At 47.3% G+C, this 68153-nt stretch overlaps 18 protein-coding genes across 18 annotated transcripts in view; 7 read left to right on the top strand and 11 right to left on the bottom strand.

Moving 5' to 3' along the window:
- The window catches only part of LHYA1_G006045 (uncharacterized protein), a gene marked incomplete at both ends in the record, with an annotated part of 619 nt that extends 224 nt beyond the window's left edge, over positions 1-395 (bottom strand). The window contains 2 exons of the mRNA XM_031150986.1: positions 1-88; positions 165-395. The exon at positions 1-88 is cut by the window's left edge and continues 224 nt beyond it. Of these exons, the coding sequence (XP_031003955.1) occupies positions 1-88; positions 165-395 (319 nt within the window). The remainder of the gene's footprint in view (positions 89-164) is intronic.
- A 718-nt stretch (positions 396-1113) lies between these two features.
- RED1_1 (NADP-dependent oxidoreductase) lies at positions 1114-2426 on the top strand (the record flags this gene model as incomplete). The annotated part of the gene is made up of 4 exons (XM_031150985.1): positions 1114-1236; positions 1341-1422; positions 1542-2078; positions 2128-2426. The coding sequence occupies 4 exons, from the start codon at positions 1114-1116 to the stop codon at positions 2424-2426; spliced, it is 1041 nt and encodes a 346-aa protein (XP_031003954.1).
- A 647-nt stretch (positions 2427-3073) lies between these two features.
- On the bottom strand, positions 3074-4643 carry spmT (Sphingomyelinase; the record flags this gene model as incomplete). The annotated part of the gene is made up of 4 exons (XM_031150984.1): positions 3074-3911; positions 3958-4103; positions 4265-4374; positions 4427-4643. The coding sequence occupies 4 exons, from the start codon at positions 4641-4643 to the stop codon at positions 3074-3076; spliced, it is 1311 nt and encodes a 436-aa protein (XP_031003950.1).
- An 11765-nt stretch (positions 4644-16408) lies between these two features.
- med7 (Mediator of RNA polymerase II transcription subunit) lies at positions 16409-17190 on the bottom strand (the record flags this gene model as incomplete). The annotated part of the gene is made up of 2 exons (XM_031150983.1): positions 16409-16879; positions 16945-17190. 2 exons carry the CDS (start codon positions 17188-17190, stop codon positions 16409-16411), a joined length of 717 nt encoding a protein of 238 aa, XP_031003949.1.
- Positions 17191-17502: 312 nt separating this feature from the next.
- Positions 17503-18619, top strand: DPP1_0 (Diacylglycerol pyrophosphate phosphatase; the record flags this gene model as incomplete). Its single annotated transcript, XM_031150982.1, has 5 exons — positions 17503-17583; positions 17636-17692; positions 17745-17953; positions 18001-18345; positions 18370-18619. The coding sequence occupies 5 exons, from the start codon at positions 17503-17505 to the stop codon at positions 18617-18619; spliced, it is 942 nt and encodes a 313-aa protein (XP_031003952.1).
- Positions 18620-29380: 10761 nt separating this feature from the next.
- Positions 29381-30298, bottom strand: LHYA1_G006040 (putative proteasome subunit alpha type-3; the record flags this gene model as incomplete). The annotated part of the gene is made up of 4 exons (XM_031150981.1): positions 29381-29523; positions 29570-29988; positions 30038-30222; positions 30275-30298. 4 exons carry the CDS (start codon positions 30296-30298, stop codon positions 29381-29383), a joined length of 771 nt encoding a protein of 256 aa, XP_031003951.1.
- Positions 30299-30576: 278 nt separating this feature from the next.
- dre4 (Pre-mRNA-splicing factor) lies at positions 30577-32262 on the top strand (the record flags this gene model as incomplete). The annotated part of the gene is made up of 1 exon (XM_031150980.1): positions 30577-32262. The coding sequence occupies one exon, from the start codon at positions 30577-30579 to the stop codon at positions 32260-32262; it is 1686 nt and encodes a 561-aa protein (XP_031003967.1).
- A 1409-nt stretch (positions 32263-33671) lies between these two features.
- On the bottom strand, positions 33672-35749 carry YJR054W (putative vacuolar membrane protein; the record flags this gene model as incomplete). Its single annotated transcript, XM_031150979.1, has 3 exons — positions 33672-35170; positions 35215-35638; positions 35687-35749. The coding sequence occupies 3 exons, from the start codon at positions 35747-35749 to the stop codon at positions 33672-33674; spliced, it is 1986 nt and encodes a 661-aa protein (XP_031003968.1).
- Positions 35750-39017: 3268 nt separating this feature from the next.
- On the bottom strand, positions 39018-40209 carry LHYA1_G006037 (uncharacterized protein; the record flags this gene model as incomplete). Its single annotated transcript, XM_031150978.1, has 3 exons — positions 39018-39338; positions 39436-39680; positions 39753-40209. The coding sequence occupies 3 exons, from the start codon at positions 40207-40209 to the stop codon at positions 39018-39020; spliced, it is 1023 nt and encodes a 340-aa protein (XP_031003963.1).
- A 386-nt stretch (positions 40210-40595) lies between these two features.
- Positions 40596-42875, bottom strand: het-6_7 (Heterokaryon incompatibility protein 6,OR allele; the record flags this gene model as incomplete). Its single annotated transcript, XM_031150977.1, has 1 exon — positions 40596-42875. One exon carries the CDS (start codon positions 42873-42875, stop codon positions 40596-40598), a length of 2280 nt encoding a protein of 759 aa, XP_031003964.1.
- A 2924-nt stretch (positions 42876-45799) lies between these two features.
- mlcE_2 (Efflux pump) lies at positions 45800-47926 on the top strand (the record flags this gene model as incomplete). Its single annotated transcript, XM_031150976.1, has 9 exons — positions 45800-46078; positions 46131-46207; positions 46262-46313; positions 46368-46542; positions 46591-46614; positions 46663-46734; positions 46785-47288; positions 47338-47498; positions 47552-47926. 9 exons carry the CDS (start codon positions 45800-45802, stop codon positions 47924-47926), a joined length of 1719 nt encoding a protein of 572 aa, XP_031003965.1.
- Positions 47927-48703: 777 nt separating this feature from the next.
- On the top strand, positions 48704-50546 carry LHYA1_G006034 (uncharacterized protein; the record flags this gene model as incomplete). Its single annotated transcript, XM_031150975.1, has 2 exons — positions 48704-48787; positions 48918-50546. The coding sequence occupies 2 exons, from the start codon at positions 48704-48706 to the stop codon at positions 50544-50546; spliced, it is 1713 nt and encodes a 570-aa protein (XP_031003966.1).
- Positions 50547-50831: 285 nt separating this feature from the next.
- Positions 50832-52521, bottom strand: LHYA1_G006033 (putative transporter; the record flags this gene model as incomplete). The annotated part of the gene is made up of 4 exons (XM_031150974.1): positions 50832-51803; positions 51857-51960; positions 52026-52230; positions 52330-52521. The coding sequence occupies 4 exons, from the start codon at positions 52519-52521 to the stop codon at positions 50832-50834; spliced, it is 1473 nt and encodes a 490-aa protein (XP_031003959.1).
- Positions 52522-53510: 989 nt separating this feature from the next.
- Positions 53511-55413, bottom strand: dak1_1 (Dihydroxyacetone kinase; the record flags this gene model as incomplete). The annotated part of the gene is made up of 4 exons (XM_031150973.1): positions 53511-54124; positions 54174-54425; positions 54477-55256; positions 55308-55413. The coding sequence occupies 4 exons, from the start codon at positions 55411-55413 to the stop codon at positions 53511-53513; spliced, it is 1752 nt and encodes a 583-aa protein (XP_031003960.1).
- A 288-nt stretch (positions 55414-55701) lies between these two features.
- On the bottom strand, positions 55702-59867 carry dgoD (D-galactonate dehydratase; the record flags this gene model as incomplete). The annotated part of the gene is made up of 11 exons (XM_031150972.1): positions 55702-55806; positions 55855-56319; positions 56371-56779; positions 56828-56931; positions 56983-57310; positions 57359-58117; positions 58185-58345; positions 58622-59321; positions 59368-59479; positions 59529-59638; positions 59692-59867. The coding sequence occupies 11 exons, from the start codon at positions 59865-59867 to the stop codon at positions 55702-55704; spliced, it is 3429 nt and encodes a 1142-aa protein (XP_031003961.1).
- Positions 59868-60254: 387 nt separating this feature from the next.
- ARI (Aldehyde reductase) lies at positions 60255-61566 on the bottom strand (the record flags this gene model as incomplete). The annotated part of the gene is made up of 6 exons (XM_031150971.1): positions 60255-60430; positions 60484-60770; positions 60819-61012; positions 61060-61164; positions 61216-61362; positions 61498-61566. The coding sequence occupies 6 exons, from the start codon at positions 61564-61566 to the stop codon at positions 60255-60257; spliced, it is 978 nt and encodes a 325-aa protein (XP_031003962.1).
- Positions 61567-62147: 581 nt separating this feature from the next.
- Positions 62148-62923, top strand: LHYA1_G006029 (putative 4-hydroxy-2-oxoglutarate aldolase, mitochondrial; the record flags this gene model as incomplete). The annotated part of the gene is made up of 2 exons (XM_031150970.1): positions 62148-62329; positions 62389-62923. 2 exons carry the CDS (start codon positions 62148-62150, stop codon positions 62921-62923), a joined length of 717 nt encoding a protein of 238 aa, XP_031003957.1.
- Positions 62924-63570: 647 nt separating this feature from the next.
- Positions 63571-66928, top strand: FUB8_1 (Non-canonical non-ribosomal peptide synthetase; the record flags this gene model as incomplete). Its single annotated transcript, XM_031150969.1, has 4 exons — positions 63571-63867; positions 63932-64677; positions 64726-66409; positions 66476-66928. 4 exons carry the CDS (start codon positions 63571-63573, stop codon positions 66926-66928), a joined length of 3180 nt encoding a protein of 1059 aa, XP_031003956.1.
- Between the last annotated feature and the right edge of the window lie 1225 nt (positions 66929-68153).

Here is a 68153-nt window from a genome sequence, read left to right as displayed (position 1 = left end):
TGCCTAGGATAATACGCTTCAGTTGAAGACCAGAACCTACCCCGTATAAGGGGAGCCATGCACTGTGGTTAATTTCCTTTTTGATTTGCTTTCGTCAGCCGCCACCCTCTGCTTTGTTCGAGCAGACGGATTGGGAGATAGAATTAGGGGGGGGGGGGACATACCATGAATATCATGAACCCTTTCGAGCCGACAGTTTTCTCTACTTGGGCGATGAACTTCTCCTTGTTGGCTGAGGAGTACGAAGTTATGGACGCGGCGATGGAGGGCCAGGCTTGCGTGTTTGGAGTACCGATTTCGGAGTAGAGTTTTGAGAGGGTTGTGTTGAAGGATGAGGGGGTTATTAGGGTTAGGCGGGTGCCGGTGAAGCTTTCTGTCTGTAATTGGGAGGTCATTGTTGTGGTTGTCAAGTGTTTTGGAGTTGGGATGAAGGGGTTATTTGGTTGGTTGGTGATTTCGTTCTTCGCAGAGCGAGATATTTCTTTTGATTTGGGAGTGGTACTTCTGTAACAGAGTGTGATTTGTTATTAGGAGCAGTATTTGTATCCAACGTTCCTTTTATAATTGAAAGGTTCGCGACTATACACGGAGCCGTTGGCCTTGCTCTCGGCAACGAAAGAGGGGGCTCGATGATTACTAAACCAATGAGCTGGCCATTAACACCACGTTCAAAGATTATTAACCTATTCTACATGAACCAATCCTAGTAATAAAAACAAAAGTAGTCTTCAACAAAATCAATCGGGAACGCTGCATTAGAAGATCAAATGGATCTCACGTGGTTGGGTCAACCCACTTTTTCTGAAAGGAAGGCCCTCCTGCTTCTGTAAGCGGATGATGCGTACGAAACATAACAGGCCAGGTTTCTTGCGTGCTTATCAATCCTCGTTATACCCCACAGGATTGTAAACATACGAGCCATTTATTGAGTGGTAAATTGACTGTAATCTGTTCCGAAAAGAATATATATATTGAAATTACCCCGCCCGAAGTCTCCTGTCACACAGGTTATCAGATCTAACTAGTTTCCCCTCACAGAAGCTACGTACCAAAAGCAACTCCAATAGACGACTTCGACTTCTATTTGCGACTAAGTCCAAATCGATTTCCATCATGACGGAGAACAAGAGTCTCATCTTAGCAAAACACCCAGCCGGCTTTCCAATCCCAGGTGAAGACCTGATCGTCAAGTCTTCCCCCTTCGACATCAATGCCCCGCCACCCGATGGAGGAATTGTCCTCAAAACTATCTATCTCTCCTATGACCCTTTCCAGGCAAGTCCCTTTACACAACCAACCCAATATGAATAGAATAGAATAGTCGCTAACCCGTAATCCAGCGCGGCCGAATGAAGCCTGCCAACCCTGGAGCCTACGCAACCGGCTACACCCTCGGCAGCCCTATTCAGAACGCTGGAATCCGTAACCACCCCTTTCCTCTGTCTCCCATATTTGACTTTGCTGTGTTGTGACTCCCGAAGCGTGTCACATCTCCTTGGCTCTTGATCTCCATACGAAACATAAATACTAATCTGCCGTAGACCGCGTAATATCCTCCTCATCACCCCGCTTCAAACCCAACGATTTGGTAATCGGCCTCTCTGATTTCTCACTATACCAAACCATCCCCAGCAGCCGCGCCGAGAAGCCGCAATCCGCCGGCGGCTTCGACGTGCTCTCCAACCCCCTTGGTCTCGACGAGAAGCTTTTCCTCGGCGCGCTTGGAATGAGCGGTCTCACAGCCTATTCTTCTTTCTATGAAATTGGTAGGCCGAAGAAAGGGGAGACTATTTTCATTAGTGCGGCTAGTGGTGCGGTTGGTCAGATTGTGGGACAGCTGGCGAAAAGAGAGGGGTTGAAGGTGATTGGGAGTGTGGGGAGTGAGCTGAAGAGGAAGTATGTGGTCGAGGATCTAGGGTTTGATGGCGCGTTTAATTACAAGGTTAAGAAGCCGACCGAGGGACTGAAGAGACTGCTCGAGGAGGTGGGAAGTAAGGGGGTGGATATCTATTATGACAATGTGGGAGGTGAGCAGTTGGATGCTGCATTGGGGGTTTCGAATGAGAGGGGAAGAGTTGGTGAGTTTGATCTTGCTTTTCATGTGCTTTCTTGCTGATGAGAGGATAGTGTCTTGTGGGAGCGTTTCCCAGAGTAGTTTGAAGCCAGAAGAAACGTACGGCATCAAGAACATGCCGCTTGTTGTTGCCAAAAGATTGGTTATCAGGGGCTTCATTGTGTATGACGAGGATATGGGACCGAAGTACGCGGAAGAGCACCAGAGAAATTTGCAGAAGTGGATTAAGGATGGAGAAATCACTATCAAGATGCATGTCACCGAAGGTATTGAGAATTCTGCCGAGGGCCTTGTGGGAATGCTGAAGGGAGAGAATTTTGGGAAGGCTGTGTTGAAAGTTTCTGATCTCTGAATTTCACAGTTTGCTTCGTGAGGAGCCGGTCATTAAATTCCAAATCTGCTTTGATATTCTGGACAACAGCATTTCATTACTTTTCTGGTGATATCAAGATCCAAGAAGCGGCGCCTAAGTACTGTACCCTACTTGTAAACGGCTATAACCCAACCTTTCTCATACTGCGCCGCTGATGTCCCCAAAAGTCGGATTTATTAATGCACCCATGTACTAGAGCCTTTTGGTCATTAGACGGGAGATTGGCCTTGTCTTTCTTGCTTCTGAAGCCGGAAAATATTGGGTACTCGATAGCAGAAGGTAAAGTCGACAGATTTGAGGCCGGACGATATAGTAAATCCCGATCTACTAAATAGTTAGGCGGAGTAGTAAATCTTAGTCTAGTGGACATTGTTATTAGAGATCTTTAGATGTAGATGATTGTGAGGTTTCGGACTGTTTAGTAATTAAATATGGAGGAGATAAAAGTAGTTAATTGAGGGAATCAGACATCCGAAATAAGAAGAAAGATTTGTCGGAGACAAAATAAATGAAGCAAGGCTTATAGTACCACCTGAAATCAAGAGGGTCAAGCGTCTCTGATTAATACATATATATTTGGGAACTAGAAAATTCCGTCGAAGGACCGCTTCTAGGGCCTTCTCCTATTAGTATGGTGCATAGATGAAGGCCAATTGATCTATCTCATCACCATCCTGGCCCATATAACCAACAATTTGCCATCCCGTCGGAGCTGTAAAAGTAGTACAGTCGCTCGTTGCGGTTCCAGACACAAGTGTTCGCCCAGTGCTAGTAGTGGCGAGGATGTAGAAGTTCCTCGTCTCGCTATTGTACTGACCCTGGCACAACTGCGCCGATGTCCAATATTCAGAGCTTTCTAGTGTAAGGCTTGTACTTGTGCCTCCAGTACCACCATGCGTGAACGTCGTCCCCGAAGTAAGAGTCAGCGCCACAGAGTCGAGACGAGACGCCCCTCGGAAAGTGATGACGGATGTCTTGGGCGAGGAAGGAATAGATTCTATGTCATTGAACCAAGTTCCATGAGGACCACCATATAATTCAGATTGAAGAAGGGAGTCGCTGGTAGTCCAGGTGAAGTTGACAGTGATGGGGTTGTGATCACTTAAGATCGACCCATTAGACTGCAAGAACTTGGAAGATTCGTAGTTGAAATAAGTTCCAGTCAAACTCAGCTGTTTAGAGCCGCGATAGAAGACTTTATCGACTGTCTCGCAAGTGTTGATCAAAGATGGGTTGTCGCAGAGGGTCAAGACGGTAGGATTGACTCCGCCGTTTTCGAGCTCGACCCACGCATCCGTGAGGGAGTTCTGGGTTTCGAAAACGGTAATGCCGTCGAGGGCTCGAGTGTAGCGTGAATTAGTATCTCCGTAGAGAACAACAGAGTTTCCAATAGACCACGTGTCAATGTAGTCTGCTACTTGCTGGAGATTAGCTGCACGAGCTGTCTCGTCATCAGCCTCAGTACTATGATCCAATTAGCAATTATTCTCATTTAAGTCGGGGAAAATACCCAGCATCTGCGTGGAGGTTGTAGAAATCGACATAAACCCCCTCTGAGAGAAGTACACGCATAAACGTGAACCCTTTTGGGGTCAAACAATCGTCTCCAGAGGCGTCCGAGCATGTTGCCCATTTCACGCGCGTAAAATCTACCCACTAGATCATGGGGAAATTAGTTATTTCCTATCCAAGAAGGTTTCGGGAGTAGAAGGAGCTTATATTTCCAGTTTGGGAAGCATGTAAGGAGTAGTTGGAGTACATAAGACGAAACATGATGGAAGGGGATAGGGTAAAATCAAAGAGCCAGTTTTCCTTACGTCGAAGTTGGATAATGTGTTCAGTCCACTCCCAACACCAGCTGTGCCGGAAGTTGCTGTTCGGTATGCATGATCATCCGTAGCGTAGATGTCTGCATGGTATGCAAAGTCTGACATGATCATCAGCATTGAGGCCGAATGCCTGGAAGATTTGATTCGTACCTTCTTGGACATGGATAACATCATAATCATATTTAGTGAATAACGTTCCAATTGTCCCGGCATTTGTAGCTTTGTCGCCAGGGACATCATTATCGTTCAAAATAGATGGCAAGCCAGCGACGTTGAAAGAAAGAATGTTGAAATCCCCATTGGAGGCAGCTGCCGTAAACGATGCCACTAGACTCGCAACCGCAAGGTTCAAAAGTAGTGATGACATTGCAAGAAGACCAAGAACCTTCTCTCGAGTGCAGCAGCTTGGGCGACGCAGAATTGAGACTATTATATGTAGAAAGTTTTCCGGAGATTGAGGTGCAATACAAGACCGATAGATGTGAGTGGGTCCTCCGCAGAGGTTGCCATCTTGTTTCCAACGCTGTTCAGGCTTCGCAGGTAGCAAAGAATGTGACAAGCTACCAACAGGGACACCGTGCCTAGGTAAATCCAACGTAGATGAAGTGCCGATGCACGCGTTCTCAATCTTCCAGGAACGCGTGCATGCAGAACTTTACATCATTGGAATTCGGTGATATTTCTAGAAGAAGATTAAAGTTACGGAAAAGACTCCGTAAAAAAACATCACCCGGGTCGGTTAAAAGCGTCGCCAAGAATTTTGAGATTACCGTTGTGGATGCGACCCTATACGATCTACAAGTTAATATATAAATAAGTACACCGTGCTCTCTCCTTCCCGAATGTCTTCGAATGCTCCGGATTCTCGCGCTTAGGACCGAGACGATGGTTTTTAAGGTTAAAGGCTAAAAAGCACTGTTTATCATTCGGCGCCACCTCTATCTTTTGCGGTTTGGCACTTCTAGAACAATTGATGGCTTAATTGGAAGTAACATTATCCACATCCTTTCAGTGCTCCACAAAATGTTTTCTATTGAAATCTTCAGTTGAAACAGTCATGTGAGAATACAACGCAGAAAAGTTATGTTGGGTGTGGGTGACCGTCGACCCCAAGTGAGAGACTACCCACTTCGATATCAAAACTTTCTGAGTTGAAAGATCAGTAATTACTTGAAACTTCATACGCCAAACTTTTCGAAGGTCTGCAGGATGCGGTCAAATGGTCCCTATGGATGGAACCAAAAATATATAAAGCTGTTCAGATTAACGCACTATACCTCTACGATGACCCGAGAGAGATCAGAGCTATTTCCCCGAACACTTCGCAGAAACGACACGAGCAATCAATAAGGGACCTAGCAAGTTAGGGCCAATGATAAGATTCTCCAAACTGACGCAAAAGTGGTAAAAGCAAAGTTCCCAGAGCAAAATCAAAACGCCCGCTTAACCCCTTTTCTTCCCAAACCCCCAGAGAAGGCAAACCCAGCCTCCTTTTTCCACTACAAATTGACACAAAGCAGACCAAAACCGCATCTCTAATCTCCAATAGCCCTAAGGCTGGCAAGTAATGCTTTTAATAGTCTGCGGCTGTCCGATGTTCCACAAGTTGTTACAAGCCTCACAACCCTGCACGTCCGCCAGTTGAGCAGTGCCATTTAGATTCCATGACTGCAGAGTGCATTTTTCGAAGAAATCATAATCTGAAGGGCCTGTGTTGTTTTGAATTTGTGACCAACTGAGGTTGGAGACTTAAGTGTAGCGTTAGAATAGCGAAGACGTGATAGAGGCGCAGAGAGAAAGGGAATGCATGTATGACTTACAGGGTACCTGTGCTCCATAGACATTAGTAGGATTGCCATCGACTGTGGCAGGGATGCTAAAATTGTTGGTTCCTGATGCCCCGATGAATGTGACATCCACATGATTCACATCGCTGTTGCTGGAGTCGTTCCTAGGTAGGATATGGTAGGGTGTAGCTTGGATTTTTGTAACCTCCCTCTTGTCATTATCAGAACAAGAAAGGCAAAACCGGTAGCAGGAAGCGGATTTATCACATTCATCGTCGTCACCTTCGTCATCGTAGTGAATGCAGTCCTGCAATGCATCGCAGTTCCAACAGTCGTCACAGCTGTATCGGGGACGGATGTCGGGTTGCATGTCGCGCTGCTTGTTGGGGTTGTTTCCATCGTAGTAGATTTCTGCATCCCCTAAATCCTGCGACAACCCGGGATCGTTGGATAACTCATCAGGATTTGAATTGGCAAGCGATGCAAGTGCATCGTAGCTGTCATCTGTTGGGGTAGGAATTGCATTTGCGAGGACGAGAAAAGCTGCTACGCCGAGGAGAGTGGAAAATTGCATTTTGAGAGTGGACTTCTTCGAAAGCTGGGAAGACAGGTGATATGGTCTGGTAGATTGCGTGTGTTCTGTGTGTATGGGTGGATGAGTGGATGAATAGATGTGAAGATGTGAGGAACGACGAGATGTACTTTTGACTAGGAACTCCTGCCATCTTATAGATCCAATCTGGAGGCTCAGCCACACCAACACTTTTCAAAATGATAAGGCTTAGCACCCGACAACAACCAGCTGCGTGGGACGCAGTCTGCCCATATCCGGCTCCCATCTTCCCGAGCATATCCTGGCAGTCGCCCATGGGAAAATGAGGACAGGTTGCCCGGCGAAGTATGTTAGCTGACTGTGAGGTCAAATATCTGGCCACCTGAATACGCTTACTCACATGCCGTATGACATTAAGTCTCAAAGCTTATCGCTGATGCATTATGATCTGATTCTGGCTGGCTTTTTATAGAGGTCAATATCATCGACGATACTTAAGCGATAGGCGACTTGGACAGTCCAAACCCAAGTTTTGCCATTTAAAACCTGCAAACAGGTCAAGAAATATGGAAATGCAACCATCAGCCTATCTAGTTAGACACCTAGGCCAGATCTCTTGTGAAGTGACCTGAGGTCCTGGATAGTATGTTATTGATAGACCAGCAAAACAATCGACCTTGATCTGCGTCGTACAACTCAACATTGACGCATGACAGTAGTCTGAGCGGGAACACGCATGAACTTATTTCAGGAAGTAATGTGGCGGGGTGCGACACCCGTTTACTCTAAGACAATGATAGGTGTTGTTGGAATTGAAAGCCTGCTGTTTGGTTACAACCCTGGCATTCAACCAACACCAACAGCGGTAGCGCACCAACAAACGGGCTGATTCCAAATAAGCGCCCGCCTCTTTAGCCGCCGATCCGAGTGCCATGTTTCAAGTGTACCCATGGTACCTAGTTGTTGTGTTACACAAGGAGGCTGATTCTCGGGTGACTGATTGGGGAACTGCCGAGTTATCGAATATGGTCTTGTTGCTATTTTAAGAACGGTGTCCCTAAATTAGATTCATATATTCTCCGGTTGATTGTCAGCTGATTGATACCAAGTTTATGTGGAAAATTCCCACCCAAGGATTCTGAATTGGACTTTGAAGCAAAAGATCGCGTATAGTATAAAAACCCATCTCTAACCCCTAGAATATTTCAACACCGCAACGTCAGAAATTGAACCCAGGAAATTATCGGGTGTGAATGGTTTGATTCTCTGTCAATACTAACGAACCTAATGCTTCCGAATACAGTGCCTCTATCACCGCCGCGTTGTCTCCCTTAGCCAAAAATGTCAGCCGAAACCTCCCAGCAAGAATTTGGTTGGGGAGCGCAATGTGAATTAGTGAAGAACGTTTACTTGGCTTGCCTTTAATTTTCTCTATGTCGACCTTTCACAGTATAATATGAAATAAAGATATACTTAAACGAGGGTCGAAAACATAAATATGTCAAGTGCTTCTGCTTGGAGTTCAAGGATAGGGGTGGTTGCATCCAGGAGATACTTCTCGCTAAAGTTACGATTGCGCTACTCAGGATGCGCGAACCTGCACATATATACTGCCAGAAGGTCACTTTCCCATTCGCCACATGGAGCAGATCATCTGGTTCTGGCTGACCATCTTGGGTCTCTAGCCACGTATCCGCATTTGATTTGGCGAGAAGTTAAAGTTGGAATTGAAGTTGTGATGGTGAGAGATGTAGGGTTTGGACTTCGAAAGTAAACAACCACGACCTAAGCGAGCGTGGAAGCAACAAGCTAATTAAACTGCTTTATGACACTGCTTAAAAAATTTGTGGAGTGGTGTAGCAGAGTGAATATATAAATTTAAAGTGATATCTTATATTATATGAGTCTTAGCTAAGAAGAAACAAAATACAAATAATACCCCTGTCCCAAATTCTCGCTTAATTCCTTGAGGGATGAAAGGTACGGTACAACGGAGGCGTTGATTGAAAAGAAAAAGAGAGGCTGCATATATACTATACTGTCGATATCCTGGGTAGAGATTTTAGAAATAGAAATCAATCCAGCGTAGTAACTTATACTATATATTGACCGGCTGAAGGGGGCGAAGGGGAGCAGAGAAAGCGACGTGAAAAGTCACAATAAATCAATAGGCGCCGATCTAAAGACGCTTCTCCATCATATGCGCCTCTGGCTTATCCACACGGTCTTACGGATATGTAATCGAGGATGTGATGTTATGGCCTGCGAAGGTGGAGGTTGCACTGGTAAAGAATGAGTCTGCCATTATATGAACGAAAAACTTATTCGATCAATCTATTCTATTTACAGAAATTTAAAGTCCGCACTCTGATTAATCTAACGTAATGGCTTTACTTCCTATATCTTCAACTCCGCTCCCTACCTCTAAAGCCTAAAAATAGTTCTGTTGTATACATGAATTGAAAATATGACACATAATAGCAGGCAGATCACAACTAGGCTTGAAACCTGTCAAGTAATACATAGTATTCTCAGAATGAAGTATATACAACTGTATCATAAACTAGTATCATATCCACAATCATAGCGTAATGTAACGCTTTGCAGACCAACGCCGCCGGCTTCAAAAAGGTAAGATCATATCCCACTCACTGATTCTACCTCATTAATCCATCCAAACTCATTTGTTCATCTATCGCTATCGTCTCTTCTATCCTCTCAAAGCAAAGCAGCAGCAGCGACCAAAACCCCTCCAACGTGCCACCCCACGCGCTCAACCCGACCCGCAGTCCCCTTCGCAGTAGTCGTAGCAGCAGCAGCAGCCGTTACGGTAGCAGTCTGTCCTCCCGAGTTCCCAGTAGCAGTCGCGGTAGCAGCCATCACTGTCGTCTTGCCCGAGCCACCAGTAGCTGTAGCAGTATCAGATGTGGCCGTTGATGTTTGTGCTGAAGCCACAGACGCGGTCTTTCCAGAACCCGCGGATGACGCTTGCGCAGAAGCACTGGTGGTTGCGGTGGGGAGGACAGTTGCTGAGGGCGCGTCGTTCAGGGTACCTGTGCATAGGGCGTCGGAGCCGCAGAGAAGTGTGCCATCGGCGGCCGGGGGGCAGCAATAAGGGTGGTCAATGGGGCCTTTGGAGAGTTGTTAGGTTTATTGTGCTTTTCCCAATTGCTGTCTCACTAAGAAAGGACGCCGACATACAAGTAAATGGATTAGTTCCATCGGCGATTTGACAGCACACTTCGTCTGCCTCTTGGCAGACTGAGTCACCATTGCCCGAAAAGCATATCTCGAGCGAGTACGGGCAGAATTGGCGGCGGGTGAGGGAGTTGAGTTCTGGGATTGCAGCGCGCGGTACCGCGCGAATGAGATCTGCGAGTGTTGTGCTACCTGCGAGCAGGAAGAGAGATAATTGGATGAAGTACTGCATTTTGTGTGACTTGACTTTAAAATATTGCGGAAATATGGAAATCTTGCAAAAACTTGGGTATCTTTAGGATTCAAATGTGCATTTCAACGCCAGATGAAAATGGGAACTTGTTTGCACTTTATGCTTCATTCCTCAATGCAATAACTCCCGATACCGTGCATCAACAATTTCCATTCCGTGCATACTAAAGCTCACCAGCCGCGGCTGAAGTCTTTTGGGACTAACATCTTTGTTTCTTTTTTCAGCTCGAAGCGGGATGTAACGCCACAAACAAAAAACCAGCAAATAGAAAACTGCCAAGACAATTGGGAACGAGCCAAACGGACCACGAAGTCCGTTGAGTAAAACTCAAGGCTTCCCGGGTCGTGATGCCTCCAATCATGTTCTGTGATTCAGGCGGTATATAGCTCCAGAGCATGCGGCAAGGCAGACAGAGTACTTTAGTAAAAAGGAGTCCATTTCCACCGTACTCGGTACCCCGTAAAGAGGGCGTCAAGAGAGGCTTGAAAGCATAATCTTTACTTGTGGGGATGCGGACAGTGTCTCTTATCTTAAGAACAACACACCATATGAACGAGTCTGTCTGAGAATAGTTTTCAAAGTTGGGGTGCTAATCTAATCACTCTTATTCCAGGACTATTAGAGAGATGAAAAAATCCATATGTAGACTAAGACCCTGAACAAGTTTAAGAAGATAAACAATCAACATTATCAATACGCTGGCGCGATTCGCAGTAAAAGCAAGCATTATTGTTCAAGGAGCTGTGAGCCGCAACTGTAGATAGAGAGCGCGATTGTACGTACAGACTAAAAGTCCCTCGACTTGCTTACAAGCACCAACCTCGGAAATTCAGGGCCCACCCTACGAGTACCCCACGTTCAGCAGGGCTTTCCTTGCTACGATCTAGAACACGCCCAGCTAGGCTGTCAGCTAGGCTGTTCACGACTCACGAGACCTCTACCTCATAAAATAGAACAAACACAGGAACAAGAGTTTTATGGTCTGTTTTCATCAGGCTGCCGGTCGATATTGGGTCAAGCTGGAGGGTAACTAGTTTAGGAAGGATTCGACGAAGTTTAAATGCATAAGTAAACGCACGGATCGGTGAACGAAAAGAGACTTATGGCCCCACTAAAACAAATAGCGAAATAAAGTCACTTTTAATCGCATTGTGTTACGTTGCATATCTGTAACTATTCCTAACTTTAAATATGCGTAGCATTCGTCCCTTTCTTATTATAGTAGAAGATAATATAAGTGTTAAATATCAAGCTTTTAGCATTACAAATTAACAATTTAAAGTGCTTAGAATCAATGAATTATTTGTAATATCAAGTGGCAGAAAACATGTTATAATCTCTAGAGTGCAATGATGCATTTAAGCTTACCTCGTCAGGTACCTCATCTGCCTCCACATTCATATGGAGATGGAAGTACCCGGCAAGTCAGTATGTCCGTGCTTTGCACAATTCATGATCCCTTCCTGATTTGGCTAGTGTAAGTCGACTTAGTCAAACCCCTTATGGCCTGTACCTCCGTACTTAGCGTAAATAGATATGATCCTGTAGCTCTAACTGGCTCTATGGCCTAATATAGATCAATAAAACCATACCATAAACAGAAAACTAATATTAAAGTTAGACTTCTAAGTTGGAGCCTCTAAAGGCCATATAGTTGTCGGATCCGAGCCTTTAAGTGATGCGGAATAGGTATACATTTATGCAGTAAAACAGTGGGATACACAGACTTAAATAAATGCGACCACCAGCGACTAGGACTCGGATAGCTCTGAATCGAATCGGAAACCCAGCAATCCCGATTCCGAGTCCGAGACTCCGCGTTCAACTTGAATCAATTGTCAGAGCATACCCGTGCCGTGCCTCACCCTAAAAAGTTAAGACTCTTTGGCATGCTCTGACAATTACTCGGACTTTTCTAGATTTGAGCGGTGCTTCCCTTCGTTCACAAAATCACTTGGCTGGTACGAAAGTACTCACTCAAAAACAGCACAGGTAATGTAGCAACCGGTTGGACACTCGTCCACAACAAATTGTAAAGTTGTCAAGTCAAGGCTAAACATGTCTCATAAATTATACATTTCATTAACGTTATCTATCATCTCATCTCATATACCATATCAATCAAGATCTAAAAACGACCTCCCACTCTGATCGGTTTTCTGCGTCCTCACCGTCCGTTGACTTGGATGCGTCCTCTGCGACATGGGAGAAATATGCCCCTGCCCACCCATCCTCGCATCTCGCTCTCGCGGTGAATACGCATCCTCTGAAACTCTGCCCTCTTCAATTGTATTCGAGCGTGAGCGTAGACCCAGCATTCTTTCTTCTTCTATCCGGTTCGATCTCTTAGGCGACTCTGCTGATAGGTTTGAGGGCCGCCGTAAACTGCTCGATGTGATGCCGTGCGATATGGTGCCATCACGCTGCGTTTCGGGGGACACGGTGCGGGAAATAGAGCTGGCAGTATGGCCGGCATCTAACTCGACTCTCTCGCCCGTGTCCAGTTCATGTGGGCCGTCCGAGGGAGTTGAGGTTTGCGAATTGCTTCTAAAGGGGTCTTGTGGTGTCGACGAATTGGAAAGTTGGCCGGTTTTCTCGTTGCTGCTTCTTGATGTTTGCGGGATCGACAAGCCCGGGGACACGACTTCTTTGTCTTCTGAAGCTTCTGAAGCTTTCTTCCTAAGTTGTTGCTGGTCTGGTAATGGATTTTTATGATGCTGGTCTGATGATAAATTATGGTCAGGTGATAATGGAGTTTGTTGTCGTGGGTACTTGAATGGTGCTGATTCTCGTATGAATACGGGTGGGAGTGCTGATTGCAGTTGTGGGTGAGAAATATCAGGTGATGCTGGTTCTTGATGCAGATTTCCGACCTCGATCGTGGACTCTTCTCTGGCCTTTTTTCTCTTCTTCTTCTCAGACGTACCTGTGAAGGTTGCGGTTTGCAGTGATCTTCGTCTCCGCTTAACGTGTAGTATTATAAGTAAGCATGTGATGGCTGCTACCAAGGCAATGACACCAAGTGCGATGCCGACTTTTGCTCCGACGCTGATGCCGGAGGATGATTTTGAATTAGGAGTAGCGGTTGTGCTTGGTGATGTCAAGCTTGAAGGAATGGAATATATCGTTGATAATGAGCCCGTGGCGATGAGTAAAGGAATGTCTGTTGTTGAAGATGAAGGTGTGGATGTCGGCGTGGACGTTGTGGAAATTATTGAATCTGAAAGTGGCGACTGGCTTGAAGATGTTGGTGAGGGCTCCTGTGATGTTGTTGATGCTGGAGCTGGTTCTGATGTAGCTCCCGGTTCTATTATTGAAAGGGCAATTGTGGTGGTTATAGATTCCGAGTCTTGCCTTGGCAGTAAACGCGAATCTTCTGAGAGCGCAATGTTGATCATTGCATCTATGCTAGATGAATGACTCCTAGCAAGAATTGCTTGTTCTAGCTCTTCCATCGTGATGCAAAAGCCTTCTTTCAATCCATATTCCCTTCTTATAATCAGCGGAAGCTCATGGAGGTGGAATCAATCACTTACTCAGGACAACAAGTTACCGGTTCGACGATCTCTACGTTGCTTGTGACATCTATCGAGTATTTCGAATAGCAATTGAACGACGAATCGACACGGTTCCCTGTTGGTTTGTTGTATGTTGGCTTGAGTTGGTCGACCTCAGTTGGTTGGCATCTGATATACTCTCGCTTGTCATTATCCCGTACCAAATCCAAGTTCCTTGATTCTTCGAACTGACACTTCGATGCTATAGACAGTCCGGCTGCCGTCCCAGGGGCCCAAGTCGCAGTAAATTCATTATCTTCCTCACCAGTACGCGTTGTAGACATAGCAGGAGAGTTGCAAAGAAGAAGAAAGTCTGGGGAGAGGGGTCCGGTACGCCATTTGTATGTGACCAATTTCGCAATTCTACGAGATTACAATTCGTAATTGGCTAGCTCGCTCTGGGATGTGTACGTGGATGGCCTTGAGGATGTATACTAGTAGATAGACGCTGTGCCGCGTTGGTGCAGGAAACGTGCTTTACCCGCCCGCCAAAACCGAGACTTTCACCCACCCGGAACGCAGGTAGCAGCGGCTTGAACCATTTTCGATATAATCAGACGCGATGGATCGGAGCCGTTGCAGACGGGAAATTATTTCATATGCAGCCGATCAAATTGATTACCTGTTTCCACGTGTGTTTGCTACGGAGAGCTAGGATTTGGACTTGAAGATATTTCGCTCAGAGTACTCCGTAGCACACTGCATCTTGTTCTCGGCCGCTCGCTCCATTGATCGGAACAGTTGCCCGCCCGGGTATACCGAAAAGTATCTGAATACATCTTGTTGCAATTTCGCGGCGTATATTGTGGTGATGAGTATTCCAACATTTTGGTTGGGCGTGTTGTTTGTATCTAAGAATAGTTACTTTGTAAGAAAATCGTCTCGAGATCTACAAGACCATCTTGCCAGGAACCCGGGCACTGCAGAACCTTGGCCCTGATCTCCCGAATGTCCAAGCTCCTTGAGGAAAAAGGAAACGATCCGCGATTGCCGGACGATAACGTGATAGAGCTTCCAAAAGTGCTGAATATGTCTGTACCAAGCTCATTCTTGAATATATCCATGACCCGCACCAGCACTACTCGTAGAAGGCAAATCAAAAGATCCTTTATCGCAATTCAAACCCCACGTTTTCGTAATCAAACTACACATAGTAAACTCGCGGCTATCATTAGCCACAAAAAGGCCACTGGTCTTGGCCGAGCAATATCCGTTTCTCGGTTTAAATCATGAGTACTTCCCTCGGTACAGAAATCCGAATCGTATTGCAACGCTGTGCCTCCGTGTTGAAAAATATTAATCGCACAGGGCTTTCTTTTATTGATTGGAAACCAAGGTTGCAAATACTTCTCAGTTGTATGTTTCAAAATTATTGTGAAGGGGGTGTGAAAATGAAGTGGTGTGCAAAAGTGAGTTGGAAAAGGAGATTCGCTACGAGACTTCACGAAGGAGCATTTGAGTATCTGCAGGAACAGGTAGATACCTATTGGACTTTCTATAGGAACTGATCCGCTGTGAGGCTTTTCACAAGTTGATAGGATGGCTTGAAGTGTCGTTTGTTATTATCGATGGCTTTGATAAACCATGCTCCCCTCCCCTCCTCGGCGACTCGAGAATTGATATTGTGCAAAGACATGCGCCGGTGAGAGTCTTGCGCCACTTACGAACTACCCGTCCATGCAGAAGAAGGGGATGACAATGAGAATGTTCCCAATCGAAGCACTTGCATTGGAGACAGCATCCATGCGCCTTCACCCGCAATATCTGCAGGACGGACGGACGGACGTTGAAGTGAGGCGCAGGTACATAATACTCGCCACTGCCAACTTATGACGGGGGTAGTATGACGTGGGTAATTCCTAGAATGATTTCTCACATGTAAAGGACGGAAATACCAAAAGCCATTATGTGAAGCTATTCAGAGATGGAAGTATGGGTCATATCTATTTTTTAGATATGAATAGAGACCCGGTAGAAGTTTGGCTCCACATTTCATTCATCATAGCTGTGGCTGGGGCGGTTGATCTGACGCCACAACTCGATAGCACCAAGCTTCCAAGATCCATGGACTCAAACAACACCATTCACGCATCCACAAATACAATACACAGTCATTAAGCAGAAGCAGGTAATAACATAGAAAAGGTAGGCCACCCAACCTCTGCATTCTTTTCGACTTCTCTCAAATAGACAAGCTATTGAATATCAACACTAACATTATCAAAGCCTCGCCAACATAATCAATACCAAGAAACACCAAACCTACTGCTTCAGCAACCTCAATCAAACAGCACCTACGTACGTCTTTAAGCTTCCTCTCTCCCTCTTCCTTGTTCCTCTACCCGCAGTCCAATTTCTAACCAGGTACCTACTATAAAGCAGCCAAAATGTGCACTTCCACCTCCTCCTCAACCCTCGTGAACCTCAACGGTCCAGGCTCCGCTGCCTCCTCGACCATCTCCTCCATTGTGAAGCCCGACGGAGGCGCTGGGGGCACGAAATCTTTTTGTATCGAATGCGATGGATTTGAGTGTTGCTGCATTCCTATCCCTTGCACTGTGATGTAGGGGGATCGATGCATGGGACGTATTGGGATGCAATTGGAGGCCAAGCCAAGGGGGCTATGAATGATGATTTGATATGAGGGGCTAGAGAAAGGATTGGGGGCGTACACACGATGCATGGTTGTGAAACAATACGATGATCTTCCATAGCCTTCAATGGGTCCCCACATAGTGATTTACTATGGTTGATAGTATCCTTCGGAATCCTTTACAGTTCCTGTCAACTGAACTCTTTTTCCAAAGTCTCCCAGACATCTCTCCCATCCTCCACAACCTCCACCTCTCCCTGTCCAACCTTCCCATTCTCAAATTCCGCCAATTTCAACTTCCCCAACCCCTCAATAACCCCCTCAACCCTCTCTTTCACCGCTCTAATCCCCTGGGTCTCCTTCCGACTCTTCTCCAGCTGATCCTGCATCATAAGAATCAAGCTCTCCCTTGCCTGATGCGGACGATACTCATTAAGCAAATGATGGAAATTGATAAACAGGGTCCGCAAATCCTGAACTTTCTCTTCGTATTGTTCGGGGTTCGTGGACATGATGCCTGTTAGTTCGAGGAAGTTGAGCAGGAGAGACTTTGCAAGGCGTTTGAGGATTAGAGCGCGGTCGATGTGTGAGGAGGGGGACGGAGGTGGGGTGTAGAGTTGTTGGATGGACATTTCTTGGAGGGTTGGAAGGGGATCTTTCAACTGTATTACAACCTTAATTAGCATGTTTTCTTTTAAAGCCTTTCAAACCGCCGAAATAAACTTACGTTGAACACATCCCCAAAACACCTATAAACACCCTCCACCGGCGGCTCTGGTGGCTGCAGGAACCGTAATTCGGGGGGTAGATTGAGGATTCGCGGAGGTATGCCATTTTCTTCTCTCCTGGTGCGATTTTGAGGGGCGCGTAATTTTGATATGCGCTCGAGATTCTCTGGTGTGAAGCTCTGCCAGAAGGGAGGAGGTGCTGGGAAGGCGGCTGCGAGAGTATTTGGGGGTTGAGGATCGTCCATTGTGCCTTGCTTATCTCAGAGAAGCTATAGACATTAGAAAGAGATTCAATCGCAGTGGTTTCGTGAAGGAGAGGGCACGCGAAAAGGTGTTCGGGCTTCGGGCAGAGCTTGAAGGTTGAAGGTGTTGTTGACATTCCATTGTATACGTAAGCAAGGCTACGAAGGTCTTGTGGCCAACATGTCTCACAGGATCAATGTAGAGGAAGAACCGCATAACGCCATATCCACCTAACCTCCTTCACAGTGTCGTCTTTTCGTATAACTCGATGCTTCAGACAGGCATATCTCTTGCTGGGGAGACATCTTAGCATAATGCCTCTAAATGGACGGTCCTCAAATGGAGGCCTGGCTGCTCAAACAGGGTGGATTGGGTCTGTGGCCAGATTTTGGGAGGTATGGCTTTGATATTGCAGTCTGCAAGGTACATAACTAATTGAAGACACAGAAAACATATGCGCCGGACTATGTAGGGTTTTTGCTGCTGCTGGCGGCATATTTCTTGGTAGGTATCCTTCTATTGTCCCCCGGGTCAGAACTACGCTGATGGCTTGCAGGTACAATTCCTCATAGAACCCTTCCACCGCCTCTTCTTCCTCAGTAATATCAATATCCAATACCCGCATGCAGAGGTTGAGAGGGTGCCTGTGGGATGGAACATATTTTATGCTGGAGGAATACCCCTTGTCACCCTGATCCTCACGCTGGCTGTCACAAGGTCAAGCATACACAAGTGCCATGTCACACTTCTTGGGTTCTTCATTAGGTGAGTCCTTGAGAATGCTATATAAAACCCACATACTTACTCTGCAGTCTTATCCTCGCCTCCTTCATCACAGACGTTATCAAGAATGCAGTCGGCAGACCACGACCAGACTTGATAGCCCGCTGCAGGCCAGCGCCTGGAACTGCTGACCATGTGTTGGTAGATATAAACGTATGCACCGAGACCAATCATCATATCCTACATGATGGGTGGAGGAGCTTCCCCTCGGGACATTCATCATTTGCTTTCAGTGGATTGGGATTTCTTACTTTGTTCTTCTGTGGCCAGATGCATGTCTTCCGTCCCAGGACTGATCTAGGGAGGGCTCTGTTAGCTATGTCACCACTGCTTGGTGCAGCTATGATCGCAATTAGTCGGTGTGAAGACTATCGGTATGTATTTTCTATCTTCAACAGGGGAAGAAAAACTGACGATTCCAGTCACGATGTCTATGATGTCACCTGTGGCTCTATCCTCGGGATGGCAATTGCGTTTTTTTCATACAGGCGATATTACCCTCGACTTCGTTCGCCTAAATGCGATGAGCCGTTTCCATCACGAGAGACACTTTTCAATGAAGGGTTTGGAAAACTTAAGGATGAAGAGACCGGGCGAGTGGCTACTGCGAGGGAGTTTGATTTGGATGATGATGAGGAGGAAGAGTAAGCGTATCTGCATGCGGCTTAAAGCTTTACGCGGTTGGTAAATTGGGATTTGGTGGCGCTGGGGAATTTCGACAATTTATTTCTTTGTCCTCGACTTTTGCCATTATTTCCCGTTTTAGTGATTTGTGTCACAATGTCTCCTGTTCGCGCTGTGGTAGGTGTTTTCTTTGTTTAATTTTTCCTACCTTTGTGCTCAATCGCCACGACTGTTGACTCAACTCAATCGAGAGTATTTCAATTACTTCTACGGGACGAAGGTAAAGGATCATATACGACGAAATTGTCTAGTATATCAGAGGACGGCAACTTGAAAGTGAACGCTACGTCGCTACACGAACCAAGCGGCCATCGTCTTGAACCTCTGCCAACCCCATTTTCAAACCCCCGCGTTTTAACAATCAACATCGAGTAAATCCTCAGAGCTGTGGTCGCTCGACCTTGGCGTCGCAATGCCACCCCGAAACGGTAGCTCTCTAGGCAAAAGGGAGATATTTATTATATTATCCATTGCCATTTCGGTAGGTATATATCTTCAAGAATGGGCCACAAGGCGGATTGGTGGTTTCTATTATTACAATGTGGAATTCATCAAGGCAGCGCTCGGGGATGACTACCTCGAAGAGGCATGCCTAAGTGTCCTCCTAGTCAACGATCCTTGGAATACCCTAGTAACCCAAGACTGGTTCAAAATGCAGAGATGCAAGGGAAATAGAGAAGGGTGGGCTTGGCAAGGACAGTTGATACAAGTAGTGAGTTTACAATCGAGCGAGAAGCCATATTTGAGATACTGATACTTGTAGTTCTGGGACGGTTTCTTGTATTGTTGGAGTCCCGTCAGCATTCTAGGTCCACCAGCCGTAAGTTTCCTGTTACTACAAGAGACTCGAAACTAACTGAAAATGACAGACACTAGGACTTGCTATCGTCTTTATATATTTTATCGCTCCTTGGGCCTCCAAACAGGTAATATTTTCCCCTCCAGATCGCAACATATCGACTAACTACAACCAGATCCAAAAACATCTCCTTCATTTACAAGATTTACCACAACCCTTCGTTCTCCAGACATTCTGGATCTCGGTAATAATTGGCGCCATCCCCCTCTACGTCTTCTGCTCGAGTGAGACATTTTATGTCTTCTCCTTTACCGTGTTTGGTATTGTGGCATTTACTTCAGACGCCGTGCACAAACAAGATCTTGCGAATGCCATGCATAGACAAAGTCCTCCGGCCTGGACATGGTCCAATATTTTCCAACCAGTCACGATTGTCTGGACTGCCGTCTGTGACATCGGCAACTTCTCCCGCAAGGTTGCAACCACGATGAGCTATCTGGATGAATGTCATCATATTGACCCTTGCACCTGCGGCAGGCTTTCAAAAGCATCTGCAGAACCCGCCGACTATAAAGAACTCCTCATAACACAACAACAGACCGTACGGGACCTCGAAGCTGAGCGAAGACTTGCAGCTTTCCGCCAAGATAAAGTTATAGCTCTGAGGGAGGCCGTCTATGCTGCCAAGGAGAGGGAGTCGGTATGGAGGAACAATGGACGTATTTCCGGACCGGATTGGTGGGACAAGACTCCCCAGTCTCCCCAATCTCCTCAGTGGCAAGGTAGCCTCGGTGCTCAAAACTTGCAAGCCGATCGAACGATTGCCCTATTGCAAAAAGACAACACTGATCTGAGCAATCAGATGCGAGTTCAGGAAAACATCTTCCAGGGAAGAATCAAGACCTTACAATCTCAATTAGTCTATGCGCAACGCGATACAAATTCCACACAAGCGCGGGAGGAGTTGAATGTTTTAATAGCCAAAGATAGGCATCAGCAACAGCACATTATTACACTGAGTACCGATCTAATGCATAATATTCAAAAGCTTGATTATGAGAGGAATAATCACTCCCTCAAGTGCAAAGACGAAGCCGGCTGTCAAACGAGAATCCGAGAACTTGAGAGCCAACGAGAGGTGCTTTTCCAGCAGCACGAAGCAAACGATGCCATGGTTCAACAGGCAGCCATTGAATTCGGCAAGTCGCCTGAAGAGGCCCAGCATTATACCTTGAGAACGTATCTACAAGAGATTACTGAGGCAATGGTGCGTCAAATTGCCGGAGGGAAACTTATCAATACCGACGACAAGCCAATCTTCAAAAGTATTCTTAATGGCATGGATCAGCAACGAATTAAGGAGGTCACAGAATACAAGAACCGCCTGGAGATTGAAGTTCAAAGACTCGGAGGCGATGTAAAAACCATGAGACTTGGCCTTGATCCTCGACGCCCACCTCCACATCGTGACCTCACCTACGAAAAGAATGCGCATACAGTCTACGACTTCTACACAGCTTTATTCATGAAAGTGTACCATCTCACTTGCATCATTGAGGATGCAGGCCACAGTGTCCCCATTTGGGCACCCGAGAATCCTCGTAGCGATGTGTACAACTCCCCCTTGTACATTGTGCATGTGTGGACCGACCCACGAGCTGTACAGCTCGTCAAGAACCCGCGCTACGAAGACAACGAACCGCTCTTGCAAAATCTTCTCCGCACCGAGATCTGCCGTCTCGTGAATCGCGGCATTGAACTCAAAACATACATCGAGTGCAACTTTTCTGGTGACGATTCCTTCTTTAACAACGAAGTGGCTGAACCTGTAAAAGAAGCCGGCATTCTCTTCAAAAATGCCCTGTTCCACGTCCTCGACGACGTCCGTCCGCTCGAGAAACGCGATGCTTCCATTGAAGATGCATCCCTAGCCGCTCGAGCAGAACGCAGATACAAAATCTGGCGGGCAATGCAGACAGCTATCTCTGCTCTCACACACGCTATTAGCACTTTCAACTGCATCGCGCCACCATGGACAAACGACCCCTTGCAACCAGCCCCAAATCTCGTATTCCGCAAGTCCTTCGAAGCACTAGCCACCAATCTCATGAAATTTGAAATCAACACCCTCGAGCACCGCATTACCACCCTACTTGCCTTCATCACCTCTGAGACGCTCCCCGGAAGCGTGCATGGTGCTTCCAGAATGCAAGGACCACCAAGTTACCAGGCGGACTTCGATGCGTTGAAGGCAGCGGTTACATTTGGGCTACTATGTAAGGACCATTGGGGCGACGAGGTGATTACGGATCCCGAGTTTATAAAACCTTTACGATTACCACTTGATCACCCGCCATTGCTCCATGCGGTTTTGAGGAAGTCGGGAGATGTGATGATCCCGAAAGAGAACCCATTTCCGTGGAAAATGGTGCGGGATGGGAAATTACTCCCTGCGCCCGAGACTAGTGGAGAATGGGAGGCGTTTCAACTGCCTGCTAGGGCAGGCAAGAACGATAGAGAGAAAGGGTTTAAAAAAATGGGGAATTCGGAGTCGGAAAAGAGATGGTATGATGAGACGTACGATAGGGTACTGCAGTTGAGTAATTGGATTTCGATGAGTGGGAAGCAGGGCACTTTCGGTTTGCCGGTTATGTGGAATAAGGGAGTGTCAAAAGAGTGGAAACCGGAATTTTTGAGGGAGAAGAAGGTTGTATTGGCCAGGTGGGAGAAGGATTTGTCGGATTGGATGCTTCTTCACGAGGTGAAGATTCCGCAATTACCTAGTAGGGGTGGAAAGATGTGGCCATGATGATTTCGCAAACCTTGCTCTGTGAGGTAGAGGTGGAGGTGGAAGGTTGTGGAGCTACTCGAACCCCTATTGTAGGCAAAGGGGGTGGGATGCTCATAGCATGGTCTAGGTATATTTCTTAATTAGCATTATGTAGTTTCATTCTTAGTCAAAATGAATGTTTTCGATCTATTACATTTTCAATTCCGTTTGCGTCGAGTTTTCCTCGTCCTTTGTTTGACATTCAATGTTATACGGACGCGGATTAAATCTGAGCCTTTTTTCTTTGCTGCCAACAATGACTTATTTCACCCCCTTTGTCCTCGATTCTTGCCATCCCATTTCAAATGCAATGACTATTTCCAATTCCAAATTTGCCCATCAACCACCAACTGCGATTCTCTTATACAGGCAGCCCGAGTTGCATCCAGTGATACAAACTCAACAATACAGTTGAGAGAGCCATCAATAAACATCTTCTCCTGTTACCACATCAATCAATCGAACAAACCAGCAACCCCTCAACCGCCTCAATGGCGACCTCCCACCGTTCCCTCTTCTGCCTCAAACTCCTCATCTGGATCCTGTTCTTCTTCCTCCTTGCATCCGTCATCCTAACCCAAATCCGCCTCCTCGGCGCTGGTACGCCTACTATGCCGAATACACCAAATCCGTTCGCCCCATCTCATCCGGGCCCGACCCAAAATGCAGCGGCATCCTCAGCGAACCCGATTCCTGGCGTCGCGGGTTCCCGAATCGCTGGTGGTTTAGGCGTATGCGGTGTGAGGGCGAGCTGTATAAAAGTCGAATCCCTAATCTTTTTGACAAAATCTGGAATGCGATCCCGGGCTTACCAAATGTTCCTAGCATTGAGCTCCCAAAGGTTCCTAAAATTCAATTCCCAGGTGTATCAGACTGGACTCAAAAGCTCCGGGATTCGATACGAGGCCCATCGGAAGTTCCTAAGATTCAGGTCACAACTCCAAGCTTACCAGTGGTTTCTACAGTTCAAGGGTCCACCCCCACACCATGGACTCAAAAGCTTTGGAACGCGATACCACGCCCGTCGAAAGTTTCTGGGGTTGAAACCGCAATTTCGAGCTTACCAATGGTTTCTACAATAGCCCCGACCGCAAAACACTGGGCTGAAAAGCTATGGAAAGCGATTCCAAACCCATCGAAAGTCCCCGAGATTAAAAACACAATTCCAAGCGTATCAGAGGCTGCTACAGTAGCCGCGACCGCAACACGCTGGGTTGAAAAGCTGTGGAACGCGGGCTCGTCGGAAGTTCCTGAGGTTGAGAGCACACTTTCAAGCTTAGCAGAGGTTTCCACGATAGTCCCGACTGCAACACGCTGGTTTGAAAAGCTATGGAACGCAGGCTCATCAAAAGTTTCTAAGGTTGAGAGCACAATTCCAAGCTCAAGCTTATCAGAGGTTTCTACAGCAGTTCCAACCGCAGAACACTGGTGGAACGCAAGCCCGTCAAAAACTCACAAGGTCCACGTTCCTAAAGGGGTTCTTAGCAAGGAAACCATTTCGCCTGCCATACAAAACACTGGATCATCTTATAGTTCTCTGAGCAAGAAAATCAGCAACGCCATTCCAAGCCCAGCAAAAACTCCCAGGGTTCACATCTCTGGAGTGGTCCCTAGCAAAGAAACCATTTCGCACGCCGTTCAAAATGCTGGATCATCTTATAGTTCTCTGAGGAAGAAAATTAGCAGTGCGCTTCCAGAGGTCTCTACAACAGTTCCGACCACAACACACTGGCCTCAAAGGCTCTGGAACGCGATTCCAAGCCGGTCAAAAACTCCCAAGGCTCACATCTCTAAAGACGACCCTGGCAAAGAAACCGTTGTGCATGCCCTTCATGACGCTGGGTCATCTTATGGTTCTCTAAAGGGAAAAGTCGGGAAAGCGCTTCCAGATCTTTCGATCAATGCCCTTAGAACTTTTATCGTTTCAGGACTTGCGAAAGTGCTTTATGGTATTGGGTGGACGTATGGCTTTATCACCAACCGTATCGGGAATTTCTTAGTTGCTATCCAGAACGCAGTCACTTACCTTATTCCGGAGTGGACTTATCCCAATTTCAAAGCCTCAGCAGCCAAATACCCAAGTATCAATATCAATATCCCGGAATTCCAATTTGTTTCTGACTGGGTTCGCTCGATATCTGGGTCCTTCAAAGATGTTGCAGACTGGATTGCCGAGATTTCAATTTGGGAAAATCTTGGCTTTGGACATCTCAGTTCGGTTCGCAATACTTGGTTCTGGGAGAATGTCGTAGATTGGTTTCTGTGGCAGTGGTGTATACAGACCATCTTGGGCTATTCCCTTCTCGCTTTGACCCTTCCCATATCCGTAAGTCATAATCATATTCTCTCATCACTTCAGAATTGATACCTTGACACTGATAACAACACAGATTGCTACTTTGATGGCTACAGTCGAATGGCTCTACTGCTTCGTCACCAAATCTACAACGCCCACTCGTGGTGAAGCCGCAATCTCTATTTTCATGTCTTTGGTTTGGTCCATCTTGGGTACCGTTGTAGGATACGTGGAACTGGTAAGTGCTGTGAAGAGGATCCATTCTTGGAGTACCATTGCTTTTATTCCAGTGGCTCTTTACCAAACTTTTGATATTTCACTAACACTATCTAGATTACAGGTACCATCTCTAGCATTTTCAGATTATTCACGAGCCCGCTCAAGAAGTGGAGGGAAAAGCGTTGGGTTATACTCGTCAAATACTTGGAGGCCGGGATCAATGTTACAGACAATGCCTACCAGCTACTGATTGAACCTACCCTCAACCTTGTCAAAAATATTTTTCAAGCAACAGGAGGTACAATCCGCCGAGGTTTCAGCTTTGCCATCGGCCCATTCCAAAGGTATATCGATGGAGTTTGGACTACTATCACCTCAGTACTCGAGCCTGCTTACAGCCTTATTGCCGATCTCTTTCAATGGATCGCTTATCTTTACAGATCGGCCGAGGCTTTTGTTCCGTCAGCAATTATGAATGTTGTATATCGGACCTTAGACAGATTCGCCTTGCTCAAATATCGACTTCAGATCCCTGGGATTCCTTACAGGACCAAAGTATACGACGTTTTCAAGACAACAGTCCTCGGCACCGTCATCCCGCTCATCACATGGGCTCTAATAACGATCTGGATACTTGTATTGCTGCGGATCGAATCTTTGAGAGCGCGTGTATTTGTCTTCTTGTTGGTAGCCAGAGTATTGGACGAACGATTCTTCGTCGTAATTCAATTCCGCCGGAATTTACTGCCGCCCGAGAACGCCACTCCGGAGGAGCTGGAAATACTGAATCTCTACCGATCAGATGCATTGGCTAGGCATGATGTAGTCCTCTTCTTCCTGGTATGGTTTGGGACCGCATTCCTCCTTACGATGAACGAAGCGCTCGCTGGACCGTTCCTCGACAAGTTCTCCGAGACTTTGTTTGACGTTGGATGGTGTCAGAAATACCTGGAAGACACCTCAGCAACAGTCATTTCCGCCAGCTTGACAATTTCCGTCTACCTATTTACCACCTTGGATTTTTACACCGTCAATGGAAGGCTACTGCACATGTCCCTACCTGGATTTAGTAAGTGGGGTAAAGAAACCTTCGCTGAAGGCTATAAGACGCTCAAAGCCTTTTTTCAATTCTCAAAAGATCGCATCTTGCAACCATTCTGGGCGAAAATCGTAGCGGCGGGTGCGAGTATTCGGGAACTGTTAGTGCCAGAGGGAGTTGTCGAACCACTTGTGGCTCCGGTGGACGACCTTACCTCGATTCCACTTCCTCAAACCCCAATACAAGCCGAGGCAAACGGAAAACAGTTTAGTCAGGGGGTGTATCAGAAACTCGAGCGTTTTGGTGCGCTGTGTCTCCCGATAGTTGCCTTTCCTTTCATACTCGCTCATGATTTCATCCTCATACCGCTCTTGGGAATGGTCGTAAAATTCTTGGACTTCTTTCTAGCGAATGATCAAGATCCAAAAAATCTCCTGGAATCACCGACAGGAAGCTCAGGCAGAGGTTTGAATAGCGAAGACGGAGGCAGCGGAGGAATTGGAGGAGATGGCGAATCGAGCGCGGGAAGGTCTCCTTCCACAGATGAGGATCCAAACCCGAATAGCGCAACTCCAAGTAGCCCCGGAAGTAGACGTTCGAGGACAGACGAGGGAGAGCCGCATACCTCAACCTCGGATTACTCTGGGAGCGATAGGTCTGAAAGAGGCGAGCCTGTTCTTTTGGCAGATCTTAGTCCACCGAAGAAAATAATGGGGATGTTGGAACCAGACGAAGAAGACGTTTGGGCAAATTATGTTCGTGAGGAAGAACCTCTGGAGGAAACAGAACAGCTAGTCGAAATAAAATCAAAAAGGTTATCGGATATAGAGGAAAAGGACTCAGTACGCTCAGGTTCTGTGGACCATGGACACGTGCCTCTCTCCCCAAGAACGGAAGAGAAAGCCACACATCAGACCTCACAGTCGGCCATAGATGCACACCAAGCAGCTAGAGCCGGGTCGCATCCTGCAGCCCCCAAGCCTACCTCAATACCACCGCCGAAAAAAACACAACGTCAAAAGTACTTCGAGGAGAGAGCTGCTCGACAGCTCAAAGAAAAAGAGGCGGCAAATATCGCCAAGAACCAAGAAGTACAAACCCCTGCTGATAAATCTCGATCGCCTTCACAGCCCTCAAAGAAAGATAAAACTCCACCGCAATCTCCAAAGAAAGACGCAAAGGTTCATTTTGATACTGCAGTTGAAGAGGAGATACCAAATCCAATTCAATTTTCATTCTCCCCAGAAACCGCAATAGACGCAACTCTTCCCCAAATGCGTCAGGGCGAAGAAGAGAAGCAACCATCACCTACCAATTAGCAACCACCGTCGTCGTCCGCCGCAACTACAGGAGCCGCAATTTTGATGTTCTCCAACCTCCCTGTGGCCTTTGGTTATATCGGAGACGACGCGGCGACTTGTGGAGGATGCTGGGGCATGTTAATAGCGTGGACGTTATTCCTTGGTTTGCTTCTGATTGTAAATCTTGCTCGTCCTCAACTGCAGCGTAACTGTGTTGAGAAGGATGCGCAGATTGCTAGATTAAGGAGAGAGGTGGTACGACTTTTGGCTTTTCCAGATGCAAGACAACCGAATCGGGAATTTGAGGGTGAAAATGTAGAGCTCAAAGATAAGCTTGAGGAGGCGAGAGAAGCAACATCAGATCCTTGTGCCGAGCAAAAGAGACGGGCTACTATTGCTGCTGCAGAAGCTGCACGTTCGCGGCAGCGCGAGAAACAGAATCATAGTGATCTGAACGAGATCTTTGATGTTGCGCTGCAGGTGGGTAATGCGATTAGACCCACTCAATCAAAGCCAACACCTAGACCTACGGCAGGTGATATCGTCGACGCGCTGTGGGTTCTCCAGGCAACGTGGCTGGAAAATCTTCAGCTCCGAAAGAGTGCTGCTAGTATACCTAAAGATACGAAGGATCTCCTCGGAGTCCGGACGCAGCTCGAGGCTCTAAATGCCCAAGCACGAAAAGCTACAATGAAGCTTGCTGATAATCTTGACTATTCATCAAAAGGACTATCGGTTGCAGAGTTCATCGATTCATCCACGGCAGAGATTGAAAGGCTTCAGCAGCTGATTTATGATAAGCATGAGACACAAGGGCAGCAGATCTTTGAGCAATTAAGGAGGCAGCTCGATAATGTGCTACACGAGAACGCAATTCTTCATGAAGAAGTCCAAGTACTTTGGTATGGAGAAGATGCTAAAGTTTGGTATCCAAAGCCACCTCATGATCCTCCTACTGAAGATATAGAGATGACTGTCGACTACGAGGATGGAGACGCAGAAATGGAAAGATCAAGTCCATCCTTTCCGTCTGGCGCCTTTCCTTACACCTGGGCCGAAGATATCAGTGGCTCATCTGCTTTTGGTGCTGGCGAATCATCTTCATCAAACCCCCAGACTCCTCCCATAGGTACAGATACTGCAATAAGGCCAAAGAGGTGGTTCAAAAAGAGTGTTTTCAGACCATCAACTCCACCACTTCTGCCCAAGGTTGAGACATGGTGGGGCATAGGAAGCCAAGTAGAATTGAAACCAACGCCTGCAACTGCAGCAAGTCCTGGCGACAGTTCCATACCAACATACAACTTCCACTGGGGTCCAGACTCAATACCTTCCACCGAATTAGCGATGGGAATCGTAAGGGAAAGGCAGCTAAAGAACGATCTCGAGAACGCTGGCATCGAATATCCCGCCTGGTCTACCGAAGATCTTCCAAGAAATAACTCCACTAGTATCATGCTTCAGAGCTTTGCGCAAGACCTCCACGTCTCAAAACTAGAAAAGGTGTATCTCGAAAAGAGTATTCCATTACCACCTAGGCCGCAACTTGAACTATGGACCGAAAGACAGCCGTCCCAAGGTCCGGCTGAATTTTATCCAAATGGAGAGTCACCGTGGGACGATCGAACCGCTACGGAGGTTGCTAGGATTGAGCAGTATCGAGATGTGTATGAGCAACAGGGAGCAATATACCCGCCGTTCGTGCCAGAGCCCTTGCCAGCGTTTCCAAATGGCGAGGGACGTATGGAGGGAACGTATTGGAACTATCTTCAGATACGAACTCATCACATGTTGCTGATTAACGACTTCATTAGGTATGAGAAGCTCAACGGCAGAGGTCTTGGCTCAAGACCTAAAAGATCACCAGCCCCAGAGAAGGGTAAAGGAAGCCTAACGCTGAAACGACGAGGTATCACCATATAAGGTCGAGGGAGTTCGGAGGCTGCAACTAACGAACGAATCTTCCAAGTGTTTGCACTCCGAGGGGTAAAATAGTGAACCGTTCAAAACTGCAAAAGTCGTATGGGAAGAATATGAAACGATTTTTGGAGAACTTCTCCTATGGCTCAGGAAACGTACGCAGAGTCTCAGAAGACTGAATCGGTGCTGAAAACAATGGCTGAGAAGATGTCTGCATAACTGGAAGAGGAATAGTGAAAGGCCAGAAATTGGCCCACCTGCCATGAAGGTATCTTATTGTTACATAGCCGCAGCCGGACTCTTAATGAACAGAATAGAAATCTAGCTGATTATGCGATCTCCATCCGGTCCCGTCTCATCTTTAGCCAGGTCATGCTCCTTCAATAACGCATTGATTTCCTCCGCGCTCCACAAGTGATGGTAAATCTTTCCATCCTTCGTCTTTCCTACTGTAGCAAACTCAACTATGTAACATTAGCAGCTGCCAGTCAAAGTGGTGAATTTGCTTACTCTTCTCACTGCTCAACTTTGTAGAATCCATCGTCTTGCTCAAAACCTTGACAGCCATACCACACGCCTCCTTCAAATCGCAATCTTCCTTATAATCCTGCTTCAACAGACTTTGCGCACTGGCATTGTTTGCACCAACACTTGTCGCCTTCCATCCACCATAGTTGCCGCTAGGATTGCTCTGGTAGAGTTGGAATTGTCTCTGGGGATCGTAGCCGGCGTAAATGAACGATACACCAAAGGGGCGTAGACCACCGTGCTGCGTGTAACCTTGCTTGAGATCGCATAATCTACGGACGAGCTGCTCGCAGGGGATATCTTCGTTGTAGGTGAGGAGGTAGCGTTGGGCGGCTTGGCGGGCGTAGTTGATGAGGATATTGGCGTCTGCGGTCATTCCTGCTACTGCGCAGATCATGTTGCTGATAAACTATTAGCTTCAAATCCTCTGATCATAGGTGGCTGACACACTCGTTCAAGATGTACAGCTTCTCTGCGGATGTATCCTGCTCCAGGAGCTTGCTGGTGACCTTTCTCTCTGCTGCCAATACAATTCCATCCTTTGCTAATATGCCCAGTGCGGTACCAGCGTGGGAGATGGCCTCGAGGGCATATTCGACTTGGTAGAGACGTCCTTCTGGGGAGAAGATAGTCGTCTGTATGGCATTAGCAACTGTGGATCTGGAGCTGTTAACAGTCTGAGCTTACTCTGGAATCGTATCTTCTAGACATCTTGAGGACTGGTGATAAATTGTCCTAGGGGTTCGTAAGGCGGATAGAGAAGGGGGCTTATCTCTCTGATCCTTTCAATGTGGTGTTGAGGTAGAAAGCAGCTTGTATTGGGTTTCTTGCACCTATGAAGCTCCAAAAGCTCCAGGCGACGACAACCGCGTACGCGCTAGTGACCCTTGTTGACTTACATAATCACAGCCTCGATATTTACTTGGCCAAATATTTTGCGCTTTGCGCATCTATAGCTTTAATTACAATGCGAATGCAATGCGAATACAATGTTGAAGTCTACACATAAAGTCACGGCGCCTCCTCCTTTGCCGGAAGGATGGACTGAACATAAAGCACCGGCCGGGCATACCTATTATTACAACGCTTCTCTACAAAAATCGACATATACACGACCTGCAGCACCACCTACTCCCGCTGCCCCTCCTCCTATAGACCCAACTCAAAGTTTCTTGCAATACCAAGCTGTTGGAAATTCAAACCCAAGTGCTGGACCGAATTTCAATAACTTTTCCCCGCAAGGACAATTCCCAGGTGGGGGTGGGCGTGGAGGATTTCAAGGTAGGGGTAGGGGTGGACACGACAGACCTCCCAGACCACAGCCTACAGACAAGCCGAAGTCGCGGCATCCAATTCCTGAATGTGAGCCCTGGGTGTTGGTGCATACCAAACTTGGCCGAAGATTTGTCTACAATACCGAGAAGGACCAGAGTTATTGGCGCATACCTGATAAATTGAAGGATGGGATATTGGCGTTGGATCAGTTGAGAATTAAGGAGAAGGCAGAAGCTTGGGCGAAGGAGAAAGAACCTGTTGATTCAGGAGAAGCTCCCGGTGCTACTGTGCGGCCTCCTGTGGCTGCTCCTGAACCTGCACAAGGCAATGGAGGGGAAGTAGAGGATAGTTCCGAGTATGAAGAGGTGGAGGTAACAGACGATGAAGACGAAGATGGGAATCCTTCCAAACGGCAAAAGACTGAAGAGCAGGACCCGGACGCGCCAGTCGAATTTAACGAGGATGATATTGCGTTCCAGCTAGCCGCAATGGGCCAAGAATATGGATTGGAACCTGGAGAATACGACGATGGTAACATGGAGGAATGGGAAGAAGGTGCAGAGGGTCTGGAAATTACGCATGAGGACTCGGCTGCCTTATTCAAGGATTTATTAAACGATTTCGGAATCAATCCTTACAGTCCATGGGAGAAATTGATTGAAGAGGGGAAGCTTGTAGACGATATCCGGTATACAGCTCTGAACACCATGAAGTTGAGGAAGGAAGTTTGGGAGGAGTGGTCGCGAGAAAAGATCAAGGTTTTGCGAGAGCTCCGTGCGAAGGAAGAGAGAAGAGATCCGAGGATACCGTACCTTGCCTTCCTTCAAAGACAAGCGAACCCGAAACTATACTGGCCTGAGTTTAAGCGGAAATACAGAAAGGAAACCGAGATGAAGGATACAGCTTTGGCAGACAAGGATCGTGAGAAGTTCTATAGAGACCATATTAACCGACTCAAGCTTCCGCAGTCAACTCTCAAGTCCGACTTGTTAAACCTGCTCAAGGATCAGCCTACCTCAGTACTAAACAATGCGACTCTATCTTCGCATCTACCACCTTCCATTCTTGCGGACATCAAGTACATTTCTATTGAACCGACCGCAAGAGACGCTCTGGTCGAGACCTACATCTCGACCCTACCGCCACCACCCGAATCAATACCCGAAGAAGAGACCGAGGAAGGCATCAAAGAGAGAAAGGAACGAGAAAGGAGACAAAAGGCTCTGGAAGACCGTGAACGACATGTTGCGGAAGAAAAACGACGGCAGAAGAGGAATCTAGAATTCGGCAAAGGCAGGTTACGGGAAGAGGAGCAGGAAATTGCTAGGGCGATGAACGTCACGAAGAAAGGGCTTAAAGATCACCTCATGGGAGAGGAAGGTGCAGATAAAACTGCTTGAAATGTCACCGACCGGTTGTATTTGGCAGTCAACGATGCAGGCAACAGCCTAGAGAATCCAATACAGTGATACAAGTAATAAGCCCAATTATAACTTCCAAGCTCTCTAGTCCAGCATCTTAAAGTTATCGCAGTACATGTCGGGGCAACATCTCACGAAACTTGGCGGACATATCTCCGGAATAGCAAGAAGCAGAACTGCCTGCAGTATTTTATATTCTCCCTCCCACCCAACCTCCTACACAATTCACTCTACCGTATGCCGCTCTACTTTCAACATAGAGGGATATAAAATGCCTAACCCTCTTTTCTTCTTCTTTGAATCCAAAAGTCAAACAATCTATGTCCTCTGCAAATATTGCTCTTCCTCTTCCTCTGTACGCTTATATGTGTTATGTCTAATAGGATTCTTGGACTTGGAACATCTCTTTAGACTTTACATTCGGATGACATGTAAAATAATATGAAAGTTGTCAAATGAACGAATGAAGGTTTTCCTTAACAGCAAATTTATCTTTCAAATAATTAAACATTCATGCGACCTCCCCAGCCATATGTGTCCTCATAGAACCAAGTATAATAACACCTCAAACCACACAAGCACGACCTAAACAAAGTAAACGCAGTCTAAAACCGCACTACCCACATCTCAACCTTCCTACAGTGTACCATGGCATAAATCTTTGGTTCTAGTAGGATAGGGAGTACGTATGCAGAAGCAGATATAAGTTTGATACCCTCGCCTCCCCACCTCACTTACTGTCAGCTTTGCCAGTAAGCCGAGCTCTCAACCCGTTCTTACCCCCTAACCTAATCCCTAAAAACAGCACATTCGTTCAGCTAACGTTCACTGAATCTTCACACCGCTAGAGTTTAGATTATAGAGGATCTCCTCGCAGTATTCTCCCCTCTCTTTATTTCCCTCTACCTCCACCTCTCCTCTTCCTCGCTACCTACCCATCTATTAAGCTAAGAAGCCTTGCTGATACCTAGCCAAGTCCCCCAATCCACATCCCACTCTCAAATCTCACTCCTCACTCTTCTTCTCACCCTCACTCGCATCACATCATCTACAAACAAATCCGTAAATCCTAATTCAAATCAAAAATGGTATCTTCATTCAAATCTCCCTCGCTTGCTTGCATAAACACCGAAATCTACTTTCCCCAAAAAAGCAAGCTTTGCTTTACTGAAAAGCCTGCTAGTTCATTCCTAAATACACCATATCCACTCCCCTCCCCTGCACCCAAGGAAAATAGATTACAATTGCTGGTTCGCTCGCTCGCTTGCTGTCTGTCATCAAGTCGTTACCTCCCTCTCTACCCAAGGATCCCATCACATCCGCAATATACAATCAATCCCCATCTACATCCAGTCCAATTCGGTATCATGCTCGCACCAGGCTCGCAACTAACTCCTTCTATAACCCGGACTATCCATCCCCCCGAACCCACTCGGACTAGGACTTCCCCGCTGATTATACGGTGCTGGACTAGCTAGCCTCGCTGGTCCCTGACCCTGACTGGTACCGGGTCTTTGCGGAACAGGAGCATTGAAATAATCGCCTTGTTGCGGTGCGCCTAAGCCCGGATCCGTCATATTTCTGTATTGTTGTCGTGGTTGTTGCGGTTGTTGCGGCTGCTGTCCTTGAGGATTGGACGTCGGTGCAGGACGCATATTGGGGTTGTAGGCTTGGTAGCCATTTGTTGGTGTACTTGGAGCTGGACTGTTGCGGCCTGGTGCTGGACTGTTGCGGCCAAAGTCTGAGAGCGGGGCGGGGGAAGATCGATCATTACTATTCGAGTAAGGGTCAAAAGGTGTCCGTCTGCCCATTGAAGGTGCTGGGCCGACTGGTGTGTTGGATCGTAGATCGCCGACCGCTCGAGGTACTGGGCGGCCGAACGTATCGTTACTAGCTAGACTTTGGGGAGTCCCTCTTCCATCCATATACGACATTGGGCTTTGTGTGTATGCTCTGTCACCCATTGCGGTAGGCATCCGTGGGGGTGGGAAACCATTGTTGTTGTCTTCATATGAGACAGGACTTTGCGTATAACCTCTGTCACCCATTGCACTTGGCATTCTGGGACCTGGTGCTGGCCCACGGTATTGACCATTATTTGTATTTCCCGTCATAGTCCGTTGAGGAGCAAATCCACTCGTCTCAATGGATCGTAGTGAAGGAGCTGGTGAGCCTGATCGTCCATATCCCATATCAGAAGCATTGCCCATCAGAGGCGCATTGGAAGCAGTCGACGAATTAGTAACACTACGACCGTTGAAAGGTCGCTTCTGGCCCAGTTCATCCAATTCGAAAGCCGGCATGGGAGGTTGATCACTTGGTGTACCTGGTCGAGAAGTGTACATTGGAAGAGTCGTCATGGTATCGTTGCGACTCAAAATCGGCATCTGAGGTAGCTTGTCGTCGGACTTTTGATCGTATAACACAGGTAAAGTAGCTTGACGTCCACCTGCTGGTTTCTCCCCCTTCTTGACAGATTTAGCATCTGCTTTTAATCGTCTTTCCTCATCCTTGGCGATTGCTTTGTTGACCTTGACTGATACAATCCTTGACAATCGCTTGTCGACCTTGCGCTGACAGTATCCAGACAAACCACCATCTGCGTTCGGTATCCAATGCCATAGAAAAAATACGTAGAAAAGAGTGGCCAAAATGAGTGAAAGAGCTCCAAATATCCAAATAACCATGGTGAAGACCATGCCAGAAAGAACAAGCGCTTGTTGATTGGACTCTTTGGCTAGAAGGGCGATATTTTTGAAGAAGGTGGTAAGGAATGATCCCACATCTTTGGCATCATTCGCCTCGAGCTTCGCAGTGTAGACGGAGTATAAGGTTAAAGCATTCATGACCTGTCTGGGTCCTTGACAGAAGATGATTCGAATCCAGGCTGGGAATGTCAGAATTGTTATTGCAGATAGCAAGAGAACATACCTTGGAAGGAGAAATATGTAAAAAGGGCAACATATTCCGCGCCCTTCTTCGACTTGGTCAATTCTGCAAAGACCAAGAAGCGCCTGTACCCCCGTCCCTTTCCAAGTCTGATACTCTGGATTCGGACAGCCAAAGAATCCAAATAACTCTCTGCGACGGCACCCCTCTTCATGACACGCATCGCTCGGAGATGTTCATAAGCCAGATTGACCCACGATGCAATAATACACGACGCGAAGATCCATTTCGATATGGAAAAGGGGACTTTGGGTTGGATTTCTCCTGACCATTTGTTGAATGCGAGGAGATTGACGGCTGTAAAGGTATCGACACCGTAGACAGCAACGGAGATGAGGAGGGATATCCAGAGGTAACCGTATGCGAGATATGCGAAGCAACTTGTAGTTTTGAAATCATTTAAACTCTACAATAATCAATTAGTTCTGGCATCGCATTAGGATGGCAGACGTACTATGAAATCCCATTTCTGTTCGGCTTTGAGGTCGGCCTCCTTGACTCTACCTGAACAAAGCATTGTGAAAGAAATGGAAAGGAAACGGTATTAAACAGATAATATCTGAGATCTGGTCCTGCCAGAGTCGAGAAGAGCACCTGGCTGAATGAACGTGTGGATGGGCTCGAAGGAATGAAGGTGGCCGGGTATTGGTATGCAATGATTGTGGTTGTGATTGAGATTGGGGTTGACGTTGGTCGTGATTCAATCAGCACTTGTCGTTGTCCGCCTGCGGTATATTGACTGTGCGATTGAAGTTGGAGATGTTGTACCTATCCACGTTGGAAGGAGTGAGGAAGACGAGGGGGCTTTAGTCGGGATGAGCGAAGGATTGTGGTGGGACTTGGTACAAGAATAGCAAGCGAATCGCTATTGTTGAACTCTTGAGAGCATTCTTTCTCCTGAAGCTATTCTATAGATTCAATCCGACCGATTACAAGAAAATGATTGTAGGAAGTATTCTATTGCATTGTTGATAGAGGAAGTATTGTGGTCCAATCCAATACCGGGCCGAGAGTGTTTGCAGGATCCAGTAGGTTGTGTCGTTCGTTGCTTCTCTTGTGCTGGTTTGATCGCTCAGGCCGTCTTGTCGCAGGATCACCGATCGGGCACGAGAGTCGCAGGAAGGGAATGTTGCCGCAGGATCACTTCGATTCAATGCTGTGGGTAGACTTCGGATGATTGTTGGCTGGAGTGACAGATATAAACTTCCTAAAGGAGCGTTGAAGTCGTACTGTAAATGTCGATAGGGCGGTGCGAGAGGATTGTAGAGGAGAAGAGTTTCGTTGGATGTTCATCGCAATCAATCGCAAGCCTCGAGCCTCTCAATCTCTCCATACTGGATCTCTCCCTCCGTCTCCACCCGCGGCTATATAACTCACTCTCATTCGTTCCTCACTGCCCTCGTGCCTGACTAACGAATCCTCCCCATGGCGCCTTCCCCAATGGATGTGGATAAACGGACACGGCCACGGCAGTAAAGTAACGGTTCATTTCAAGCCTCGCTCTCGCTCCACTTCTCGACCAATGCAGAAGAATCAGGGGTCCTTTCGTCTCACCCTTGTCGCATGTTTATCTCTAAACCCACTTCACTACATTTATTGGCTGCTTAAGTTATGTTTGCACAAGTCGAACCAATCATCATTAATCGCCCCTGTTTTTCGAAACATGAGCATGATCATGTGACTGCCTTAAATAGATTTCTCACAAGGCGTCAAACGTTTTCGTTCTCTCTCTCTCTCTCTGAATATTCCGCAAACAGATGATCATGCTTTGGATGCTCCCTGAAGACCATGATTGAAATAAAAGTCGACCCAGTTCCGACTTCTAGATTGCACTTTCTCTTCTTAAGGGTTAGGTTTCGCAAATTGTCCAGTACCAAACTTAATATAACGGTAGCTGTTTTGTAACCCAATTATGGCCTGATGTATATATGTAACTTTTTTCGTGACTGCACCAACCTGGTAAACAAGAATTCAAACTTGAAGAATATGTGATGGGTTGAAAGGTCCTCAATTGTTGTTCACCTTAAGCCCGTCATCCCAATTTGTGTCCCCCTGCCCTATAGGAGTGGTGATCAAGTGAGTTGGAGTTGGATTCAATGAATGCCAATGTATGAACGAACGCTTTGCTATCAAACCCTTTACTGCTATTAATTCTCACGGCATTCACTCACTTCATCTCGACCGAGAGAGAAAATAGTCACGCAATACGTATTATGAGCCAGCCCCCCTTTTTCATATTTCTCCCTTGACGCCAACTTCCTCCTCTATGGCTCTCTATGACCGACACACAGTTTAGTGCGTCCTTCTTTCAAATGTTCCACGAGTAAATTCCATAACCGTATCTTGAGTATTTATCTATTTATACCTCCTGGGTCGGAATTCATAGCCTCACGCTATTACGAGCTATAGATTCATATGAAGCACTAAGCCTATTCGAGCACGCTAGACCTCCTCCAACACCCCCTACTAAGCAGTTATTGCATTATAGTGAATCCGATATCCTTTCACTTGAATTTACGAGATATTTTAATACAAGCTATAATAGTACTATTGCGTGGACCATACACCTAATGCCTTTGGCGTCAGATTTAGCGAGTCTGAGGCTATAAAAGAGCTTCGCTCTACGCAGTACCTTAGTGATCAGAACCATTCGCTCCCACAACTCCACTTCATGACGTCTTTCTAGTACTTATCTGCCCTTACATCCCAAATCTGCCCCTACTTACTAAATAGGTAGAAATTCTTAATCGATCATCTACCAGACAACGTTCTACAACACTTCCTCGACTTCCCCATGGCCCGGGACTCTCCCTTTTATATGGAAGATTCATTACTAGGAATGGATCATTTAAAATCGATCCCCCAGTTCTGGAAACCTCCATTGGCACCAAGAATGCCCCCTCTTTCCCACCACCAGCATCAACGGTAATATTCCAATCCATCAACACATCCTTCAATCCATCCACCACACCGACTGGATCATCATCGTGCGCCCTCGGCAAGCATTTGGGTTGCTACTGTAGGCCGGTAGCAGATCTTGGAGAATCAGGAGAAATTGAGAACGCTCATTCCCCAGGAAGCCGGAGCGAAATACTTATCATAGAGTTAGACACGCTAGAAAGTGATGAGTTCATCTACCGAGGAAGTTCTTTTCCTTTTCCTAGTAACTGCCTCAACGCAGCGACTTCGGCATACTGACCGCCGTCGAACTCGAGCCGTTTGACTTGTAGTAAAGAATTCTCGAGACATACGAGCTGCGAGACCAGCTCTCGATATTCTGACGTTGCTAAGCCGCTGCGCTGCAGAGCGTCGATGACGGTGCCGACGAGCTCGATGGCTGCGATGAAGTCGTCGACTGAGAATCCGAAGCCTACTGACATGCTAGGTGGATGGTCGGGTTGCTCTATCTAGGAAAAGGATGGGTTCGAGAGAAGATAGAGACCCAGTTACAAGAAATGCTCAGCCACATTATCGCCATGCACGTCGTCAAGGGGGGCGAATATGGGAGGGGTGAGGTATAGGAATAAATAGCGGGGTCTGGCTATCCAAGTGGAAGCCAATATATTACCGGCCAAGGAGGGGAGAAAGCAAGAAAGAAAAAGTATTGTAGAATAGCACCTGAATATCTTTTGACAACCCAAACGACATATCAAAAGGTCGTAATCGTTAGAACGTCTCAGGAACAACATATGTAAAATTGAATACAAAACCAATCAATCATATCTCTTACACCAACATCTATTTCACACCGACATCTACCCCGCCCCCACCCCCACAGTCGAAATCTAAGCCATAAACGCCCTAGCAGCCTTTCCGCCCTTCGCACCCTGAGCAGTAGCCGCACCAGCTCCTTTAGCTTTACCAGCAGCCGCATTACCAGCAGCAGCATTACCAGCAGCAGCATTTCCAGCTCCCTTAGCGGTAGCGCCATTTGCCGCGCCTTTACCAGTACCGGCACCGGCAGCGGCACCGGCTGCCCCCTTTGCACCAGTTCCGGACCCCTTGGCTTTACCGGTGCTGGCTGCTGCTGATGCAGCGGTGCTTACTGCTGCTATGGCTGCGGTGGCACTGGCTGTGCTGTCAATGTTGAGGAGGTTATCGACGGCCTGGGGGTGGTTTGTTAGTATTGCTTTCCCATTTTTCTCACTTGCAAGACGCGTAACGTATCTAAATGAGACAGAGGGGAAGAGAAAATGTACATACCAAAACACCCTGCTCCTGCTCTGTCCCGCTGGTGGCTTCCTGGTTCCCCGTAATCGCAGCCGGTAAATCTTTCTGGTTCTCTGCAACCTGCTCGTTGATGCCAGCGAGTGTTTGCGCGGTTTGGATGTTATCGGGTGTGTTGACGGCAGGGGTAACGTCTGTTTGTTGGACGGCGAAACAACCGCCAAAGGGACCATTGGCTGCGGCGTTGAAGCAGCGGACTGTGCAGATGTTTCCAGTGGAGGCTGGGGGTTGTATTAGCTGATATCTCTTTCATGTATGATGGCTGTATGAAGTGACGGAAAAGGAACACCAACCTCCGACGCAAGCTAGATCTGATGGCATAGTAAGTGCCAGTTTGATAGACCCCGTACTATCTGTCTCCTTGACCGTCACGTTCAGCTGTCCACTAACTCCGTCTGCGTTGGACGTCGGGTCCACATCACAAGTATATGGCCCCGCGCCATTCGCACCCCCTGGACTTATCGTCACATCAACATTTCCTCCCTTTGTGACACTCGTGACGGTCTTGTTAGCGAGTTGCGTTTCGGTGTTTTCCCCAATGTCAATGTTACCACTGAGTAAGGTGCGACCACACTCGTTGACGACGTTGCCGGCGATCTCGGCTTGGTTGATAACGTTTGCATCGGCCTGGTTGAGGAGGACTTGGAGGGGGAGCGAGGCTGGTGAGCCACTGCTGCCTTGCGCCGAGAGGATTACGCCTTGGGCGTGGACGAGAGCGAGGAGTGGGAGGAGGTGGATTAGAGAAGGCATATTGATTGAGATGAATGTGCACAGCACAAGAATGAATAGAATAATAATTAAAAACAACGAATGTAATCAGACCGGCTGGCAGGTAATTGAAAATGTAAACAGATGAGCGAGTGAGAAATAGATAGACTTCCCACTGGGGATGATGGACATCGGCAATCTTATAGAGATGCATTACCCGCGTAATCATCTGAATATTATTCCTAAACAATCTCAAACAGACACCAAAGCAGAATAAATGGGCCAATCAGTCTCACGATGATTTGCAACAGCTTCAGTCGCATGAGTGGGCCGATTGTGGATGCGCCAAGAAATAAACGCTAGGTTCGATAGGCCTGAAACAGACATGTGGATATCAACACCACACACAAGCTTCGAGCCTCAAACAATCATATTATCAGAATAGTCTTCAGGTACTCCTCGTTCATCATTTCTCCGTCCATTATGCCGTGAACATAACATTCTCCTACCAGCTGGCAAGTCCACCCTTCGACCGGACGAAGTATAAAGGGGGTTTGCGCGCCTCGAACCACGCATACCACATCCCCTTCCTTCGTACCCGCAGGAACAAGTGCCATCAATCCATTGTTTGTCACACATAATCTCCTATGCAATGAACATTGATTCATGGCAACGGCGTACGGTAGGAAAAAAGAGTCCAGTATTTGTTCCCGCACATCCTCAAACATCGCCGCCGGAAATTCGGCAGACAGAAGTTCTGTAATATCACCGAGGTCTTCTCCATTCAGGCGGCTTTTGAGAATCTGCTGAGTGACCTCAAGATTGTTTCCATGCTGTTGATAGATAGGTGGCGCAGGCCTTTCAGTTGGACATCTGTTCCCAATAAGAGTCCGCCAAAAAGCCTCCGGGAGAACCTCTCCAGTAAAGTACGGGTCAGTCGCCCATTTGGTCACAAGTTCAACCCCCTCTTGTCGCCATTTGATTGCATCAAGAAGACAGCTGGCAGTGTCTTGATTCACAAGGTCCATTTCCCAGGCAGGACTCAAGTGGGCAGCTTCTCCAAGGATGATTGCCTCGATTTCTATGCTGTCCGGAACCGAACCAAGACGCACATATGGAGAAGTCGTCCTGCCAGGCATCATCCCAAGTAACTTTTGTGATTCCACGGGGACGCCAGTCGCGGCTAGGATCAACTCGCTGCCTTCCGGACCATTGTACACGTAGGGGTCGGAGTGCTTTCCAGAGGCTCGATAACTGTATATTTCACCGGCGAGGTGATATGCAAGCGTGTATGCTGGCGGAATACAACTCCAATCTGGAGTCCACGAAGGGAGATTTTGCACTTCTGTGGGATAGCCGATTCCGGCAAAAGGTAGAATGTCCAGGGGTACACGAAAGGCAGAAGCCTCGCGGGTCAGCATATTTTGCGCTGTCTCGACAAACACATCCCGATCGGATTTGTCGTAATCAATTGCCGTTGGTAAAGATGGACAGATTCGCAATAAACCACCAAATAGAATTCGGTCCCGTTCAGCTTCGTGAGAAAGTCCCATTAGGGCAAATACCTTATCCTTTCGGTTTGTAGATTTGCACCTGGAGAAGCGAAATAGTAGGTCGAATAGTGATTGTTTGATTCCAGCTGTTCCTTCAATACTCCTCATGTTCTCTATTTGACGAAGGTGTATCATTTCCGATGGTAAAGACCTTCGTGCGAAAGTGGCCTCGGCGGTTGTGAGGGTTGTATATTCTTTCGACATCCAGGTGGAACAAAGCGCCTCTACAACACTATTTAATGATTGCCAATGTATTAGCTCAGGGCCATACATAACAGTGATTGCGGATGCAAAGACAGCCTCTTGTCTGACCCAGATTCTTTCAAACCACGGATGGTGGAGGAGATTTATAAGCGCGTGCCATTCGGGGTCGACGGTTTTGCTCTCTGGAAGAGCTCGTCTGAGCAGACGCTTAGCTGTTGTTAGAGGGGTAACAAGCTTAGCTATTAGCCCCCAAGGCACCGATGTTTGATGCTTGACCCAAAAACGCATCAGAGGACCCATGAAAGCAATCATCCTATCTTGAATACTCTCCGATGCAACGGATTGAAAGACTCGTGTTAGGAACTTGATTACTCGAATAATTGGGTGCACCACCCAAAATGGGGAAACTTCTCGCATCCCGTGTGATATTCTACGGACGAGGTTCATTGCCGCTGTCGCATCATCTGACTCCCCAAGCCATACAATAACATTGGACGCTCGGTGGTAGATCTCGCCCATCATCTGGATTTGGCCCACTTTCTCATGGTTGTCTGCTTGATTGATGCAAATGGCATCGATCCAGATATAACCGGTACCAAAAGGAAAATCCTTCAGTCGAGAGAGAAAATCCTGCACATTGGTGGTTACACCGAACCACGTACCGTCCATAAATATTGTACTGGCTGGCTTGCCATCACCCCATGTATACGAGAGGGCTTCATATGGGGGTAAGTCGTCCAACAGATATGGGACCAGACGGTAGGATACGAGGTTGTCAGAGGCTGATTTTTGCAGTTCAAGCAGACGGACATGCCTTTGACTGGGCAGCGGTTGATATTCATAGCGGGGAGGGCGTAGGAGTGATACTGGTGACTTTTCGAAAGAACCACCGCATCGTAGTTCTAGTAAGAAATCCAGAGATACACTTCCCAGCCCAGGGTTTCTGGCCATATTTTGAATCTTTTAATTTTGTTGTAAGGATCAACTCTAAAAACCGAGCTGAAAACAAGGGACGGCTGAACAGCTTGGCTTCACGTGACGAGTCCTACAGATCCACTCACCGATGCGCCATTTGGCTTGCGGTGGTGATGGAAACAATGTGATTACATGAGTCCAATAGGAGGCTCTTTAGGAGCTTTATCTTTGAATAACTTCAAGCATAGACGAAGAGCGTGTTGTGGGCTGAAAGATGTGAAGATTTAAGGGAAGGAGGGTAGGGTCTAGGCCGCTTTTACCAAGCCACTTGTATCTACACTTACACACTTACTTCATCCGACTTCCAACCTCAACTACCAACACTAGGTACTGTACCTGCAACATTGCAAGATATTGCGAGTCGCACTCTTCGCTTATCAAGTATCACGGCCATGGAAACCACGGCTCATAGAAACACCTATACGCCTCTAAATCGCGCATGTGCAAATTGTGCCCGAGCAAAGGCAAAATGCCTTCCGGACTCCGAGCCAGGAGGTAAATGTGCAAGGTATCAAACGTCTTATTCTCCTTATTTGGGAGCATCAGATGCTAACTGATGGAGATGCCAGCGTTTACAGAAACAATGTGAACCAATTCCAGTTCGGAGTCGTGCACTACCTCGGAAACGCAGAGTAATGGAGCCGAGGTACGGAATGCCCGGCATTATTTCTAACATATAACACACTGACAGCCTTTAAAGTCGGATTACAAAAAATCATGTTGAAAAACTTGAGGAAAAGTTGGACGGTCTCGTTAAACTTCTCAAAACAACTCGAGAAGCCGGAGCTGTCGGAAATCCGCGTCCATCTGTCAGTCATGTCGCGTTTGAAAGTCGGAGTCCAGAGGTCCAACCTCTGTCTACTCAAAGCACATCTCCTTTGAGCTCCGAAGCAACCGTAAGAGGATTTGGGTCTGGCTTGACACCGCATCATGATACCCATGCAGGCCAGAATTGCCTACCCCACCATTCCATCAGTCAATCAGCTGCAGAAACAGGACAGCGGTTTAGCAACCCCGTTTTATCCATCTGCAGCGAATTGGGCATCGACGACCAAGAAGCAAATCTCCTCTTGACAATATTTAGGGACGAGATGTGCCCGTCTTTCCCGTTCATTGTCATCCCTGACTCGGTATCAGCTCAAGACCTCTGTCGAGACAGACCGTTTCTATACCTCGCGGTCCTTGCTATTTCAACCCGTAAATCTCTACATCAACATGAACTGGGCAAATTTATCATTAAAGAACTTGCAGAAAGAATGCTCGTTAATGGAGAGCGGAGTATGGATCTACTGCTGGGAACTTTGACTTATGCTGGATGGTCCGTCTTCAAGATTTACTACAAGTGTTTATTTGCTAATTTTCTGCAAAACAGGTCTTACTATCATTTCTTCAATGTTCCGCAGTTGACCAGTCTGATATCTACAGCTCACACGTTGATATACGACCTCGGACTGAATAAGTCAACATTCAGAGAACCCCTGACCGTTTACCAACAAGCTATTCGCACTACCTGTGGAGCAAAATATCTTGCGATCCCTACAAGAACCATAGAAGAACAGAGAACACTACTAGGATGTTTCTATCTCAGTGCGGCGTAAGCATACTGTCCATTTGTTTTGCGATTGACTAACACAGACCGCACAGGGTGTCATTCTTTTTTCAGCGAAGCGACCCACTTCCTCATACACCGTACATAGACCAATGCTGCGATGACCTAGCTGATGTGAATGTCCACAAGAACGATCGTTTTGCAGTGGCTTTTATTAGACTGCAGACTGTCTCCGACAGGATAAATCAGGCTCCGTGGAATACTCCCAAAAGCTCCTTGGGATTATCATGCCCTCCTGTGCTGTTTGTAAAGGCACTGCAAAAACAACTTCAGACATTTGCAAAAGCTTCATCTAGCGAGATGTCTCAGAATGGTCAGAAGCTCAGTGCTTATCGTCTTCCCCTTCTTTAATTTACTAATACATGTCTCCCAGTTTATCTTCTCTTGACTTTCCACATGGCTGAAGTTTCCTTATTCAAGGCCGGACTTTCCAAATCGCCACATCTCCCCCCCTCGTCCGAACAGGACTTCGACCGACTACAACTCCTGCACGCATGTCTTCAGAGCCTCAAAACTTTCTTTGGCATTCTTCACGCTATACCCGTTTCGAATTACCATTGCAATACAGTCCCATTGCTTCAAAGTATGTGCCGTGGTCATGTCATTCTCCACCTTTTATGCTCTTTCGAACACCCAGATTGGGACCTAGACTATTGCAACCGCATACTCAGCTTCTCTGGTGTGTTGCTTACATTCGCTGACCTACTGGAAAAATCATCAAGTGCTCTTGGGTTTCAACCTCGCGGCAGCGATATATTTCTTGCCTGCGCAAAGACGATGCGCAGGGCTGAGGAATACTGTCGAGTGTCGGGATCAACAGATCAAGTGCCTGCTGATTTACCACAAACGTGTGAGGCTGAAATACCCGATTTAACCAACTCAGCCTTGGATGATTGGACGATGTATCTTGACGAAGTAATGTTACGTGATGTTATTGGTCCGTTTGGGACTCAGGGGTTTCCGTAAGGCGCGGGTCAATCGGGGATACCGGAATTCCCGCTGGGGACGGAGCGGGAAGCATATCCCGTTTCCGACCCCGTTGCCGACCCCGTTTCACGAATCAGATGCTTGTAAGCTCTGAGGAATTGATGAGGCACAGCTGGAGATTCACTATTTCCGAGATACGTAAATCTTCTACCTGGACATGACACGAATAATAAATACATGACTTTCCCACGTTGTCTCATGGCCAGAGAATACAGGAAATACTCGCAAGAAACAAGACCTTGCAGCATTGACGGTTCGGACACTACTTTGTACTTCGTAACTAATAGTCAAAATCTCAATGAATATGGAGAAGCGGGAAAGCTCCGAAACAGAAGTTGCTATTGGCAGCGATACCAATGAGCCTCATTACAAGCCTATCAACAAATCCATAAAGGAACCTTCATACGCCACGAAAGACGACCAAGGCTCGACGACTGGGGATAGTTCAAACCTACAGCCAACTCACACGAACGCTTCTGAAGATGGGTGGGAATACGTTACCGGGACGAAGCTATACCTAGTGATTGGAATGGTGACACTAGCATGTTTTATCATGTTGCTAGATACGTCGATTGTTGCAACTGTATGTTAGGCCTGGGACATTAAATCCAATTGAAAATTACTGACTTCGATAGGCTATTCCGAGCATCACGAGTGATTTCCATTCTCTCGGTGATGTCGGATGGTATGGAAGCAGCTATCTAATATGCAGGTAAGAACCGCCCATTCTGTTTCTGGTGTGCATTGGTTAACATGCAAATTCTAGCTGTGCATTACAGCCTTTGTCAGGAAAGATATATAGTAGATTCAGCTCAAAGGTAAGTCAAGTCTCCTGCGCGAATATATATACACTGAATGCTAATGTTTACCAGTGGGTTTTTATGTTTTTTCTCTTCGTTTTCGAATTAGGGTCCATGATCACTGCCCTCGCTACCTCATCAAATATGTTGATCGTTGGGCGAGCAGTTGCGGGAATGGGTGGCTCTGGTTTAGTTAATGGAGCGCTCACAATCATTGCAGCTTGTGTACCCTTACATAAGAGAGCCGGTATGATCTCCTCTTTCCATGATTTTGATATATTCTAATTCTGTCTAGCTTATCTTGGATTTATGATGTCTTGTAAGTAGATTTACCAAGTGAAATATAGAACAGATCTAACATCCGCAGTTGGTCAAATCGGTATCTTAGTTGGACCCCTAATTGGAGGAGCATTGACTCAGTATACAACTTGGCGATGGTGTACGTTTCTTCCCCAATCTACCTTCAAATATATTGCTAATATCTCCTAGGCTTCTGGATAAACCTCCCAGCAGGTGGAGTTACTGCCTTAATCCTCTTCTTCATCCATATCCCGAGTCGGATCGAGAAAATACCGTTCAGAAACAACATCAAGGCTACTTTAGTCTCTCTCGATCTCCCAGGCTTCTTCCTCTTCGCACCCACCGCCATCATGCTGCTCTTTGCACTTCAATGGGGCGGTATCAAATACGCCTGGGGTAGTGCTACCATCATCGGACTCTTTTGCGGATCTGCTGGCAATTTTGCGGTATTCTTGGCCTGGGAGTACAAGAAGGGTGATGATGCGATGATTCCATTCTCGATGATCAAGATACGTATTGTATGGTGCAGCTGCTTCATCATGTTGTTCTTCTTCGGGACACAAATCATCACGTCCTACTACCTCGCCTTGTACTTCCAAGCTGTCCGGGGCGTGACTCCAACGCTTAGCGGTGTTTACTTGCTACCAACTATTTTGAGTCAGATGCTATTAGCTATTATATCTGGAGTCTTGGGTTGGTTTATCCTTGTTGCTCTCCTTGGAATAGTACTAACAGTCATTAGTCGGCCGCCTTGGGTACTATATGCCTTGGGCTATAGCCAGTGCAGTCTTGTCGGCAATTGGCTCCGGTCTACTATCTACCTATACGCCTACCACATCAACAGGAACCTGGATCGGGTTTCAAATCATTGGTGCCGTCGGTCGAGGCTGCGGAATGCAAATGGTAACCATCTCCTGCCCTCATTGCTTACGCCCTAGCTAATATATTCTATCCAGCCCGTCATCGCCGTTCAAAACGCGACCCCCTCGAAACAAACCTCAATCGCCATGTCTATCGTAGCATTCTGCCAAACTCTCGGTGGTGCCATGTTCCTCTCCTTTGCGCAAACTGGTTTCAACACTGGTCTCAAAGATGCCCTCCACCAATACGCACCCGAAGTCAGCTCGCAAGCCGTTGCTGCCGCCGGTGCTACAGGATTTCGGCATATAATTCCTGAGGCCTCCGTACCTGGCGTCATTCACGCCTATAGCCAGGCTATCAACCATGTATTTTATATCGCGGCTGGCGCTGCTGCGGCTTCCTTTTTCGCTTCTTGGGGCATCGGATGGAAAAGTATCAAGAAGGCGAAGACTGTCAAGCCAGAAGCCTAATTGCTTTGTATTTGGTATTTTCCGAATTGTGTTGGAAAACCGAGTTTGGGGATCGCCGCGGAAGGAACACGGCGCTCTATTTAATAAAACATGAGTGTCACCACCCCACCACTTTTATTTTCACGCGTTGGAATGGGTTATACTTCTTGCATGTTGGCATTTTATTGGTTGGGAAAGGTCAAAATTCCACTCCAGTTTAGATATAGAAAATAGAAGACACCAATTCGTTGATCGCGCATTTGGACGGGCAAAAGAGACAACTATTGTCTTGGGATAACTCTTATATATTACTTCGATTTCCACCGTTTTCAGAATCAAAAGAGTAAGCAATTCCAGGAATACACAGTCTGCACAAGTGTGTACTCGCGGATCATTAAGATGCTCCCCCTGATATCTTTCGCCACCCAAGTATAGCATATTTGGCGCCTCGCCTAAGTACGAGGGCCCCTGAATTGGGACAACATAAGAAATGTCCAAACTTCATTTCTGCACATATTACTAGCCAAACCACAGAAGATTATTGGAGCCACACCAAGTTAAAACTCTCTAATCCAATCTATCAATTTATTTTCGCTTTTCACAAATTGGCAGACAGGTTCCCACACGTGACGCGGCCGTGAGGAGTACGCACCAAAAGTTATACACTAGAAAAGGTGCTAGCAAGAAGGTTTCTCCAGACGACAATCCGTGGTTAAATCAATAAAATCCAACCTTTTAGAAAGCTCGACCGTTCTATAAACTTGGATTTCTTGTATACTACGACCAGCAAGAGCTGAAATGGACTCACCCTGGAAAGCGGCGCCGCAGTACGGACCATCTTCAGCCTGCGAAGTAGCCCCACATAAGCCCTTGGACCCTGATGTTCGTAGCTCCAGTCCAGATACCCCCGCACAGCACGTCCATCCGTAGCTCAGCTCATCACTGGGTCGGCTGAGAGAGTGAGAGGCATTTATCCTTTTCAGCTTCGCTAACTTTGATCCTTACAATGTAGCAATTCGCCGCCGAGAGCTCGGAAGTCGTCAGGTTCACCCAGCTCCTGGCTTCTCTGCCCTATGACCCAGAAACATGGCTTAACCGCGGCAACTGTCTGCGTCTGCTCGGCTACCCAGAGCTGGCTCTAGGAGACGTCTATAAAGCCCGTCTTCTAGTCGAGGCTGGCTTGTTGCAATCGGATTCGCATTCGGATCCGCGCTCAGAACTTGGGAATGAAGTCCGCAAAGCGTTTCGTAAGAAGACGTATGAGCTGCATACCACTGATCCTGCGTGGGTGAGATTTGCAGACGCGGTAGCAACGCCAGAGTTGCTGGCGCGCAGAGTCGAGGAGATGCTGAAGAGGCTGGAGTTGCAGATCTGGACGGAATTGATGGAGGGGCTCATGGCAGCGAATTGCTGTGGTGATTACGTGCGCATGAGTCGTGAAGCGGTGGAGAAGTTTCCGGATGATGCGATTTTTCCCAGTGAGGTGTCGAATGCGGATTCTTGGTTTGCTCAACGGGAGACTATCTTGAAAGCGAGTATGGAGAGTGGGGAGATGAATGAGGAGCAGATGAAGGTTACTCTGAACAATGGAGGCGTCTATCCAACGCCGTATCCGTTCATGGAGGATGACTTCTTGATTAGGGATGAAGTCACATTTGCAGGTATCGAAGAGGATTTTCGGAGAGTATCGACAAATTGCATGGTGGTTCGGAGTACCATCCGTGACACGGTAGCTGAAGATGGCGGCGAGGCAACTACGGAAGCTGATTGCATCGGTGTGATTGCGACCCGGGATATAACTGCCGGTGAGACCATATTGGTAGACACGATGTCTTCTGGCACTGTTGGTGTAGATGCCGATCCAGATGGTTGCCCGACATGCTGCGCATGTCCAGTCAGGAATTTCTGGAATACTTGTTGTCCTGTCCTTTACTGCTCGCAAGGCTGCGCAGACATTGCAATGGAGACATTTCATAAGCCAATTTGCGGAAAGGATTTCCATTATCTCTACACTGCCGCAAGGAAAGCAACTGCTACTGCAGACTTTTCCATCGACGCTTTGTTGTTGCTAAGAGTCTTGGCACTTTGTCTTGAAGAAGGGGCAGATCATCCATTAAAGAGTACTCTCTTGGTGAGACTGACGCCAGCATATGGATTCAAGCAGCCCAACCTCATAATCTTCAACTTCGAAGACCATATCCAGACACCAATAAAGATCCTCCAAACACTCGGCGTCAACATCTTCACCAACCCATTATACGATACCTGGGTCCTCCACACCATGAAATGCAGAATACAAAATAACAAACACGGGCAAACGCTGGAAGACTGGCCCGGAACGAGTATCAGCGGATTATATAGCATGTTGAATCACTGCTGTAGTCCGAATGTAGATTGGAGACATGATTTCGGAAGTAGCGAGGTCACCATGTTCGCAACGCGGGACTGCAAGAAGGGGGAAGATCTGTGCATCAGCTATATCGGCCCCCAGGGGAATGCTATGAGTGTTGTTGATCGACGGAAGAAGTTGATGGGCTGGTTCGGCATGCCATGTAGGTGTGTTAAGTGTGTTGAGGATGCAGCTGTTCAGGAGGACTTGGACACTACTCTCACTGCTCAGACCTCGAATTTAACTTGCTGATTTGCCTGTGCAGTCAAGGTTGCTTGGATAGCGACTCGTCATAGTCTCAATCAATTTCTGCCTTGGTTGAGATCAGACCTCTGGGCTAAATGAAATCGCTATAGGATGAAATCGATCCCTAGCGTGAAGGAGATTCTCTGTTACACTCTCTTCGCATAATAGCCTCGGATCCGAAGCCTTAATCCCCTTGTCCTTTCCCATCAAAAAGATTTCATAACCCAAGCGCAACATGACAAGCCCCTATCGTAAAGTTACGTCCTCCAAAAGATCGTGTCTTACATTTCCTTAGTACGCATAAAAGTTATTAGCTTCAGATTCCGTTGCCCTGATTTTCTTGTTCTGTCGTATCAAAATGAACTTCATAATCCAAGCGCAAATAACAACCCCAGCCGAGAACCCAATACTGGCAGCCATGGCTGTTCCAAAACGCGGGGCGTCCGAGTCTGGCCACAGGTACGGCGTGTACACACTAGCAACATTGCCAATGCAATTCGCAAGCGCAACAGCCACAGTCTTCTTCTCGTTCGTTTGACCAAGCGTCGAAGCAACCCAGCCCATCCCGATATTATTGACGCCGTACGTGGCGCCGACGAACAGCACCATAGCGAAGTATCGCCCGCCTGTGTTCAATGTCCCCCACGCAACGGCGAAGCCGATTATGGCGAGCGCTTTCGAGATCGTGATGTGCCACGTGCGCTCGTTGTACCGTCCCGATGACCAGGACACGGCAATCGACGCAAATGTCGCTACCAGATACGGGGGACATGTTAGGAAAAGCGTGACGTTCGTGCTGAAGCCCAGCGTCTTGACAGCAGTCGGCATGAAGTTCTTAAACCCATTCGCAGACAGATGCAAGTTGATCATCAGGCAGAACAACCAAGTGCGGTAATCAGTAACTGCTTCCCACAGCCCCGTCATCGTGCTCGTCCCCGCCCGGCGTTCAGTGATATCGCGCTCGATACGCGCGTGTGCTAGCTGGCGCTGTGCCGGCGTGAGCCACCACGTATCCAGGGGCGCATTGGGCAGGAGGAATATCCCCACTATGGCGACGAAGATGGTGATTACGCCTTGGATTAGGAATAGCCATCTCCAGCCCTCCCAGCCATGCACGCCGTCTAGACCGGAGAACACGCCTGCGGATATGAGCCCGGAGAAGGCGCTGGCTAGCATGTTGCCGGTGTAGAAAATTGACATTCGCGTGGCTACCTCTTTGCGTGTGTAGAATTGACTGATCATGTAAAGCGCGCCGGGGTAGAACTGAACAGTATGTTAGCGGAGTCTTCGTATAGTTGCACTTTGGCTGAACTTACTGGTGCTTCCACGACTCCGAGGAGGAAACGCACAGCGAGCATGCCGTGGTAGTCTTTGACGAGGCAACTCAAGGTAGACACAAGAGCCCACGCCATCATGAAGCCTGGAGATATAATTAGCATGAACACACCAGAGATTGAGTGTATGGTATTATGGAGGGTGACAAACCTCCCATGAACCACGCTGGCTTGACTCTGTTGAGAATCATATTCGACGGCACCTGTCCCAACAGATACCCCACGAAAAGAATCGAAACAAGAGTATTGTACTGCGTTCCTTTGAGCTTCAGATCTTTATCCATCCCATTCAGCTTGGCATTAACCATCGCATTCCTATCGAGGAAGTTCAGGAAGTACATGACCCATAGAATGGGCTGCCCAAACACAACACAATGATTAGCTACAACCTCTCTCTATCTCTCTCTCATAGATGGAGAACTTTCGCTTTGCTGGATGAATACGGCACGACTTACCATCATGATCAAGTCTATCTTCCGCACAAGAGCGATCTCAAGCGGGTCCGTCTTCGCATACGCACCAAACCGATCCGCGCCCTCCCTCACCACAACCGGCTTCTCAGGATCCAGTATCGACGGTTCGCGTTTATGATCCACATGCTCAACTGCTTCCATGGTGGTTTTCTCGTCCATAACAGCACTGCCCATTGTAGCGTGAGCGCCAGTTGTTTGGAGATAAGGGTACGACAATATCTCAAGCCCAACCTTGTCAATCAATCAAGAGTCAAGACTTGAAATAAAGTGAACAACTGAACTGAAGTGAAGTATTCAAAAGCTACTCGTAAACGAAGGCCAAAAACTAGCTAGCTAGCCTTGAGATTGATTAGCTTTTGTAGAAGGAGTAATAGATGGATATATGGAATGTAATGTAAATTGTATGTCGGCTACGCAGGATATATACTTGGCATGCGAGTAGGGACCGTAGGTATATAATGCCAAGTTGGAAACCTACCTGCATCTCGCGCGCGTGGGGAAAGCTTGGCTCCCCATGGGGTATCGAGCTGCTGCTGGCCAAGCGCTCAGGCAACGTCCGGATACTTTTCCGTTACATTGATTCATACTGATGGGATGGATCACCAGGATGGCTTGGAATGGGATCATGGGCGGCTTTGGACTGGGAAAGCTAGCTACCCCGCACGCACCAGCATGCTGCTTAATCCTGGGGTGTTATGTTCTGTTTTCCGGGGTGGGTGCGAGTACCCCAGCTTTTCGAAATGTAACGTTTTGATTCGAGTAGACTGATAACTCGACATGTCGCATTCGGGTGTTTCTATCTTACTCGTATCATTTCTTCGGCTTGATGTGCGGGAGCGGTGAGTGAGTGCATGGTGAAGTGAGATTATCATGTGCCTGTTCTCGTTCCAGGGGAAGTAGGATCACAGTAGGGAGAAGGCTTGGCGGGGCGTCCCCGGAAATTGGCAGATTTAGTGCGTGGGGATGCTGTTTCCCCACAGTTCAATCCTAGTGAAGAACCGACAGGGTGGTACTTTTAAGCGGCCTCCAAAACATTATGTGATTTGAGAAGGTTAATACCTCTCTATCAATGGTTGCTATATAGCAATAGCCTTTGTATCATTTTGTAAACCTGTGAAGAGAATGGCCATATCATATCCATTGAGTCATACTCGTATTTACTTTTATAACCCTTGCGCAAGACCTTCTAGCAAGCAAAGAACCCCTTCAGCACCTGGGTCAGGGACAATAGCCCATGCCGTCTCTTCAACATAGACCGCTCTCCCAAACGCAGCTTTCATCCCTTTCGTAGCCTCTACCCCCGACTTTGCCTTTGCAACCGCCTTTTCCAGCCCCTCGCCACTTGCAAAACTCTCGATGAAAGGTTCCAGCGCATCCATCAGCGTTCGGTCGCCCTTTCTCGCGGGTGTCGCCAACTGTAGCTGTGACAGCGCTGCCTTGGCTGCATGACCCCATGTTTCGGAGTGAAGAGTATGAAGAGAAGATGACAGTATCCGTAGTGATGAAGCTAAGCCCGCGAAGAAGATACTGTAGATTGCACCAGATGTGCCATCCATGTTGTCTTCTATGATATTGGCGAGATGGAGCAGGGTGATGAGAGCATCCGGATTCACGTCTTTGGAGTCGAGAAAAGCCAGTACTGCTTCGGCCCCTCGCGCAAGAGTTGTCCCGCAATCCCCATCTCCAACAATGGTGTCCGAATGCGTTATACGCGGTTCGGCAGCAATAACGTTCTTGCAGGCCTGGGAGACTTTGCTTTTGAAAGCAGAAACGTCCACTGCGATATTTGTTAGTCTTGGCTAGACAAGCAGGTGCTCTGAACTTACATTTGAATCCGCTCTCGATTGTGACTTCCAGGGCTTTGGGTTCATTCAAGACAGAGACTTGGCGTGAGCTCTGGTTTTCCCATACAGAGGGAGCAAATGAAGGCCCACACCAACCGACTGCACTTGTTGGGGCATCAATATATTCGACTATTTCTGACGTAGCTTTAAGCAAAGTTATGCTAAAGCCCGGACCATCGAGACTGGTCATGAAAGTCCCCGAAAGAACTCTAGATATCGTGATATTGCGAAGTTCTGAAAGAATTGTTAGCATTATCGCTACCTGTATTCGTAGACAAAGCTTACTCAATGCTACCACAACACCTTTCGTGATCGCTCCCAGTTCTAGGACCGAAACGCCTCCAAGATTGTTCACAAGAAGCACAATCTCTTCCGCATCCTGCATATCCACAAAAGCACGATCTGGATCATTCATACTCAAAAGCTGGTCAAGCATCATTTCGATCAAAGAATGCAAATCAGGCTGGGGACTCAAAATCCGAGACCCAGATTCATTGTGAATACCCATACCAAGTTCGAGTTGTTCACTCTTTGGGTCAGAGAAGCCATTTGCAATTTCCCGACCTGGAATATGCACATGACCTAGTGAAGCTCCAACTGTGACCAGGTTGGAAGCCACGAGCCTTCCCATGCTGGTGAGTTCCTCAAAAGATACTGCTGGCTTCTTGTTCATCGCACCCAATATTTTGTTAACCAGGACAGTTCCCGCTAGGCCCCTCCTTCCAACCTTTCCGCTTTTCTCTCGGCCAACAGAGACATCATCACCGACCACGATAATCTCGACTTTCACTCCATAGTTTGCTCTAGCTTTCTCGGCAGCCAGATGGAAATGAAAAATGTCTCCTGTGTAGTTCATGATGACGAGAATGGTCCCCGCTTTCCCACCGACGCGGGCGATAGTATTGACGATTTGAGAGACATTTGGTGATGCAAAGATGGAGCCAGAGATGGCTGCTATCAGGAGCCCTTCACCTACATACCCGGAATGTGCTGGCTCATGGCCCGCACCGCCACCTGCAATCAAAGTGACATCGACTGCAGGATTGTGGTCTGCGAGGAATATTGCTATATATGGTCAGCTTTGCTCAGCCGTATGTTTATGAGAGTCACAAATACCCTTATTGATCTTATCAAACCGCAAAGTAGGATTGGTAAGTGTCAAGCTCTCTAGAGAGTCCAAAACGAGATTTTCTGCGTCATGGGTGAAGTGTCTAGTCGACATTATACTGATTATTACCGGAAGTAGCTTAAGTGTCTGTGGCCTTTGAAAAGTGGAACAACTGCCCCTTAGGGGATGATAGTCATTGATATGGACTTCACTATGGGTACAGTGTACGGAGGAGGAAGCCGGATGATTCATGGCATTCAAAGGCCTGTGAGACAGTCGACTATCCGGTATGGCCCCGCACTCGGTCTTTTCCGGTCCTCGGGGCCTAGTGACTTTTTCTGGCCCAATTCACAGCATCGCATCCCAAAATCCGTCAGCAGGATAATGCATAGGCTTGGTCAATCAGCTTGGCAACACCCCCCCTACACCAGTTCCGGTATTCTCATCCCAAGGTCGATTAGGATCGCCCATAAACATAAAATCGAGCCCACCTACTCCGGCGGTTACCTGTAGATATCAGCTCAGCAGATGAAAAGCATTGTCCAATTGAATTACCAATGAATCAAACTCTCCCCAACTGGTCAAGTCCGCCATAAGACTTGATGGGGTCGTCGCATTCTGAGCGCCACCAAACATTGTTCCGTCCGAGATATCCGGGAATAAATCGCCAGCGACGGCAGACCCAGGTAGTGGCGGCTGATTTGCACTATTCATTTGACCTGAATATGTTGATGCCTGAAAAACTGTTGAATCCCGTTGAAGTGTTGACGCCATATCCGAGTTGCCATTTTGTGACTCTACTTGCTGTTGTGTTTGCTTCACCGCTTCGAGTCGCAATTCTTCAAGTACAACACTATATCTCTGAGCCAGAGATTCGTTCTCGGCCATCGATGATATTTGAGTCTGGCACTTCTTTGCAGCATCTATGTAGGACTGGTATTTATCTTGTGGGGTATGTCGTTGTTGAATTGCGTACACGTAAAGTACAACAACAGCACAGAATGCGAAATAATGAGTAAACTGGTAAAGTTAGCTGAAGGTTTCGTCGGTCAGGTGAAATACATAGCATACCCAGAATGCACGATATATTTGCTGTCCCTCAGTTAAATCATTCACGATAGCAGCAATATGCATTGCTGCAGTGAGGCATTCACCAACGTTTTTGTCCATATCTGGCGTTCCGGGTGCTCCTCGAGGACGTGAATTTCTGCTATTTAGACTTGCAAAATTGCTCAAAAGAAAAGGCCGGTGGACCAGAATTAGTGCATGGTAATAAGCAAGATTCAAGACATTACGTTGGCGCTGAAAAAGTGGGATGAGTAACGAGGTATCAACACCTTCATCCAAAAATCTAGAGAGCCCTTTGCGCCAATGAAGTAAATCCTCGGAATACTTCGTACTTAATGTAACCCGAACGTGTAAGGAAGGGGGTTTAATGGGGTAGAGATCGCGTAGGATGTGACTGATGATTTTCGCAAGTCTGTATGTTGCGTCAGACGAATGCTATGAGTTGAAGAAAGGAACTCACGTGTTATGAGCAACAGATGCCATCATTATAGACTGAGATCTTGTGTTACCGATGTTGATATGTTGTGGGGTGAGGTCTGAATCGTTCACAATCATCGGAAGGTCCTAATTTAGTATCATTAATAACTTTGAGCATTAAATTCAGGGAGCACCCACTTGGTCAATATCGTCGTCGTGAAATGTACGTGGTCTCCCAAGAGCAGCACTTAGATAGTTGTCGAGACCGTAAGCACACCAGAATACTCGCTTTCGACATTCAAGCTCCACTAGATCTATCCCATTGGAATTTTCCATGCGTCGTTTTCGATGTATCCCAATCGCAAGTAAAAGGTGGGCAGTGGTGCCGAAAAGACTCCAGCAATGGTTAACGCGCGACTGGGATAATAGATAGAAACATTGACATAGTCGTGCTTGGACACTTGTCAAACGAATCTCGCCTGTCTCAGATGCGAGCTGATGATCAGCAGCTTGAAAATATCGAGCACTGCCTTAATCAGCCTCAATTTCTTGTGAAATGTCGGTCATTGCTTACCTGGTATCTACACTGTTTGACACTGAAGCATCTGGCATATACTCCTTTGCCTGGGCAAAGACCATGAAGAGCAGAGCTGTCTTCTCTTTGGCACCGACCTTTTGTCGCATCACCCCAAGGTTTTCGTAGAATTCTTCCAGCCACGCTTCAACAGTGGGACGATGGAGAAATCGATGTGTTGCTACTGCAAATTCAAAATACCTTGCCACAAGCCTCCGAGCATCGGCTTTTGGTGGAAGGACAAAAAGCGACGAATCAAATTCTGGCAATGGAGCATCTCCAAATGTGAAGATGGAAGAATTTTGAGTAAAGGATATTTTCTCGTGTAGTTTCTTTTGAATTCTCAGGAGGAACGAGACGCCAGATGACGGACCAACATAATGCCCCTGGAGATCCGTTTGTGACGGCTCGGGTGAGTTGCGAGATGATTGACCTCTCGATTCTACATGCTGAGCTCTGGGGAGGTGCAGGTGGGCTGTATCCCTTGTGCTCTCACGATACTGAGCTTGCACTAGCTGATCGCTAATCGGACTTGGCAGCGAGTTCATCTCATGAGGCTCTCGCTGGGTCTGAATTGGTACTTCAGGGGGCCTAGCAATGGTCGCCATGCTTACAGGACCTATGGCTTCAGGTTGGTCGGTCCCTTCGGGGAAAATGGATGGAACACGGCCCCGTGTGTATGCAGCGGTAAATTCACAATTCTTTCCGGAGTGGGTGCAAAGAGTACATGGTTGTCTCCCACTGCATCGAGTCTTTTTCCTATCATGACAGTTAGCGCCTATTCAGCCAGCCGGTCTCCGTGGAATAGAATAGAACATATCCCTACTTCTTGCATCGATCACACGCTCGGGTTGCACGCGAGCGCTCCGCTTCATCCCTTTTCTGACGTTTAGCAGACGGCGGTTGCGATGCATTTCTACCCTCATTCATAATCGGCGAAGAGGCTTGCTGTAACGTATCAGGGTCATCCGCCATGGTCGCAGTTTGCTGAGTTGAGAGTATAAACGGTGAAGGTCGAAACGTTCGGATAAGCGCAAAGTGTTACACGCACACCAGTTAATTCACTTCCCACGCACTGATGGTAGGGCAATGCGGGGTAGATGCCTGCCAATACTGTATTTATTCACATTAAAAGTTTCACTCCAAAGTAGATCAAGACATCGAGTGTGCAATATTTACTGGGTGATCTAATAGTCATATTCATGGTTCATCTTATTACCACTCTCTCACTTCTCCGCCAGGTCCAATAAAACCCGGACTTACCCAAGCTTTGGCATCCTTTGAGAACTTTCGCACCTGCTCTTCGTCCACCTCAATCCCTAGTCCAGGCCCCTTCATCAAATCAATATAACCACCAGTGACCTTCCAAACTTCCGGGTTGTGCGTGTAGCTAGTCAAATCCTGACTTCCAGCATTGTAATGTATTCCGAGACTCATCTCCTGGATAACAAAGTTAGGAGTTGCAGCAGCAATTTGGACATTTGCAGCTAGAGCTATTGGTCCAAGTGGGCAATGAGGTGCCAGTGCTACGTCGTAGGTCTCAGCCATGGCGGCAATCCTACGCATCTCAGAAATGCCTCCACAATGACTGATATCTGGTTGCAAAATGTCCACTGCTCCTGACTCCAAAAACGGGCGGATTTCCCATCGGCTGTGCAGACGCTCGCCAAGAGCAATTGGTGAGGTGGTCAATTGTGAGAGTGCTTTAATGGCATCGGGATGCTCTGATAACAAGGGTTCCTCGATGAACAAGGGACGGTGTGGTTCAAGTGCTTTTGCGAGCTGTTTCGCCATTGGCTTGTGCACCCGTCCGTGGAAATCGATGCCCGCGTCCATACCAAGAGCCTTGACGGCTTTTAACCTCTCAACGCAGTCGTCCAGAGCAGATGGAGAGTCTAACCAGCCCAAATCCTCGGTTCCGTTCATTTTTATGGAAGTGAAGCCTTGAGCTTTCCTCGCTTCGCTATTTCGAGTCAGCACGCAACTTGCGGGAAAGATGATAAACTGACGCTTGGGCTGCAATATCCGAGGGCCGGTCTCCTCCGATCCAGGCGTAGACCTTTATTTTGTCTCTGACTTTACCACCGAGCAGCTGATATATCGGGACACCCAACTTCCTGGCTGTACACAACTTTAGCAAGAAGGAAACTATTTTACCATGAAGCCATACCTTTTAGATCCCATAATGCAATGTCAATTCCGGCCAAAGCACTCATAAGAACTGGGCCGCCTCTATAGAAACCAATCCTATAGGAAGTTTGCCAGATGTGCTCGATGTCGCTGCAACTACTATCAGCAGCATATACGGGGACCAGGTATCCAAAACAACTCACTCGGCATCCATTCCCGTATAACGTTCAATATATGCATCTAAGCAGCCTTCCACAGCATTCGTATGACCTTCTAAAGATGCTTCACCCCACCCTACGTTTCCGGCATCATCAGTAATCTTGACGAACAACCACCGTGGTGGAACACGAAAGTATTCGATCTGTGCTATTTTTGGCATTTTGTATTGCTGATAGGGAATGTCACCTTGTCTGATGATCAGTATCGCAGACCTCTATGTTCATGTCTTATATGACGGGGGAAAAGGTTGAAGTTCGGATGTAGATCTCCCGCTAGGCCGAGACTGGTCGGATAACTTGCCTTGAATTGCATATGGCAGTTGACACCGGAAGCTATAGTAAGTGGGGGTGGGGTTCCGGTTTATGGAGAGAGCTTGGAAACATGAATATTGGAGAACATGGAGCTTCGGAAGCGAGACGGATTACGGGTCACTGCACGCGGGGCGTGTTTGGGGGAGGGTGGAGAAAGCTGACGCCAGAGTTGTTTGATTGTTGAGCAAGGGAACGTGAATTTTAAGCTACATTGTTTAAGTGGCAAGTACATTGTTTTAAGAAGTAGCTTTCAACTTTCGCTGGGCCGCTTTCCAGTCCTCCACACTTTTCTTCAAGCTCTCCGGTCCTACTTCACCAAAGATATCGACACCTAATCGGGCCGGGAAGTTATACCTAGTATGGCTATCTAGTGCCGTGATCTTGTCAAAGACATCTTTTGGAAGCTCGAATTCTAACGGTTGAGTAAGAAAAATAGCCAGCTAGAATAATCACATGGGGTTTTACCTTCAAGATTGTCCTTGATTCTCGATGCTGTGACACTTTTGGGGAGCACAACAGTGCCGCGCTGAACAGCCCAATTGATCAAGAGTTGAGCTGGCTGCCTGTTTAGATCCTTGGCGAGAGCAATGACGGTGGGATCATCCACTGCTCGTGGAAGGTTGTAGATATTGTTCCCGAGTGGACTGTACGCTGCTACGACTATGCCTTTCTGTTTCGACCATTCCAACAGCTTCGGTTGCTGCAAGTACGCATGCGCCTCAATCTGATTGACCGCAGGCGGGATGGCTGCTCTTGTTGGGCATCAGAACAGCTCAGAAAGTTACAGGAATTGAACTCACGTTTGTAGAAGGGTCTCGATCTTCTCTTGTGTGAAATTACTGACACCAATGCTTCGAACTTTGCCTTTCTTGACAAGAGCTTCCATAGCTTTCCATGTATCAGCTATTGGCACATCGATGACGGAAATTTGCTCGGTGGTTGGATCGACTGGGAATCGTTCGGTGGACTTGGGGAACGCAACAGGCCAATGGATCTTCAACAGTCAATTCTGGTCGCATCGGCCAAGGGGGGGTTCCTCACAAGATATAAGTCAACATAATCGGTTTGGAGGTCTTTCAAGGTTGCGTCAAGAGCTGGTTCAACATCCTCTGGCTTGTGATCGGTATTCCAAAGCTTTCCAGTGATCTATTCGTCTCAGCGAGTGAAATTGTTGCCGCAAATTATCGCAACGCTTACAAATATTGACTCTCGCTCCACTCCTGAAGCTTTGATTCCATCTCCCACTTCTGCTTCATTCCCATACACTGCTGCTGCGTCGATATGGCGATAACCGAGTTTTAGTGCCGCCGCTACAGCTTCCTTGACCTCGTTCGGTTTTGATTGCTACAAGTAAAAAAAAGTCAGTCGCGAGGAAATTCAACTAAATCTCGCTTTACTTCAAAGCGCTCCAATCGATGAAACATAACAAATTGTCCTGCATTCTGGGTGCTAAGATTCTCAGAAGCTCGTGGAACTGACCCATGTGCCCAATCCAACAGCGGGGATGCTATGCCCCGAATTTAGCTTAAACGAACGATTCGATGCCATTATTGCGATGGTTGATTTAGAATCTTGAATCTGAGCACCAATTTTGGATTAAGAAGATACTTTTAATGAAATACTAAACGCTATCGGCCGTCACTGACGCGATTCCTGGCAACTTATCCGATAGCGTACAGGCTTTTCCGTACCCCGCATTCACAGTTGATAGTGGGGGTAATACAGGGTTATCTGAATAAAAGGTCTATTACGCTGCGTTGAATCTTCAAGACTGCGCACTTTCATCAATTTTCAAGAAAAGTATGTTGTTGTAGACGCGACAAACTCTAGACACGATACTGACATCTGCCGTAGTGACTAATTCCAGTGCTGTTCCGCCGCCGCTCGGGGTTTATGTACCAACGGTTACTTTCTTTCAATCGTCTACATCTCCTGGAGCACGACAAGCCCCCCTGGATATCGAAACACAAGTCCAACACAGCGTCCATCTGGCCAAGAATGGCGTTCGGGGTCTGGTGCTATTAGGAAGCACTGGCGAAGCCATCCATCTTTCCCGCGCTGAACGATCCGAGCTCATATCTGGAGTTCGCAAAGGGCTCACAGATGCCGGCTTTATCGACTACCCTATCATGGCTGGGGTCCTGACGAACTCGGTAGACGATGCTCTCGAATGGCTTGAAGATGTAGCCAAAGCTGGAGCTCAGTGGGGCCTTGTGCTTGTTCCTGGGTATTTCGGTGGGGCTGCAAACCAGGAGAACCTGAAGGAGTGGTACAGATTGGTCGCAGATTCAAGCCCGATTCCGATACTTATGTAGGGGTTTTCTTGTGCCTTGTATAATCATTCACATTGCTAATTGATCGACCATCAAGATACAACTATCCAGGAGTCACGAATAACATTATGGTCAGCCTCGAGACTTACACCGAACTCGCGGCCCACCCTAACATTGTTGGCTGCAAAATGTCCCACGGAAACGTCTCGCATCACTTGCAAGTCTCTTTGGACCCAGCCATCGACCACGAAAACTTCCGTGTATACAGTGGATTTGGACAACAGCTAGGCCCAATCGTCTTGTTTGGAGCGGCAGGCGTTATTGATGGTCTCGCTGCGATATACCCCGCTACGGTATCACGGCTTTTCGAGCTCTCCATAAAGCGCCCTGTCGAGCCAGATAACTTGAAGGAAATACAAAGGTTACAATTTATTGTCAGTCGGGCTGAAGAGTTTGTAGGAAAGTGGGGAATAGTTGGAATCAAGGAGGGCGTATATCAGGTTTTGAAGATGGGAAACTTGCAAGGTGGAAGGTTGCCTTTGAAGGGACGTATTCCAGAGGGGGAGTGGGAAGCATGGAGTGTTGCTACAAATGCAATGAAGGAGAATGAGGTGGTTTTAGAAAAGAAGTAGACGAACACTTGGCATCTTCGACTCTTTCTTGCTTCTTGCTTGTGACAAATTCAGTAGCCATAAAAACCCGTGACACCGTAGAGTAAGCTCGAACAGTAGACGGATTGTTGGTATCAACGTTAGTCAGCTGATACCGTGGGCATAACCAACACGCGTCACGTAAACACAGTATGTATAGGCAGGTATGCTCTTAATCATGAAAAGAGCCGGAACTAGCATCCGGATAGAACAGGTATCCGCGTTGGGGTCATGTGATCCGGAAGCACTACGAGTAGTGGTTTTCCGCATTTCGGTTGCGTTTTCCGGGCTGTATTTTCCCACTCCTTGACCCCAATCCACAACAGCAGGTCGCTCTTTGACAACCCTGCAGCACGGCATAATAGGATGACGTGGACTACAGAACAGTGGAAAAGCACAGAGTAGGCTGTCACCGAAAGAACTCGTGATGAGGCGTTCTAGTCGATCCGGAGACACCGGACGCAGTGTGAATCGGGATCCGTAGAAGAGGTAACTTCTGTTGACAAGTGTCTTGACGTATCGCCCTTTCTTGGCAGGATAGAACATGTATTTGTCCGAAGCTTCTACCTTCGTGTGAATTGATCTTTGCGTTTGTTAAGTGACTACCTCTTATTTTCAATTTCAGGACCATGATTCAAACCATAATTTCAACCGTTGAGGCGAAAGTCATGCCAAAGCTACCAACCTTAGTAAAGGTTACTGAACATGTGGATTCGCCTGCCTCTATCAACAAGCACGAGGACGTGGTTTATACGATCAATGACCTCCTTCTCGAGCGAGCGAGGACGATACCCGAAGAGCCTCTCGTGGGGTACCCCGCATCAACGCGGGGTACGGACGACTATGTGTATTACAACGCCAAAGATCTAAACCGATTTGCGAACGCGGCTGCGAAAAGCTTGAATGATCAGGGGCTGCCGATAAATGTAGGTTTATTTCATTCTTTGCTCCAAACCCATTTAGTAAATACCAACTGACGACTACTTGTAGAGTTCCGAGACTGGCAACAAGATTGTAGCCCTGCTCGGTCCGTCAAATCTGGACTATGTCACCTCAATATTTGCCTTAACTCGTATGGGATACGGCGTGCTTCTCCTCTCGACACGACTAGCTACGGATGCATATGTTTCGCTTCTAGAGAAAACAGGTTGTGTCAATATACTGGGCTCTCCCAGTACTGCCAAATCAATAGCTGCGATACAGGAAGTGCGGGAATGTCATTCCTTCTCGATTCCAGAAAGGTCTAGCTATGACATCTCGGGTTCCGTCAACCCATTTTCAGCACCGGCCACGACATCTACGGCATCAGATAAGATCGCATTTGTTATTCATTCATCGGGATCCACAGGACTGCCCAAACCCATCTTCCAAACCCACAAAGCATGTCTGTCGAATTACGCCAACGGCAGTAGCTATCGAGCATTCTTGACTCTACCTCTCTACCACAATCACGGCATCTCGACATTCTTTCGGGCCATTTGCAAGGGCAAGCCCATTTCCCTGTACAATGCAAGCCTGCCCCTTTCGGAGACGAATTTAATCAAGGCAATGGAGGCTGTGCAACCAGAAAGCTTTCACGGCGTCCCATATGCCTTGAAACTACTGAGCGAATCAGAACGGGGGATTGAAACATTACGAAAATGTAAATTGGTTCTCTTCGGAGGCAGTAGCTGCCCTGATGATCTTGGAGACAAGTTGGTAAATGCTGGAGTATATATTGTTTCCCACTATGGGGCGTAAGTTTGCGAATCCCGATATTTGGTATATTACTTACTTTCATGTAGTACCGAAATGGGCCAGTTGATGACTTCCTATCGTGATCAAGATGACAAAGCCTGGAATTTCTTACGGCCATTACCGTCAATAGCTCGATTCCTGCAAATGGATCCCCAGGGAGATGACTCTTATGAGTGCATATGTCTGGACGGGCTTCCCGCAAAAGTCACCTCCAACTCTTCAGATCCACCAAACTCTTTCCGAACCAGCGATACCTTCTTACCACACCCAACAATTCCAAATGCATGGAAATACCTTGGTCGAATCGACGACCGGGTCACGCTAGTCAACGGCGAGAAAGTGCTTCCAGTTCCATTTGAGCATCAAGTTCGACAGAATGAGTATGTGAGAGAAGCACTGATTTTTGGGATTGGAAGAGCATTTCCCGGTATCCTCATCGTGCCTAGTGAGAAAGCCATCGGTATGAGCAAAGCGGAGATCTTCGAAAAAGCATGGCCCAGTATTGTACTTGCCAATACCAAAGCCGAGGCTTTCAGCCAGATACAGGAAGAAATGGTTGAGATTTTGGAACCTTGTGCCGACTATCCTGCTACAGATAAAGGCACCATGATCAGACTCGCTTCGTATCGCAAGTTTGCGGACGTGATAGATGCAGTGTATGATCGATTTGAAAATGGTGTTGTTGCTGAGATTGGAAATAAACTGAGTCTGAATTTTGATGAACTCAAAGCATACCTCCTACGACTCTTCTCTACTGAATTGCACCTCGCAGATCTGGCAGAGAGTACAGATTTCTTCGATGCCGGAGTGGACAGTCTACAGGCTATCAAAGCTCGATCATTCCTAAAACGGGAGCTGGACTTGGGAAATTCTGATTTAGATCAAAATGTCGTATTCGAGCATCCTAGCGTTGAGAAGCTGGCAGCACATCTCTTTGCTCTCCGGACCGGCGAGGAGTTGGAGCTGGAAGATGAGATTCACGCAATGTCACAACTCATTGAGAAATATTCATCGTTTGAAGGCCACCTACAACCACAGCAAGAAGTCATCATCCTCACGGGAACTACCGGTTCACTCGGCGCTCATATTCTTGCACAGTTGTTGCAAAATGACAACGTCAGGAAGATATATTGCTTGGTACGGGCTAGTACACCCGAAGCTGCTCTCGATCGCATTCTCTCCACTTTGGCAGCCAAGCAACTGCCTTTCAAGAACATAAGCAAGGTCGTCGCACTACCCGCATCTCTCGACCGCGCGGATCTCGGCTTAGATGCTACCATCTTGAACGAAGTAAAACAAGACCTTACTAAAGTGATCCATAGCGCCTGGGCCGTCAATTTCAACCTCCAAATCCGTAGCTTTGAAAAGCAGCATATCCAAGGTGTTTCGAATCTCCTGAACCTGTGTCTCTCCATCAGAGGTTCCACGCCCGCACAGTTCTTCTTCTGTTCCTCCATCTCGGCAGCTGCCGGAACGCCGCTCCCAGCCACAATATCCGAAGCACCTATTCCGCAGCTGGAAAATGCTCAGAATATGGGATACGCAAGGTCAAAGCTGGTTGCTGAGCGCATTATTGAATCGGCTGCGAAAAATACCGGCATGGTTGCTAAAGTGCTGAGGGTTGGGCAGATTGTTGGTGATAGTGCTGTGGGCATATGGAACACTACTGAAGCTATCCCGCTCATGATCCAAAGCGCAGTGACAATGGGTGCTTTGCCTGCGCTTGACGAGGTAAGTCAAAATCGCCACTCACCCCCTTATTATCAAAATTCTGTTCACTCTGATTAATTATCCCAGACTCCCTCATGGCTCCCCGTCGACATCGTCGCACGCACCGTTCTAGACATCACGAAAATCAACTCCACTAAATGCGGATCATCATCATCATCCTCAACATCTGAGCTCCACAACCCATCCATAATCTACAATCTCCAGAACCCGTCAACCTTCCACTGGACCACCGATTTCCTCCCCGCTCTCCGAGACGCAGGCCTCGAGTTCGACATCGTGCCTCAACGCGAATGGGTGCAGCGGCTACGAGACAGCGACCCGGACCCGGCGACCAACCCGACGAGAAAGCTGCTGGATTTCTTTGCGGAGAAATACGATAATGAGAAGATGGGTCGCAAGGGCCTTGTGTTCGCTACTGAGAAGACGGAGAAGGCGAGTGAGACTCTTAGGGGTGGTTTTGATGTCATTGGCTCTGGACTGGTGCGGAAAATGGTGCAGCAGTGGTTGAAGGTATGGTGAAGTATGATGAGATAGATGATACCGCAATTTTTCTTTTCTTTTCAGGGGGTAAATTGGGAACGGTGAAAGCCTTTTTTCTATAACAGGCAAGACAGTTAAGTAGAATGCAAATGTTTATGCAGAAATGTAGGCAGTGTTGCTGTGATATAAGGTGGGTATAAAGTTTACGATGTGGGCTGTCTTTTTGATCATAAGTCTAGGCTAAATAAGCTACGATGCTTTCATTGAACGTCTTATATAGTACAAGCTTGAGACAATGGACGCGCTGAGGAGTTCCGGACGATGGCTGAGCCGATGAATCCTGATGCTCCGGTGACGAAGATGCGCATTGTTTATGGGGGAGGGGGGTAGTATAGTTAAAAGGGGACTTGGAGTTTGAGATGTGAAGGGATGATATCAATTATTCGGGTTTGAAAATGAGGAGATATTGAGGGAGACTTTGGCAGAGCCACATGTTGCACTTTATATGCATTTTCTTGACATCAGACTTTCTCCCGTCTTATATAGTAGACCTTACCTGCACGGCAAATTCTTAACGCGGGGTTTGTGTGCTCCGTTCCGTAACTCTACTTAAGTGGTGCTGTAGTTATTAGTGAGGTTGCCAGATGACTTGAAGTGAGCTTAGTACAGATACGACTTGAGGTTAGCTCTAAACTATATCTATAGGTAGGTCTATACAGATACGAGCATAAACTATCGTCAATATGATATATAATCAATTAATACATAGTAAGCTGAGAGTAGAGGCGACAATGTAAGTTTACCGAAAAGGTAAGAAATACGAATAGGAGAGCACGGTTTTTAAGCGAATGAAAAGGGGTAGAGCTTTCGCTTATAGGATTTCTCCTCCCCAACCCAGTATGTGGCGTTTTTAGCTTACGCGTACTCCACATCGATTGATCCCCCCCCCATCTCGCGAACAGGGATCTATTTCGATGGGACTTGGGTAAGGGCGGCTTCCTTGTTGTGGCTTGGCTGTCCTGTCTCTTCCTCCATAGTAGTGATCATGACGTCACATCATCTCGTCCCTTACTTATACTTAGAGCCACACACACTTCTTAACAACTAACTACAACAACTTCATACCCTCAATTCAATCAAAGACTTCCCATCAAAACAAAACAAAAGAAAACACCCCCAAATCCCCAATCCATCCCACCCATCAGCCAATTATGTCATCATCAAACAACAACAAAAGCGGAGTTTCCTCAGGTCTAAACTGGGT

The sequence above is a fragment of the Lachnellula hyalina genome, assembly GCF_007821495.1.
Source record: "Lachnellula hyalina strain CBS 185.66 chromosome Unknown contig00104, whole genome shotgun sequence".
In the NCBI taxonomy this organism is placed as follows: domain Eukaryota; kingdom Fungi; phylum Ascomycota; class Leotiomycetes; order Helotiales; family Lachnaceae; genus Lachnellula; species Lachnellula hyalina.
This window is presented reverse-complemented; position numbering and strand designations above follow the sequence as displayed.